The sequence below is a fragment of the Mytilus galloprovincialis genome, chromosome 5 (assembly GCF_965363235.1).
Source record: "Mytilus galloprovincialis chromosome 5, xbMytGall1.hap1.1, whole genome shotgun sequence".
Taxonomy (NCBI): Eukaryota; Metazoa; Mollusca; class Bivalvia; order Mytilida; family Mytilidae; genus Mytilus; species Mytilus galloprovincialis.
The window spans coordinates 68,205,837-68,258,715 of record NC_134842.1 but is presented as its reverse complement, the minus strand read 5'-3'; the positions used below and the strand labels follow the sequence as shown (position 1 = coordinate 68,258,715).

Sequence of the window (52,879 nt, the reverse complement as noted above, 5' to 3'; positions counted from 1 at the left end):
ACACAAAACACACACAGACACACAACTTAATTTTTAAACTCCTGTCTTGTTGCTCCATATTTAACTGGATATTATGAGTCTCATGCAACTCTCAATAGAACTCCAGTGAATGTTGTTTAGTGGCAAATATTTGAATGGTGTAAATAAGTCCATTCTATACAATACCATACTGAGTTCCTGCAGAGAACCTGCTGACTTTATTATTTTAACATATATCCAGTATTTGCAACAAATTGTAATTTTTCTGAAGAAAAAAAATTCAAATGGAAAATAATGTTTGTATTGTAATATAATATGTTCCCATGGGAAAAAAATTTGTTCCCATGGGAAGAAGATTTGTTCCCATGGGAAGAAAATTTGTTCCCATGGGAAGAATTCATTCCCATGGGAACTTTTTGTATTCATCTTTTCCCATGGGAACTTTAAAGTTCCTATGGGAACTCTAAACTTCCCATGGGAAAAGTAATTTTTCCCATGGGAACTTTCAATGTTCCCATGGGAAATTCTAATATTCCCATGGGAATTGTCAAATTTCCCATGGGAAATGTACTTTTAATCAGCTGCAGTGACAACAGTGACAACAGTGACAAGTTGGGACATATGGCATTTTTTAAATTTTTTAATAATCTATCACTGGGCAAAATTTTGTTTTGATATCTTGTAAACCGACAAAGTCAGATTTGCCGGTACCGGAATGGCAAATTTGTCCCGCACAGTGTTAAGCTGCTGCATATGTTTGAACTTATAACAAATAAAGAATTATACAAGGGCATGCTCTCTCTCCCAACAAATATCATGCAGCATCCAGTGGTTATAAAAATAAAAAAATTTTCATGATAAATCCTGTGAAAATAATAATACACTTTAAAGCAGCATATTTATCAATACCATGATCAATCATGTTGAAAGGCTCCTGAAAGAACACTGCAGTGATGTTTCTTTTATAGTGAAAATAGTTATGACAAAACATGATTTATAATCTGAATTTATTACAAGTTTATACATTCAACAATAACCAAATCTATGTTAAATTAGTCTTTCTTAGTCCCCTTTTCAAAGATTTCAGTACTGTATTAGTATATAATTATTCAATTTTAGAGTCATAAAATGTAGCCTGAAAAGCAAACAGTTCTGTTGTTTAAAATCACTTGAACAACTTGATTATCAGCTGGTGAGGTTGTTGGTATGCCAACAAGGAAACAAATCAAACTTGAGTAACAATTTTCTAATGTTGAATTCTGAAAATAAAAAAAAATGTTAATTTGTATTGAATGGAAAATGTTTTCATGACAGATATTTTTCATATTGTATGAGAGTTATGTCCCTTATAACATGAGTCAATATTTGAAATCTTCACTCAGTAATAATTTAAGATTCAACAACTGTTATCAATAATTGAGTTTTGTTTAACACTGAAATTCAGTCAAGGTGAAGCTCTCAAAAACAAGTTGTCAGAATGTTTTGTTTTGTTTTATAATTAATGGTAATGAAACCGCAATAACATACAAAATGTTCATATATTATGACTTCAGTGGTTGTATTTTTTATCTTGTACAAAACAATCAGGACATCAGTTTTCTTTTGAATTGTTCTGCACTTTTGATGTCTTTATATAGATGCTAATGTGCTTGGTTTGGCTCATTGTTGTAGGTTATATGGTTGTCAAATAACAGTCATACATGTATATTTTACCATATACATGTATATATTAAATTTATATTTTGTTCACTCTGTGCTTACCAATGATTAACTATCCATTTGAGTTATTCCTTCTAACTATAGCTATTAGAGCTTGGTAGCTATTTTACAGACACGCTTCATTTTTTGTTGTTGCAACCATTTGGACATGCATATTTCATTTTCCTTCTTAAGTATCATATATGATTTCCAGTATCAGATATCTTTCTCCACTCTGAAAGTGCATAAAATTTAATCAGTATTAATTTCATCTAAGCAAAAATAAAGTATTTATTGCATAATTTTATTGCAATGTAAAATTTGTTAAAAAAACCAATAAAACATGTGAAAAAGAGTTCATTCATCTGTTATCTTTTTCAGTTTTTTTTGGTATTTGTTTGAAGTTTTACATTGACTCATTAGGCCAATTAAAAATATGTGTGTGTTCCAGTTACCTTACATCCCCTACTATTTAGTCTTAATAATAGCCTACCCTAAAAATTGTTTTGTCATATTATATTAAGCAATTATGTTCAAAGTCAGATTGTTGCTCCTATAGACTCAAACTAAAAAAAATCCCTACTTACCTACCCTAACTTTTTTTAGATGTGACTGGAACCAAACATACTAGTTTATTTGGCCTTAGCAACATTCATATCTAATTATCACAGCAAATCTTCCAATCAACTATCTTAATTTCTCATTTGTTTATTGTAAGTGTATAATTTACTTTTTGTTGTTAATGTACAATGTACATTTTTATTTTTAATGTGCAATTAATGCACTTTTTTGTTGTAAATGTACAATGCACTTTTTGTTGTAAATGTACAATCCACATATTTGTTGTTGTAATGTACAACATAAATGATGGGTCCCGGTAAAGTGAGAAACGGAACAGAAACGAAACAGAGCGAAACGAAACGAAACATGACGAAACGAAACGAAACACGGCGAAACGAAACGAAACAGAGTGAAACGAAACGAAACAAGTAAACTGAGAAACGAAACACAACGAAACGGAACACAATCTGTATTTTGAGGAACGGATTTTTTTTCATTTCGTCTTTTGTCTTTGAATGAGAGTTTACGAGGTCTTTATACGACTGCAAAATTTTTTTGGGGATACAGTATAATGGTATGATGTCGTCTGCGGCGTCGTCATCGTACAAAGTCACATTGGTTTCTAGTCCAAATAATTATGACGTTTTGCAAGGCTTTTTTATAAATTTTTTTTTATAAAAAAGCCTTTCAAGACGTCATGATTATTTGGACTAATTGGTTTCCGGACAGTAACCAGTGGCCGATCCAGAACTTTTCATAAAGGGGGGGGGGGGGCGCTGACTGACCTAAGGGGGGCCCGCTCCAGTCATGCCTCAGTGATTAATTATATATAATCAACCAAATTTTTCGCACGAAAAGGGGGGGGGGGTGGCACGCCTATGTTAAGTTTAGGTAAAAAGATCTTTATGAAATTTTTACAGAAGATCCAATACCACAAAGGAAAGTTGGAATTGATATTTAGGATGATGGTCCCAATCGTTTTGAAATAAGGGGCCCAAAAGGGGCCCAAAACTAGCATTGTTCTAGTTTCCAGACAATAACTTGTGTTTAAGTGTATGGATCTCTCTGAAATTGTACTACAAAGTTCCATACTTCAAAGGAAAGGTTGGGATCGAGTTTTGGGGTTATTGCTCCAAGGGGGGTTTCAATAAGCTGTGGGGGTGTTTACAATTTTTTTAAGGGGTTCATAATTTTTTTCAATTTTTTGAATATTTCAGAAAAAATCTTCAATTGCACAGTATTGCACAATAGATTATAAGATCTTTGACCACATTCATTTTGTGTCAGACGCACGTTTCGTCCTCATAAGACTCATCAGTGACCCTCAGATCTAAATAGTTATAAAGCAAATGAAAGTACACAAGATTGTTACAAAATACAGTTATTTCATCAATTTAGTTGTATATATTTAATTTCATCCAAATTCCTTTATCATGTTAATTGAACATTACTATCATCTAAAAAATAAAACGGAATAAGAGTAATGTATGAACTGTCGATAGGTGTTATATTCTTCTGATTGGACAAAAACACTGCAACAGTAAACGGTCAAGTTTTAATATTGCCTTCTCTGAAAGTGAAATACACAGACCAAACTATACTCACTCAATCTTTCTTTTTATGCCCCACCTACGAAGAGGGGCATTATGTTTTTTGGTCGTACGTCCATTCGTCCGTCCGTCCGTCTGTCCCGTGTCAGGTTAAAGTTTTTGGTCAGTCAGGTTACAATTTTTGGTCAAGGTAGTTTTTGATGAAGTTGAAGTCCAATCAACTTGAAACTTAGTACACGTGTTCCCTATGATAATATCTTTCTAATTTAATGCCAAATTAGAGTTTTGAGCATCATTAAACGGTCCACTGAACATAGAAAATGATAGTGCGGGTTGGGCATCCGTGTAAAATGGACACATTCTTGTTTTCAATGTAAGGTGCAGGTCAATGAGATAGCAACTCATCGACACATAACCTCGAAAGGCATCTATAGTTTATAGTCAACAATAGACCATGGTTCTCTTGTCGTTAATGGCTGTTTAAATCCATAATGAAATAGTATTCATCAATCAGTTATTACATTCAATTCAATTCAAACTTTTATTGCCATATAAATCAACTCATGCGATTTTTGACAAAAACAAAACATTTTTACAACTGTATCTGTTTTCTGGTCATATTCTGGAAGTCCTTTGGTAATTTTAGGCTACGACAATTGCAAAGCCGGATCTTAGTCTTCTTCGTTACTAACACCGAATATTCCATTGATGATCATTTAACTTAGAAAAAATGACCCACCATTTGCATGGGTATCATCTTGCATGAATTAGCCTTTTTACCCTCTCTTGATGGTTCACACATCTTTTATCTTTTCGTGTAAAATCTCTTGTTGGTAAAAAGAATATAATTTTAACACATTATATCATTTCATATAAATTAGATAGATTGATTTCTAGTGTTGACAAAATTGAATTTCAAAAAATATGATCAATATCAAATTTTTCCAGTTTTTAACGATTTTTAGCAAATTTTGCCTTTTTTCACCCAAAATCACTTTTTTCCTTTTTGTTTTTTAATTGATTATTGTTTGATCTAATCAACATTAAATTTATATTTGCCTTAGTTGAAATTTGGAACGATTTAGAACAACAAAAAAACTTATGGAAGTTTTTCCCAGTTTTTAACGATTTTTGACTAATTTTGCTATATTTTACCCAAAGTCAGCATTTACCCAAATTAGATATTGCTGTTTAATTTTAAAATGATTTAGATAAAGTGTTTGTCCTTTTTGGAAATAACCAATACACTTCTGTTACCATGTTTACATTTTTCTTGTCTGTTTTGAAGTCAATTCACATTATTTTCATCACAATTTTCACAAAAATCTGATGTTTTCACCTAAAATCTCATGTTTTTTAAAAAAATATCTTTTTTTTTATTATTTCATTTCATAAAGGCTTTATAAAGTGTTGTTAAATTTTTGATTTGAAATGATTATCTTCAAAAACAAATATTCTATTAGCTTTTCCCAGTTTTCCACTATTTTTGATAAATTTTGCTATTTTTCACCCCAAAAATCCATTTTCCCATCAGAATAACTTGGTAGACTTTTAGTATGTTACAAAGAATTAAAGCCTTTCAGAATTGAAAAATGGCCAAAACAATTCTGTTGCAATTTTTTTGAGGTTAGCCTCATTTTTGGTCTATTTTGACTAGACTGTATGGAGTTGTGTTCACGTCAACTCGAAACTATACACATGTTCATTATGACATGTTTTTTTTAAATATAAATCGAGTCATACTGTCCTCTGGATCATACTTGTTTTTTTATTCGTTTCTACTTCTTTTTTTTAAGTTTAAGAGATTTTTTTTTATTATGGCAGTCCATGACATTTTCCTTCTTTTATCTTGTTGCAAACCAGATACAATCTCGTTTCAATTTCAATTCAAATTAACCTTTTAAGTATTTGCTACCGTTCCACTTGACCTCAACTTTATGGAGATCCCGCATGTACTTCGTAACTTGTCTTTTGAAAATGTTGTAGATACTAGTTATAGTAGATCATAGTAACACACGTCTGTCAAGATAAACTGCGATTACCAAAAACACAAACTTCGGTGAGTTACCTTAGCCGTATTTGGCCTAACTTTTTGGAACTTTGGATCCTCAATGCTCTTCAACTTTCTACTCTATTTGGCCTTACAATTATTTTAATTCGAGCGATACTGATGAGTCTTGTATAGACGAAACGCGTGTCTGGCGTAGTAAAAAGCTATAAGCCTGGTACATTTGATTATTATTTAAAAGAGAACGTAGAAAATGAAGAGTCGAACATGAAATATTGTATGAATAAAAGGAGAAAAGGTGTGCTCCAGTTACAACTTTTATTATGTCACAAGGTCACAATTAAAAATTTCCTCGGGTCACTAGGTCACTTGTAAGCAAACTATTTAAATTATAAACTGATTTGATTCTTGGTTTAAACATTTTAAAGGTCACATGTACTTTCAAAGGAGACTTCAGGTTGCAACATGGTCAGCCCCCTTAATCAACGTCCAAGGTCAGATTTGACCATGTTATAGCAACATATAACTCCACCCTGGTGAATGCATCCATCCTGAACATTCAGATCCTTCTATATAGATACCGACCTTAAGGTATATGTCAAAGTGTCCATACCATTGGGACCGCCTCGGTGGTGTAATGGTTAGCGTGCTCGCCTCGAGTGCGGTAGGTCGTGGGTTCGACCCTCGGCCGGGTCACACCAAAGACTTGAAAATTGGTATTTGCTGCTTCTCCGCCAAGCACGCGGCATTAAGGAGTTAGAGCAAAGACTGGTCGGCCCGGAGTCAGAATAATGTGTCCGGGTAAGGTGACATGTCTTCCTGCGAACTGTTACCTTGTGAGCTAGCACGTTAAAAATCCGGCTTAGCGTGTCGGTCTAGTACAAAGCGGGGTTAATATTCATTTATCATTATCATGTTCTCGTCCTGAATATGCATCTGACTTGCCACTGGACGTTAAACAACCATCCATCCATCCATCCATCCATACCATTGAAGTATTTTGGCTACATGGTTATTTCACTTGCGATACATACATGTAAATGTTTCATTCATGAATACAAATACCTTAAATTAATTGGCACTAAATGCATTAACAACAAATGACCTATTACAGATTATTGCATATACAATGATATTAATCATACTGTTATTAACTATAACAATGTTCGAGACTATAAAGCACAGATAGAACTTGACTGGTACGGAATGCGTTGTTTTCGTAGTCAGCAAGCCGCAGTACGTGGCGGATCCAGAACTTTTCATAAAAGGGGGGGGGGGCTGACTAACAGAAGGCGGGCACACTCCAGTCATGCTTCCGTGATTATCTAATCACCGAATTTTTTCCCATGAAAAAGGGGGGACCCCCCCTCGGAATCCGCCTATGGCAAGATATGCACACATTCAGATTAAATCCGATCTCTTGTAAAAAATCGGAGATCGGAGACAGATCCAGGCTCTAAGAAACAGGGCGTGATTGTTCGTTTTAACGATTTTTGAGCAAACAATTAGATGATTTAGATCAAAAGGGCTCTCTATACTAGCATTGATTTTTTATGGGTCGTTCCTCAAAATACAGATTTTGTTCCGTTTCGTTGTGTTTCGTTTCGTTTCGCCATGTTCCGTTCCGTTTCGTTTCGTTTCGCTCTGTTTCGTTTCGTTTCGCCGTGTTTCGTTTCGTTTCGCCATGTTTCGTTTCGTTTCGCTCTGTTTCGTTTCTGTTCCGTTTCTCACTTTACCGGGACCCCTTTATCTGGGTCTCACTAATTAGCGACAACAAGCGTCAAGAAGCGACAACAAGCGTCAACAAGCGACAAGAAGCGACAACAAGAATTATTTTAGCGACAACAAGAGACAAGAAGACTATTTAGCGACAAGAAAACATTTTTTTTTATTAGATATAAAGAAATTTGTATTTAATGGGTTTTTTTAAATATACGAGCAGATATGTCTAATTAAAATGTTTTATTATATTGGTAGATGAAGAAATTTAACATTTGTGAAGAAGAAAGAGATTGAGCTTCTTTTTTTTATTTTTAGATATGAAGAATATGTATAAGATAATGCACGGGGGGGGGGGGGGGGGGTAACTTCCTATTATTGGGTATACGGGGATGTGCCAAAAATATGGGTCATAATTTTGCGAGATTTTATATAAAAATGACCCTCCTTTTTAATGACATCCTATATTAAAATGCATTTACGTTTGATAATTGTATATTGATTTGGGGTATGATCTACATATCATATATAAATATGCTATTGATATGTGCACTAAACGATGTCAATTCATATATAAAAACTTAAGGGTAGCTGGTATATTTATGAATTATGAGTGATGATGAGTTAGTGCTTATATAAGCATGGGTCATATTTTAAATATTGTATATAAGTATATGTCACACCCCTACCAAAAAAATATCGAAGTTACCCCCCCCCCCCCCGTGAGATAATGTACCCCCCCCCCCCCCCCCCCCCCCCCCCGTGAGATAATGTATGTATCTGTTTTCATCAAAGTCAAAGTATGAATAAACGAATGGCGATATATATGGAGCGGGCATATTTTGATTCTAACAGTATAATTCATTGTTTTAAAAAACAAATAATAAGATAAATAATATGTTCTAAACAAAGGAAAAGCAAGGATTTGTATAGTACTATACAAATCCTTGGGAAAAGTAATCTCATAATACAATAATTAAACGTAATACTGGCTGTTATTCATAATAGATGATAAAATATTATGTAAATAATGTTTCATTTTTTTCTATCAATTTTAACTTTCTTGTCGCTAAAATTATTTTCTTTTGCATATTCTTTTAATATTTATTGCAATAATTTATTTTAATTAAAAAAAAATGTTTTCTTGTCGCTAAATAGTTTCTTGTCGCTTGTTGTCGCTAAAATAATTCTTGTTGTCGCTTCTTGTCGCTTGTTGACGCTTGTTGTCGCTAAAATTGTTGTTGTCGCTAATTAGTGAGACCGCTTTATCTCCCCTGATTTACTGGAAGCAATGGATTCTGACGTGCCGTCCTGCTCTGGAGCCAAAAAACGTCGCAAATCAACAGATCAAATAGACGATCCTGTTTTTGTTGAATTCCACTCGAACGAACCATTGATGGCGTTACTTAACAACAGTGTCTCGGCTTTAAAGAAAAGAAACGAGTTCTCTTTATGTATGCTTAAAATTTCCCATTGTAATGGAATGGCTCCAAAAAACTTCTCAAAAGCTTTTTGCCAAACAGAACGATATAAGTGCACTGATGAAGCTTCTTCATCATCATCTACATTGAGCCCAAAGCATGTTATGTTGTTTTCCATGTCCAGTATCTTTTGTTACGGAGAAGAATTGTTGTGTAGTTTTCTGAAACCAAAAAGTGAGACTTGCCTTCCTCAAAGAAAAGGTGCAAAAATTGCATTATCAAAGCTTTTGTATTTTCTTTCAGAAGAAACTGGCGGTAAGATTTATAAAAATATTCTATGGGCATTACTGGTCCAAGACCAGTTACTATATGAAATTCTTTGTTTTTATCAAATATTTTTTTTCAGGAACATCTGTTGAAAATATTCTTTTAGCATAAACTGATAAAAGTGCAGTTTTCTCCCCAGGATTTTTGGATAGCACCATGGTAGCGCGTGACAAGTTCTATAAACGTGTTGACTTTTGTGACGCGTCGCATAGTTTTTTATGGTGTTTTATTCATAATATGGTTATACCCTTATGAAAGGTTAGTTTTTGCACGGGGGGGTAACTTCCTATTATTGGGTATACGGGGATGTGCCAAAAATATGGGTCATAATTTTGCGAGATTTTATATAAAAATGACCCTCCTTTTTAATGACATTCTATATTAAAATGCATTTACGTTTGATAACTGTATATTGATTTGGGGTATGATCTACATATCATATATAAATATGCACCAAACGATGTCAATTCGTATATAAAAACTTAAGGGTAGCTGGTATATTTATGAATTTTGAGTGATGATGAGTTTGTGCTTATATAAAAAAAAAATGTATAAGCATGGGTCATATTTTAAATATTGTATATAAGTATAGGTCATTCTTTCTTAAATATTTATATAACTATAGGTACTGAAATTCAGTGAATGTTATATTAAAATGGGTACGTTTTTTGAGGCAGAAATGGCACACCCCTACCGAAAATATATCGAAGTTACCCCCCCGTGAGTTTTTGCATTCTTTTAATTGTTTTCTTCTTAACCCTGTTCTAAGTTTGACATATTCTGATTAAATAATTGAAAAGCAATAAAGATTTAATATTATTTATTCAAGAATAATAAAACAAGATAAAATACATGTACATAACATATGACAAGCACTAAGGAAAGTTACTATTGTTTTCAAATTTGCAAGTGCTCACTGATTAAAATCTAATTATTCTTTACTTTCTATATAAAACATTTAGGCTTAAGAACTAAAGTTAAAACAATTTCATAAAGTCAATTTAAAGCAAATAAATAACCAGTAAATAAAATTATTTCATTTCACAAGAAGTTTTATTATTATTTAATTTCAATAAAAAAAATACTGGAAAGGCACTGGAAAGGTTTATATTAAAACTAAGAAAGGAAGGAAAGGATACCTTTTTCATCTTGGGTAATAATTTAAAAAAATACTTGAAAGATTTATATTAAAACTAAGAAGGAAGGGATGGATACCTTTCTTATCTTGGGTAATAATTAACCAGGGATTGGTCTTCTGTCAATCACTGTCTATACAAAGTTAATAACAATTCTAAATAACAAGGGATGTTGGTGTGGGGCTTATCGCGCCCTTTATTTTACAATTTTAGTTGGTTTTTCCGCTGGGCTCCAGTCATTATGAGTTTTGATTCCCCATTTTCGGTATCGTATCATATTTATGTCAAGTGAAGCTTTGACCACGTGCTTCATAAAGAATCAAAATATGTATGATCCTTAAAATATATTCTTAATCCAACAATAATTCATCTTAATCCAACAACGTTATGTAATTGTATCACTTCCCCGTGGTGTGTACAACTGTCGGCACTGTTTGTGTACAAAGGTAAATTTGCCGGTGTCACTGGTCAATGCTTGGGTGGTGAGTGAAGCCATAAAATTATAATCTCCAGTCATAAATTAATCCAAAATCAATTAAAACACAAAGGAATTCTGTTACAAGCGATAATCAAGTGATTAAATCCAATCAACAAGTTTCATCGATCACCTGTTGTGCAGCTCAAATAACGCCGGAATTTTAGACCGCGGATAAAATCCTACCGATTTAACGCTTTTTCGAATACAATGTCCGGAAAAATATAGCACCTCGGTCAAAAATTATAGCACCGCGGCAAGACCAATAGCACCGCGGCCCAGAAATATAGCACCGCGGGGCCGCGGTGCTTTAAGGCCTTGGGGAGAACACTGAAGCAGTTACCAAAAGTTATACTAAACACCATAATCTCGGGCTGCTTTCCATTATGAGGTTCCTACCGACTGTACCAGTCGAACCGGAAATGGAACACGAACCCTAGGTTTGGTTCAATTGGATTGTCTGTTGAGACGAACTAGAAGAACCAAAATAGTCCGCAGTAAATGGTTCAAACCCGGTACAAACCGCATAATGGAAAACACCCTCGGACTTTAAATCATTTTGTAAACCAGTGGACCATAAAATTGGGGTCAAAACTCTAATTTGGCATTAAAATACGGGACCTCACGGTTAATGACGCCATATTGGATAGGGGGCAAATTTTCATACTGGGGGTGAAAACGGTATGAAAAATAGGGGAAAACATCATGGAAACTGAACAGTTGCTTGGAAACACACATAGCTTTTCCCGTAGTTTCATACCATTTCCCCCTCCAGCCAGAAAATCTGCCCCCTATCCAATATGGCGTCATTAACCGTGAAGTCTCGTATTAGAAAGATCGTATATCATGATCATAGGAAACATGTGTAATAAGTGTCAAGTTGATTGGACCAACTTCATTCAAAACTACCTTGACCAAAAACTTTAACCTGACACAAGACAGACTATCATAGGTGGGGCATAACAATGAAAGTTGTGTGAAAGTGTGCTGACTTTTGCATAAAATTTTATGGTTACGAGGACCGGTTACTGTCCCTCAATCATACATGTATGACCATAAATTCACAATTAATATGAATATTCCTGTCATATGCATCTACAGCTGGAAGAGATATACCCAAACATGCCTGAGTACAATGTATGTCAATGAATTTTATAGCTATTCTTCCTTAAATCTGATCTGATCATGAACTGGTCCTTAAGACCATCAAAATACACTGTATTAAATAGGAGCATAGCATATGATTTTTATTTTTATGCCCCACCTACGATAGTAGAGGGGCATTATGTTTTCTGGTCTGTGCGTCCGTCAGTTCGTCCGTCTGTCCCGTGTCAGGTTAAAGTTTTTGGTCAAGGTAGTTTTTGATGAAGTTGGAAGTCCAATCAACTTGAAACTTAGTACACATGTTCCCTATGATATGATCTTTCTAATTTTAATGCCAAATTAGAGTTTTGACCCCAATTTCACGGTCCACTGAACATAGAAAATGATAGTGCAAGTGGGGCATCCGTGTACTATGGACACATTCTTGTTTTAAGCTGTTCACAATTTCACGAAACAAATTTGTTTTCTAGAAAAAACTTTGATATTTCTTGTTTAAAAACAGTAAGTTTTGAAACATCGAGGACATCGGGGGGTGGATGGAGGAATTTTCAAAAGGGGTGGGGGGTGCAAAACATATGTCCCGATACAAATGCATTGATCAGCCAAAATAAAGGGGGGTGCGCACCCCTGGAACCCTGCAGATAATAGCAGTATACCAAAGTTAACAAAAAAAGTAACAAAAAGATGGAATCGCTCTAATATACATGTTCACCCTAGGTTCTGTTCGTAGTAGGTTTGTTTGCCCATGGGTTCTGTTCATCCTGGGTTTGTTCGTGTTATATTTATTTTTCTTATGCAATGATTTTGATTGGATGACATGATGTGTAAAATTCTTTATCTCCCTTTCTGTTTTAACTAAGGAAGCCAACATTTTGAATTCCGGAACATATTGACATGTTATTTCTCCAATAATACATTGTAAGCCAAAAAAAAACCTCATATGATATTGCACCTATAACATATCCAAATATGTATGATATCACGTGACTTTGGTGCATTTCAAGCCGTCATCTTGTTCTAATATGTCCCATAGAAAATTCATCTATTTAAATCCAAATTTCTCATTATTCTGACCTGTTTTCTGACTTTTGCAGCTATTTCCTTAATATTCAAGTGTAATTCAATTTAGAAATTTTGGTCCTGACAGTTTCAGCTCAGGGCTACTCCAGAAAAAAATGTATGGGGGTGTTGGAAGGCACTTTTTGTCAGCACCCACCACCCAGACAATTGTAATTGACAATCATAGTGCATTAGAGTGTGAAAAGGTGTCCTGATACCCATCACCCATGTATTATTCATATAAAGTGCCTTCCAACCCCCCCATACATTTTTTTCTGGAATAGCCCTCACCCAAAGGGCCATGTGAGCTTATGCATTCGTGTAGTCCATTGTCCGTCGTCGTCGTAAACTATTTCAAAGATCTTCTCCTCTGAAACTACTGGGAAAAATACCTCTAAACTTTAACTTAATGGTCCTTATGGTATCTAGTTTATAAATTATGTCCGTTGTTTTGTTCCATTGACAAACATGGCGGCCATAGCTAGAACATAGGGGTCAAATGCATATTTTTGCTTATATTTTATCTCAAAAACTATAGCATTTAGACGGGGTAAAAATGTTCAATAGGTCAAGATCTATGACCCCTGAAATTTTCAGACAAATTGGACAATCCATTGTTGGGTTGCCATAGGGGGGGCCTGGGGGGCCCGTTCCCCCCCTTTCATGGGAAAAATTTGGTTGATTATATAGGGAATCACTGAAGCATGACTGGAGCAGGCCCCTCTTAGGTCAGTTAATGGCCCCCCTTATGAAAAGTTCTGGATCCACTGGTTGCTGCCACTAAAATGGTAATTTTAAGGAAATTTTGCAGTTTTAGGTTATTTTCTTGAATATTATAATAGATAGAAAGAAAATGTAAATAGCAAAAATGTTAAGCAAAGTAAGATCTACAAATATGTTATTTATAATAACCAAAATTGTCAATTGACCCCTTAAGGAGTTATTGCCCTTTTAAAACAATTTTACACAATTTTGTCATATTTGCTAACATTCAAAAATCTTCTGCTCTGAAACTACTGGGCCAAATACTTTGAAATATTAACTTAATGTTCCTTAGGGTATTTTGTGTATAAATTGTATCCAAAATTTTGATCCGTCGACAAACATGGCTGCCATGGCTATAAATAGAACATAGGGGCAAATGCAGATTTTGGCCCATATCTCAGAAACTATAAGCATTTAGAGCAAATCTGACATGAGTTTAAATGTTCATTAGGTCAAGATCTATCACCCCTGAAATTTTCAGAAATAATTGGACAATTCATTGCTGGGTTGCTGCCACTAAAATGGTAATTTTAAGGAAATTTTGCAGTTTTAGATTATTATCTTGAATATTATGATAGATAGAGAGAAAGTGTAAATGGCAAAAATGTTCAGCAAAGTCAGATAGATCTACAAAAAAGTTAAATGACCAAAATTGTCAATTGATCTCTTAAAGAGTTATTGCCCTTTATAAAAGACAATTTAACACAATTTGCTAACATTTAAAAATTTTCTGCTCTGAAATTTATTATTTGGCAAAATACTTTGAAACTTTTAATAACAGTCAGAGCTCAGACATAAATAAGTCTCAATCTGCTTTTGACATAAAGAAGTCAAAACATGTATTCATTAAGACTTATCTAAGTAAAAAAATGACAGACTTGTTTAGGTCTATTTATGTTGATGAAAAGACTATCTTACTTGGTACACCACCTATGACAGCAAAAACTTCATCGTCTTGTCTGAGAGTTCACAAGGACTTGAGCTATCTATATTTAATTATATATCTAATTGAACATCATTACTAAACACAGATGTTTTACCTCATTAAGTGTGGTTCCAGGTGGTTGCATTGCAAGGTTAATTAACATTATCTCTGATTTTTTAGACTCTCATTCATATTTTTCTTTAGAAGACAAAGCATTGTCAGTCAATGATGTCATTATTTCATTTAGTTGCATGACCTTTTTATAAATATGCGTGGGTCTTGAAGTTAACCAATTTTGGAAACTTATCGACTTCAAGGAGTCCATATTTGCAATTTTTTATTCTGGTCAATTATTTCTTGATTAACAATATTTGACTTATTAAAGTCGTATTTTGTCTTGCATTAAAGGGAGACAAATCTTAAAACTTACAAATTTAGACCTCTATGTGTTAAAAGCAGATTCAGACTTATTTATGTCTGAGCTCTGACTGTTTTTAACTGAATGTTCCTTATGTTATTGAGTTTATGAACTATATCTAAAGTTTTGTTCATCAAAAAACATGGCTGCCATGTCTAAAAAAAGAACATAGGGTCAAATGCAGTTTTTGGGAAAAGGCAGCGTTCATGCTGGCTGTCTCCTTATGTGGTTGCACGGATCATGTTCCCTCATTTACCGTATCTGTTCCGTACTTTACAATATATCTAGTGCAGGTCAAACAGATCATATATATCATATTTACGGTTACCTGACAACTTTCATTATAATGCATGCCCTACACGATTTTGAACCTTTATCCCGATTACTGAATCATGATCATAAAAATAGCCCCAAAGTACGATTTTAATCAAATAATCAAATAATTTTTAACCCGTTCATGGTAAAATTCTTCTAAACTGATTAACCAATCAAAATCGGGATTAACTGTAACACACAGCTGATCAATCAAAAGCAAAAAAGCTAATACAATCGTGAATCGAAAGATTGAATGGGATTTTGAAATGAATCTTTTGTCAGAACTCAGAATTGTATAAATTGTACGTCATACTGTTGAACTATTTTCAACTTGCAAATTCGGTATTATCTTTAACATGTTTTCAGCAGCTGAAGCTAAAACAATCGTGAATCGAAGGAATGGACCATTGAATGTGAATTACAAGTGAATCGAAAGAATGAACCATTGAATGAGATTTTGAAATTAATTTTTTGTCAGCAAGCAGAATTGTATAAATCGTTATACAGTTGAACAGGCCCTGTGCCGTATTTGATTGACATACGTTGTTAAATTCACTTCATTGGGGAACTGATTAGATTTTGCAGAATGTAATACAGTCGGAAAGCAAGTCCTTAGAAACGTCCGTTGTTGCTACTTTCATAAGACAACAATGAATCGCATGGATAAGCCCGCCATTCTGATATTACGTTAATTTCGCAGAAAAAAATATTTGGCGGTAAAATTGGATTTTTTTCATTTTTTTTGTTATACGACCGCCAAAATTTTAATTTTTTGGTCGTATATTGGTATCACATTGGCGTTGGCGTCGTCGTCGTCCGAATACTTTTGGTTTTCGCACTATAACTTTAGTTTAAGTAAATAGAAATCTATGAAATTTAAACACAAGGTTTATGACCATCGAAGGCAGGTTGGGATTGATTTTGTAAGTTTTGGTCCCAACAGTTTAGGAATTAGGGGCCAAAAAGGCCCCAAATAAGCATTTTCTTGGTTTTCGCATTATAACTTTAGTTTAAGTAAATAGAAATCTATGAAATTTTGACACAAGGTTTATGACCACAAAAGGCAGGTTGGGATTGATTTTGGGAGTTTTGGTTCTAACTGTTTAGGAATTAGGGGCCAAAAAGGGCCCAAATAAGCATTATTCTTTGTTTTTGCGCAATAATTTTAGTATAAGTGAATAGAAATCAATGAAATTTAAACACAAGGATTTTGACCATAAAAGGAAGGTTGGGATTGATTTTGGGAGTTTTCGTCTCAACAGTTTGGGAATAAGGGGCCCAAAGAGTCCAAAACTAAACTTTGTTTGATTTCATCAAAAATTGAATAATTGGGGTTCTTTGATATGCCGAATCTAACTGTGTATGTAGATTCTTTATTTTTGGTCCCGTTTTCAAATTGGTCTACATTAAGCACCAAAGGGTCCAAAATTAAACTTAGTTTGATTTTAACAAAAATTGAATCCTTGGGGTTCTTTGATATGCTGAATCTAAAAATGTACATAGATTTTTGATTATTGACCCGGTTTTCAAGTTGGTCCAAATCATGGTCCAAAATTAAATTTTGTTTGATTTCATCAAAAATTGAATAATTGGGGTTCTTTGATATGCCAAATCTAACTGTGTATGTAGATTCTTTATTTTTGGTCCTGTTTTCAAATTGGTCTACATTAAAGTCCAAAGGGTCCAACATTAAACTAAGTTTGATTTTAACAAAAATTGAATTCTTGGAGTTGTTTGATATGCTGAATCTGAACATGTACTTAGAGTTTTTATTATTGGTCCAGTTTTCAAGTTGGTCCAAATTGCGGTCCAAAATTAAAAGTTGTATGATTTCAGCAAAAATTGAGTCCTAGTTGTTCTTTGATACGCTAAATCTTAACATGTACTTAGATTTTTAATTGTGGGTTGACTTTTCAAGTTGGTCCAAATTGTGGTCCAAAATTATACTAAATGTTTTGTATCAACTAAAATTGAATCCTTGGATATTGGAATACTTCAAAAGGGATTGGTGTTCTTTAATATAGTAAATCTAATCAATATTTAAATTTTAAATATATTGGAAATTTACCAGAGGTGTTAAAAGGATAAATTTGATATAATTTTGTGTATTGACTTTAATCAGGACACTTATTATCTTAGCAGCCTCCTCAGTCAAATAGATAGATAAGAAAGAAAATTTAATTGCCATTTTATATACATATAATTGATTGTAATGATTACTGTTTGTTTGTTCTTTGTGTATGTGTTGATGACAATCCAGATTTGGATTTTTATATCAATAAAATCTTATCTTATCTTATCTAAATGAACTCTAAAGAACTGTCAAAGTAATTGTTTAGTGGTGTTTATCTATGGACATAAAGTCAAGTTATAAAGTTTTCTCTGCAGAACACTTAAAGATTCTGATTAACTTAATCTGTTTCATATTCAAAGATAAAGACTTGTTTAATGTATATTCTGGTCAGTTTTAAGGTTGTTGCTGGATGTGAAAAGTTGGTTACATGTTTGCAATATATAAATATTGTATATGAACTTGATGTTGTATTTTTTTGGAAAAAAATTTATGGGGTCAAATTTTTTAGGGGGGGGGGGGGTTTCAATTTTAGGATTTCTCACAATTTTTTTGCTATTTCTTTGTCTAAACATATTTACTAAGTATTGCACAACAGCACAGTGTATTGCGCAACAGCAAATTGTATTGCACAACAGCATGAAATCTTCAATTGAAAATAAATTCAAATCATTTAACCAATTTCAAGTTCTTTAACTACATTTATTCTGTGACAGAAAACTATCATGTGTCAAATATTTAATTAAAATCCAAATTCAGCCTCTATCAAGCTTGAATATTGTGTCCTTATTTGCCCAAACTGATCAGGATTGGACCTCTGCGGTCGTATCAAGCTGCGCTCGGCGAAGAACATTTTTTTGTTTGCGTCAAAGAAAATATTTCAAATCTGATTAAATATCAGATGTCTCCCGCTATATAGACCCTTTAGAAACCCCTTAATAAACAGAATTCCATAGGAAAGACATTCTATGACATTGTAGTTTTTAGTCTCCCACATTGATGTCAACAAGTTGATGTTCTGAAGTCACAAGTGTGTATCAGTACACATGCAAGATTTTAAAATATAAGTGTATGTCATCACAGTTTTTTTTGAAATATTATGGGGATTTTATATCAAGACAGGTTTTTTTTAACCATGCAAACCAAGCAAGATTTTTTTTGTCTCGCCTGCGACTTTTGTCCCAAAAAGCGAGACTTAGGGATAGTGTTAAGGCGAAGGCGATGGCGGCATTAGCTCTTGACTAACATGACTAAAAGCTTAATATTTCAGAAGGTAGAAGACCTGGATACTTCATACTTTGTATATAGATGCCTCATGTTACGAACTGTCCGTCTGTCATATGACCATTGGCCTAATTGACCTCATTTTCATGGTTCAGTGACTACTTGAAAAAAAAGTTAAAAATTTTTGCAATGTTAATTTCTCACTTATTATAAGTAATAGGATAACTATATTTGGTGTGTGCGTACCTTGCAAGGTTCTCATGTCTGTCAGTCAGTTTTCACTTGACCTCGACCTCATTTCATGGATCAGTGAACAAGGTTAAGTTTACAGGGTTAAGTCCATATCTCAGAAACTATAAGCAATAGGTCTTGTATATTTGGTGTGTGGAATGATTGTAAGGTGTACATGTCCAACTGGCAGGTGTCATCTGACCTTGACCTCATTTTCATGGTTCAGTGGTCAAAGTTAAATTTTTGTGTTTTGGTCTATTTTGCAGATACTATTAGCATTTAGTCAATTATATTTGGTGTATGGAATGATTGTAAGGTGTACATGTCCAACTGACAGGTGTCATCTGACCTTGACCTCATTTTCATGGTTCAGTGGTCAAAGTTAAATTTTTGTGTTTTGGTCTATTTCTCAGATACTATTAGCATCCAGTCAATTGTATTTGGTGTATGGAATGTTTGTAAGGTGTACATGTCTGTCTGGCAATAATCATCTGACCTTGACCTCATTTTAATGGTTCATTGGTCAAAGTTAAATTTTGCAATTTGGTCTATTTCTCAGATACTATAAGCATCAAGTTGATTATATTTGGTAAATAGAATGTTTTTAGGGTGTACAAGTCTGTCTTGCAATAATCATCTGACCTTGACCTCATTTTCATGGTTCATTGGTGAATGTAAAATCATCAATGATTTGGTCTTTTTTCAGATACTATAGGGATAGTAGAACTATATTTGGTGTAGGGAATAATTGTAAGGTGTGTACATGTCTGTTTAGTAGATGTTAGTTGATCTTGACCTAATTTTCATGGTTCATTGGTCAAGGTTATTTTTTTTATGAGATTTATTCGGAGATACTTTTAGCAATAGGTAAACTAGATTTGTTGTATGGAATGAGTGTATGAACTACATTTATGTCTGAAAGGGTTTATCTCACCTTCATTTCAAGTACAGTTAATTTAATGTAATGCTTGTGGTATACAATGCTTTTTTATACTTTCAACATAAATTATATTATGAACACTAGAACAGGCGAGACATTTCAGTGTGTCCACTCTTGTTTAGTCAATCCAAAGCAAGATATTTTGTTTTCACATCATACTTGCTGCAGATCAAGCCAGAAAATATTTTTTAGCATCTGAATACATTCGGCAAAATTATAATTTTTCAACAAAATAGATTTCAATGAATTTGATTCTAAAGTTTTCTTTTCTAACATTTCACTCATATTACCTGTTAATCATCTTTTTTTAGCTCACCTTTCCTAAAAGGAAATGTGAGCTTTTCTCATCACTTGGGGTCCGTTGTCGTCTGTCGTCGTTAACAATTTTTTAAACATCTTCTTCTCTGAAACTACTAAATGGAATTGAATGAAACTTAGCATGATTGTTCCTTAGGGTATCCTGCTCAAAGTGTGTGCTTCGATTTTTGATCCATCGAAAAACATGGCCGCCATTACTAAAAATAGAACATAGGGGTCAAACAACAGTTTTCCCAAATATCTCAAAAATCCTTAGGTTAAGGCAAATTCTGTCAGGTTGAAAGTGTTTACCATAATGAGAGCTACCTCAGTGCAGATTTTCCTGAAAATCTGTTAACTGATAATTGAGTTAGTGCCCTTTTTAGCTCACCTTTCCTAAAAGGAAATGTGAGCTTTTGCCATCACTTGGCGTCTGTCGTTGTCGTCGTCCATCCGTCTGTCTGTCTGTCCAGTGTAAACTATTTCAAAGATCTTCTCCTCTGAAACTACTGAACCAATTCCAACCAAACTTAAGCTGAATGATCCTTAGGGTATCTTGATTTAAAGTTTATGTTTTATTTTCTGTTTCATCAAAAAACATGGCCACCATGGCTTAAAATAGAACATAGGGGTAAAATGCAGTTTTTGGCTTATATCTCAAAAACTAAAGCATTTAGAGCAAATCTGACAGGGATGAATTTGTTCATCAGGTCAAGATCTATCAGCCCTGAAATTTTCAAAGGAATCAAACAACCCATTGTTGGGTTGCTGCCACTTAATTGGTTATTTTAAGGAAATTTTGCAGTTTTTGGTCATTATCTTGAATATTATTATAGATAAAGAGAAACTGTAAACAGCAAAAATGTTTAGCAAAGTAAGATCTACAAATAAGTAAATATGACCAAAATTGTCAATTGACCCCTTAAGGAGTTATTGTCCTTTAATGACAAATTTACACAATTTGTTCATCATATTTGCTAACTTTAAAAAATCTTCTTCTCTGAAACTATTGAACCAATTTCAACCAAACTTAAGGTAAATGATCATTAGGGTGTCTTGAATAAAGTTTTTGTTTTATTTTCTGTTTCCTACAAAAAGATGGCCGTCATGGCTAAAAATATAACATGGGGGTAAAATGCAGTTTTTGGCTTATATCTCAAAACATTAAGCATTTAGAGCAAAACTGATATAGGTGAATTTGTTCTTAAGGTCAAGATCTATCAGCCCTGAAATTTTCAGAGGAATCAAACAACCCATTGTTGGGTTGCTGCCACTTAATTGGTAATTTTAAGGAAATTTTGCAGTTTTTGGTCGTTATCTTGAATATTATTATAGATAAAGAGAAACTGTAAGCAGCAGAATTGTTAAGCAAAGTAAGATCTACAAATAAGTCAATAATACCAAAATTGTCAATTGACCTTTTAAGGAGTTATTGCCCTTTGAAGATATTTAACTCAATTTCTTTTACTTGTAAGCTTACTTAAAAAAAAAACTTCTCCTTTGAAACTGCGGCATAAATTTCAGCCAAACTCAGGCTGAATGAGTTTCAGAGTATAAATTTAGTATAAATTTTATATTTCCTTGTACATTGTTTGGCTAAAATAGAACATAGGGGTAAAATGCAATTATTTGCTTTTGAAGAAGATATGACCAGATTCAAGAATATTTATATAAATTGAAAAGCCAAAATAATCATTGATGAAAGATTTAAGGGGGTACCCTACACTATACCCCAAAAAAAAGCTGTTGTTTAATTTTAATTCTTTTTATATCATTGATAGATTACTCCTAGTTGAACATTATGTAAAAATTTTAAGAGATTTGAACCAACGGAAAAAAAGTTATGGTTACCCAAATATGGCATGGGCTACATGCAAATTTCAGCAAAATTTGGAAGTTCCAGAAATATGGGTATAGAGGTATATATGTTATTATTTTTTTTAATTTATCCTAAATTGACAATAGCATAGTTAAAAGTGATAACTAGGACAATTTTTAATTGATTGGTACTGTTTTTTTTGTATTTTTTTTATTTTGAATTTAAATTTTAGTCTAGGATAAATAAGGGGGTCTGAGACTTAGGGACCAAAAATTACTATGATTGGTCAAATATTTAGGAAAAAAAATATCAATTAAAAAAAAATGTGTCGTTTATTTTTTGTAAAAAACTAATCATTTGTTGTGCTATATAAGTCTATTAATTATTCTTGCAAAAATTTTAAACAATTGAACCTACAGATTTTTTTTTTATTCAATTTTTAAATATACCTCCACCCTCAATAAATAAGAGCAAGTTCCACTCAGATAGTACATATGGGCCATAATTTTTTCATCTTTTGAACCAGGTCTTAGATATTGAGTTTAAGTGTCTTGTACCCTGATGACCTGAATGTGACCTTGAATTTGACCTCAAGGTCAACTTATTGTATTTTTTCGCAAGAAACACCACCAGGCCATAAATTTTGGTCTGTTGACATAGACCTTACATCTGTGGCATGTTGATGTATCATTATGAGAAGGTGTGCCCTGGTGATTTTTTACATGTACCATGTATATCAAACTTGGGGGTCCATTTAAGGCGGTAATGGGTGGATGCCCCCCCCCCCCCCCCCTCTTTAAAAACAAAAACACATTACATGAGTGCATTTTACAATTATTTTATGTTTTTAGCAAAAAAAGTCCAAAAAAATTTCTGCATTACAATTTGATCCTCTTTCAAAAATCCTGCAAAGGTACCTGTTACACTTATATTTCAGTTTAAAGTGTTCAGATCAGGCAGTTATGTTTATGAAGTCATCAGTTTTATGTACAAATGCATTAATAAAAGTAAAGAACTGACTATCTTAATCTTCATTTGGCTTTGCTTCTAAGTACTTTTATAGTTTATCATAGAAGAGATCATTATAATGATAAAATCATAACCATAAACAGGTTAACTTTACCCAGGGGTAGGTGATTTATCCCTTTTTTTTGCCCCCTGGGGCCTCAAGTTTGCTGAATAATTCTTTTATTACAGAAAATATTGAATTCCAAGCCTGTGTTTAGGTGAGAGAACACTACAATGCAATTATACTAGTATATTTTTGGTTGTCCAACATTATATAATTATTTATTTGAAAGAAAAATCACAAGGCAATAAATGCTTTTGTTAAGGCTTACCTGAGGTTTTGGACTGGACAGAGTACAAATTTATCTATGAAACACAATAGGTTCAACAGGTAGTGAAAAGTAAATATGAGCCATTTTGTACTTAATATATATATGTGAAGATCATAAATACAAATTTATGAAAATGCTAATGCCGGTTATTAGCCCATGTGAACTGTCCTAATTAGATACATGTTTCAAGAAAAAAAAATGAATTTATATATCTCTTACACTTGTAACTGGAGTAATTGACAGCAAAGGCAGTTGGATCCCCCCCCCCCTTTTTTTTGGACGATGAATGCATTTATATCGAGACAAATATTATTTAGACCCCCTTATAAAATGGGTGGATCTGCCCCTGCCAACAATAACATGATAAATATAAATTTCAAGGAAATCATTACATGCATACTAGAGTTATCATATAATTCATTAGTGTTCAACATGTTAAAAAAGCTTTATTCAAATGGTTAAACTCTAAAAGGACATGACCAAGCTGGAAAATATTTTTAATAGAAAGGGAACTTTTTCACCCTGATTAAAAAAATAGCAAAGTAACCAAACACATAATTTTTTATTTTTTTTAGGCCAAAGTATAAATTTATGAATTCAAAATCTTAATCAATCAACAAGATACGTGTACATGTATATATAGGCAAATCCATATCTATATACCATGTATACATGTACATATTGTATGACATATTTTGTGCATGGCAGCAAATAATATAAATTGTCTTTTTACATATTTACATGTATATACATCTAGAAATGAACATGCTAGTTCCTATGTTGTACTGTTACACCACTGTCCCAGGATAGGGGGAGGGTCTGGATACCACTAACATGTTTAACACTGCCACATGGTGTATGTATGTGCCTGTACCACATCAGGAGCATTTCATTCAGTGGTTGTCATTTGTTGCTGTGTTACTTAGTAGTTTTACTTTAATTTATTTGTACAATAATTAGGCCATTAGTTTTCTCGCTTGAAATTGTTTTACATTTGTCTTTGTCAGGGCCTTTAATAGCTGACTATGCGATATGGGCTTTGCTCATTGTTGAAATCCATATGGTGACCTATAGTTGTTAATTTCTGTGTCATTTGGTCACCATCTCTTGTAAAGACTTGTCTCATTGGCAATCAACCACAATTTCTTTTTTATATTTTAAATGTATTAAAATAAAAAGCAATCACATTTTATAAGCCTAAAACAGTGGGCAGGATTTAATGTGCAAATATGTGGGATGTGAACAGGTATTAATGGAAGCAAATAAAATCAATAACTCATCAACCTGCAGTGCAGCAACTAAATGATAAAAAATCTTCATGACCCTGTCCAAAAAAAAATGCCCTGAACCTTAATGTAAACATGAACTGTCACATGCCATGGTTAAAACACTTTTAAATTCATAAGTTGCAAGTATCTACACAATTAGTAAGAGGCATGTTTTTGTCCATAATGGGTCAGCCTGGCCTTTTTTATGTTGTTGTTGTTTTTTTTGTGGGGGGGGGGGGGGTGTCACTGACACTGAGCAACAGTTTTTGCTCAGAAGTTATTTAAGCTTGCCATGCTGCAAGGGTTTAAAAGACACATTCACCCTGTTGATCTAAAGTGCACAGTTGTTAAAAATAACTAGAGACCATGTAAAAACACTGACCTTCATCTCTTTTGGACTTTTCACCCTGAGGCTGTTGTTTACAAACAAGTTTTTGTATGTCTTTATCCGAAAAATAATGTGTGAACTGCTTCACAAGCTACCAAAATGAAGATCGATATATATATAGCTTTCGATCTGCATTATGGTATTCACGAAAAGCAGTCCACTGTTTACGTCTGAAGCAGTTTGCCCTTGGCAACATGTGATCCTCAAAAACAACAACTTCACAAGTTTTACCTTTCTAAAAAGGTAGTAAATGCTTCGTAGTATCATAAATTACGTGTTCTAGTGTGTTTTTATGTTTATATATTTTTACAGAGAATATTGATTATTTATTTCATTTCAGAGTCATTTAATGCGTGTAATCTATAATTGTTATCTTTTAGGGGGTGGGGGGGGGGTACTTTTAAGATTATCTTTATCAATATGACAGAGCACCCGTACAAATTTAAATTTAAACAAAATACGAGTCTAAATTGATATCAGTTAAACACGAAATTACATAAAGGTTGCATATGAAATTCATTCAATATTTATCAGACCAGAGAAAACGTATTCAGTATATATAACACTTCTATTTATATCTCACTCATATTCATTTGGACTAATGACATCTGTATTCGCAAAGTTCGAATTTATCAGGTAAACGTAATACCTATAAGTTTATTTGGCGTTCCATAAAAAATTTTGATAGTTCACCTATGTTTGCGTTCCATATATATATGTTTATTCTATTTATATCTCATACAGATACAATTTTATAAACATTGAATCTTGAAATAAATCGTGTATATTGCTGATTAACAAAGCAAAGGGTCGTGTATTAACAATATTTATTTAAATATTGAATTTTAGCAATTCATATATATGCATCATAATCATTTAAATGCGTACACGATTTACCAACTGTTGATCGGGACTATAAATACACATATTATTTTTTCCGGCATTTGATGCTTCTCCTCGCACGAGAAAATCCACAATTCTTTTTCTTAATCTAGCCAATGGCTGTTGCTGTATCTCGGCCACATCAAAAGGCAACCAATCAGAATGCATGTTTGATACATTATAATTTCAAGATGGCGTGGATATCACTCGAAAATCAGTTGATCTGGGTCTCAAAATTCTTGCATATTGCAATATGATTTAAAAACGCTTCAGTGAAACAGATCATAAAACAGATTATGGGAAGAGTTATCTTTCTTAGGTGTTGGGTACCCCCTTAAGCAAATAATTTAAGGTGAGCGATTCAGGCTCTTGAGAGCCTCTTGTTTGACATTTTTGGCCATTTTTGATATTATTATTTCAAAAATCTTCTTCTCTGAAACAACTTTTCAAAATCAAATGAAACTTGGTAAGGTTGTACATTAGGGTATCCTGCAAAAAGTTTATGCTTGGATTTTTGATTTGTCGAAAAACATGTCCGCCATTAATAAAAATAGAACATAGGGGTCAAAATGCTGTTTTTGCTATTTTTTCCTGAATAATAGAAGAAAATGAAGATGAAAGCTACTTTGAAAGGTAAACATGGTATCCTGAGTTGAATGGTGATGGTGAAAATTTGTTTTGGGCATCCATTTTCCCGCCAATTTTCACAATTGCTCGGATTTGAATGATATTTGGTTAATATAGTAAACATGGTATCCTGAGTTGGAAGGTGATGATGAAGTGGCCATTTTTTAAATGGCTGCCATTTTCCGGCCAATGTTTACACTTGCTCAGATTTCAACAATATTTGTTTTTTAAAGTAAACATGGTAAACATGATATCCTTAGTTGAATGCTGATGATGAGAATGTTGAATAACCATGATTAAACTTCTTAATATGTTTTAGCTCAATTTACAACAAACATTAATATATTAATTTAGTTTAAAGGTCATTTTTTACCAGGTGAGCGATTCAGGCTCTTGAGAGCCTCTTGTTTAATATTAGTGTAAAAACATGTAGTAAGTTGCATTTCACATCACATGGAATGTATTTCACATCACATGTAATGTCATATGCATAAAAAACAATTTGCATATACATATAAGATTTAATTAACAAATGATAAGTGTAAATTATTTTAAATTTTTACTTGTTTTAAAATTTGTGACCTAATATTAATCAGCTTTTGTATAATATACTTTATTTGCAATCATTCAAATATAATAGCTGCACTATTTCAGTAACCTGAACGATTAAATTTTATAAATCTATAAGGAATTTTTTTTTTATTTGTCAAAAGTTATCATCTTTTTCTGCAAATGATTTTAAAAAATGCAATTTTTAATTTTGAGTTCATTTTTTCTCAAACTTCTTTTTTTTACACCTTTAATATCAAACTCCGATCTGAGTGAGAAGTTAAAGTTTCACATATTTTTTTAAATTCAATGATTTTTAAAAGAGTTCATGATTAATTTATGAACTTTTTGATATCATAAACTGACTTTATTCAGAAAATGATTATGACAAAGTTAAGGAAATTACTTTAATCTTTTTATTTGTTGTTGAAAATTATCATATCAGTCAATGTTTACAGTAGAAAATTGAGAATGAGTCCCATCCATGTTGTTTTGTTGTTGAAAATCATAAAATTTGTTAAAAAAAGGGGGGGAATGTAAAAAAAAAAAGAATTAAAAGCCAACAAATAATGTGATAAAGATATAACATTACCAATATGGATTTATTTATATTATATCACATCACGTAGCCGGTAGTGTGCTTAAAACATGACAATAATCAAAGTTTTGATTTTGACAAAGATTGTACTGTCAACAAAGGGAGATTACTCGTAATTTACCTATCGGGAACGCTTCGTCAGAAATTTGACACATCGAAGTGGCACATTTCCGTCTCCCGAAATTCGAAGTGGCACAAATTTGATATGATGTAGTCCAAGTCATGCCTCAATACATATTTTAAATTCAGCATAGGTTTTGGAGAAGTTAAGAAAGAAATTTTTGTTTTAATTTTCAAATCACAGCGGTTTTCGATGACCACCTCAAGTTTGAAGACGTAATATGAGAATTTAAAGTAGTTTATTACAAAAATGAGGTGATAGAAATATTATTAGCTCACCTTTCCTAAAAGGAAACGTGAGCTTTTGCCATCACTTGGCGTCGGTCGTCGTCCGTCGTCGTCGTAAACTATTTCAAAGATCTTCTCCTCAGAAACTACTGAACCAATTACAACCAAACTTTAGCTGAATGATCCTTAGGGTATTTAAAATAAAGTTTGTGTTTTATTTTCCATTTTGTCAAAAAACATGGCCGCCATGGCTAAAAATAGAACATAGGGGTAAAATGCAGTTTTGGGCTTATATCTCAAAAACTAAAGCATTTAGAGCAAATCTGACATGGGGGTAAAAATGTTCATTAGGTCAAGATCTATCAGCCCTGAAATTTTCAGATGAATCAAACAACCCATTGTTGGGTTGCTGCCACTTAATTGGTAATTTTAAGGAAATTTTGCAGTTTTTGGTCATTATCTTAAATATTATTATAGATAAAGAAAAACTGTAAACAGCAAAAATGATCAGCAAAGTAAAATCTACAAATAAGTTAATATGACCAAAATTGTCAATTGACCCCTTAAGGAGTTATTGTCCTTTAATGTCAATTTTTCACAATTTGTTCATCATATTTGCTAACTTAAAAAATCTTCTCCTCTGAAACTACTCAACCAAATTCAACCAAACTTCAACTGAATGATCAGTAGGGTATATAAGTTTGTGTTTTATTTTTTATTTCGTCAAAAAGCATGGCCGTCATGGCTAAAAATAGAACACAGGGTAAAATGCAGTTTTTGGCTTATATCTCAAAAACTCCAGCATTTAGAGCAAATAAGACAAGAAGTTAAAGTATTAATTAGGTCAAGGTCTACCTGTCCTGAAATTTTTAGCGGAATTGGGTAACTGGTTTTTCAGTTATTGCCCCTGAATTGATGATTTTAAAGAAATTTTGCAGTTTTTGGTTATTATCTTAAATATTATTATAGATACAGATAAACTGTAAACAGCAAAAATGTTAAGCAAAGTAAGATCTACAAATAAGTCAATATGACCAAAATTGTCAATTGACCCATTAAGGAGTAATTGCTCTTTAAAGACATTTTTCGGAATTTGTTCATCATGTTGACTTACTTTAACCCTTTAGCCCCCAATCCCGCCTGTAGTCGTGATGGCAACAGTCATTCAGTTATGGTCAATATGGCCCTCCATAATTTATCAGGAAATGACCCTGCTGAACTGTGTTGATGGCAGGGTGTTCAATCTTGTAATTCATAGTCCATTAACTGTTTTCAGATGTGTTGTTAAAAAAATATGACAACTTTAATGCCCTCCTAGGAGTCAAAAATCGGAAAACTGTAAAAAGTAGCCAAAATCAGGTGGGGGTGGGTGTCTTTTGATGACCACCCAGTGAATGGTATTGGCCACAGGTATTAACTATTACCCTTAATACATGCATGGGTAGTTGAGGAACACAAAGAGGTAGCAAATAGCCCCAACAAAGCTGTTCTGTAAAAATTAGGGCACTGTTTAGTCAGAAATGTGTAAAAATTGACATTTTGGCAGACCTGGCTTGTCAATAATGATTCCCCAGCAAGACAATCAAGTCAAATTTACTTCCAATCAGCATGGATGGTTAGCAGTTACTACAAGGTAATAGTTGAATGACCAAAAAACACATTTGTGTCCATGTTCACCTCTCAAGGTCATTTCAAAATCGGAAAATAGGCTGAGAATTACCATTTTTCAGCTGGGGTGGCTTCAATACAGCCAGAAAATATACCAACTCCCACCCCCTCCCTCCCATGCCGTCCGCCCCCAAAACTCAATACTTAGTTTTACAGATCAGCATCAGTTGCAGCATCAGGGTTCAACTTATTTGCATATAATTTGCATAAGTTTGCAAATTTTTGAAAATGCTTGATTTTCCAAAAATCTCTCGGGGTCGAATGAGTTATTATAAAAAATAAAATTTTCCGATTTATAACCTTAAAAGTGTGTTTTGGGCAGTTTTACACCCCAAAACACTCATAAACGGCCACAGCAGTGAAATTAAAAAAAAATTGATAAAATAATTAACCCTTTAGCCCCCAATCCTGCCTGAAGTCGTGATGGCAACAGTCATTCAGTTATGGTCAATATGGCCCTCCATACTTTATCAGGGAATGACCCTGCTGAACTGTGTTGATGGCAGGGTGTTCAATCTTGTAATTAATAGTCCATTTACTGTTTTCAGATGTGTTGTTAAAAAAATATGACAACTTTAATGCCCTCCTAGGAGTCAAAAATCGGAAAACTGTAAAAAGTAGCCAAAATCAGGTGGGGGTGGGTGTCTTTTGATGACCACCCAGTGAATGGTATTGGCCACAGGTATTAACTATTACCCTTAATACATGTATGGGTAGTTGAGGAACACAAAGAGGTAGCAAATAGCCCCAACAAAGCTGTTCTGTAAAAATTAGGGCACTGTTTAGTCAGAAATGTGTAAAAATTGACATTTTGGCAGACCTGGCTTGTCAATAATGATTCCCCAGCAAGACAATCAAGTCAAATTTACTTCCAATCAGCATGGATGGTTAGCAGTTACTACAAGGTAATAGTTGAATGACCAAAAAACACATTTGTGTCCATGTTCACCTCTCAAGGTCATTTCAAAATCGGAAAATAGGCTGAGAATTACCATTTTTCAGCTGGGGTGGCTTCAATACAGCCAGAAAATATACCAACTCCCACCCCCTCCCTCCCATGCCGTCCGCCCCCAAAACTCAATACTTAGTTTTACAGATCAGCATCAGTTGCAGCATCAGGGTTCAACTAATTTGCATATAATTTGCATAAGTTTGCAAATTTTTGAAATTGCTTGATTTTCCAAAAATCTCTTGGGGTCGAATGAGTTAAAAAATCTTCTCCTTTGAAACTGCTGTATCAATTTCAGCCAAACTTAGGCTGAATGAGTTTCAGAGTATCAGTATAAATTTTATATTTTATTTCCTTGTATGTCAAGAAACATAGCTCCTATGGCTAAAATAGAACAAAGGAGAAAATGAAATTTTTTTTTTTGCTTTTGAAGAAAATAGGACGATTCGAAAAACATTTAAATAAATTGAAAAGCCAAAATAATCATTGATGAAAGATTTAAGCAAAAAAAATAAGGTGAGCGATTCAGGCTCTTGAGAGCCTCTTGTTATTTATCACATTTCATTGCATATATGTTCTAGTTACTAAATCCAGCTGGAATAGGCAAAAAATTGAAACATATTTTTTTTAGATCATTTTGTTGAATGCCAATGCACACAAAAATCATTAGAACACACATATAATTACATAGCTGTTTTCTCCAATTTAAACTCATTAATTAAATGTGTTTTTATTCCCAAAAGATAACAGCAACATAAATCTTCATAATCTTGCCTTGAAAATGATTTAAAAATGTACTTCTCTTGAAATAAATATTTTTTTAGCATTTTCTAAGACTTAAAATTCTCATGTTGCTTCTATAAGTTTTTATACTGCTAAAAAATTGAAATCCAGATAAAGTAAAAATGTATTTTTTTTAAAAGTATGAATCAGGAATGTTTAACTGCAAAAATTTTGTCAATCGGTCAAATAGTAATAGAATATTTGATATTTACAATAGAGTCTTGTTTTAGCAACATTTGTTGCACTCCTGACACAAGTATTACACTACACTTAAGTAGGCAATAAGCAACTATTGATTGTTCTATTTGCAAAATGCAATTATTTGAAAGTAGAAATAGCATTTTTCTTCGATTTCCATTTCATAGGTTATCATTTTTGTACAAAATGTATGGGCAGTTTAAAAATAAAATGGTACTGGCAGGGTAGCTGCACTTTCAGTGCCCTACAACAAAGCCTTTTGAATATTTTTTAATTGGTATGTTTCAAAATATGTGTTAAGGTATGAAGTTTAATTGTGCAAAATATTTTGTGAATATCTTTGAAAATAAAAAAGTTTTTGATAAAATAGATGCTAAAATTGTCAGGAGTGCAACACTGATTTGTGACACTTTTAAAAATCAAAAATTTTTAAATAGCCAGCAAAATGTCAATTTTTAATATGCACTGTTAAATGTTATTTTGTCAATATCTTGCATATATTGGCCTTGTTTAGATGTATATGATTAAGTATTGCAATGATGGTTTCATGTAGATTTTTTAGTTGAAATTAAATGGTGCCTTGTCAGGAGTCAAGGATCTTGATTAAAAAATTAATACTGGATTATTTCTATTTTTCCTAACAGCAAATACTAACTCAAACAAACCTACATAAAAAATACCCCAAATGAATCCAGGAAGTAATGATTATTCAATGATTGCAATATGCATATAGGCCCTGTGAATTGTCAGGAGTGCAACATTTGATGTTTTTTTAAAGTTTCACAGTTCTACAGATTTTATAATAATATCTTGTGTCATTTTATTTTTAGCTCACCTTTCCTAAAAGGAAATGTGAGCTTTTGCCATTACTTGGCGTCCGTCGTCGTCGTCGTAAACTATTTCAAAGATCTTCTTCTCTGAAACTACTGAACCAATTACAACCAAACTTTAGCTGAATGATCCTTAGGGTATCTAGAATAAAGTTTGTGTTTTATTTTCCATTTTCTCAAAAAACATGGCCGCCATGGCTAAAAATAGAACATGGGGGTAAAATGCAGTTTTTGGCTTATATCTCAAAAACTAAATCATTTAGAGCAAATCTGACATGGGGTAAAAATGTTCATTAGGTCAAGATCTATCAGCCCTGAAATTTTAAGACAAAAAAATATCGGTTGTCTGTCGTTGTCTGTTTGTCATAAACTATTTCAAAGATTTTCTCCTGAAACTAATGGGCCAATTACTCCCAAACATGGCCCCCATAGCTATAAATAGGACATGGTGTTCAAATGCAGATTTTGGCCAATACATGTATCTCAAAGCTAAAGCATTTAGAGCAAATCTGACATGATGTAAAAATGTTCAATAGGTCAAGATTTATCATCCCTGAAATTTTCAGACCAATTGGACAATCCATTATTGGATTGCTGCCACTGAAGAGGGAATTTTAAGGAAATTTTGCTGTTTTTGTTGTAGGTTATTATCTTGAATATTATAATCAGAAATGGGTCTGATTTATACTTTCAATGTACTTGATTAGATTACAATTACTTTGTCAATTTGACAATTAAATTAAATTTACGATTACACCATTTCTTAAAGTATTTGATTATTTACAATTATAGTATTTTGTAGAGGACGATGTGAGTTTAAATAGACCTAAACATTAATATTGAGCGAAGCCGCAGGCGGAGGTTCAATATTAAATGTTTAGGTCTATTGAAACTCATAGCGGCCGATATAAAAGACTGTACATGTTTTATTAGATAATAATAGTAAAAGCAAGTCAATATGACTTTTAGTCAAATTGATTGTGACGTCAAACATATTGCAATGGAAGGTAAAAGTGAAAGCAAGTCAATATAAGGGGTTTAATCAAACAATATCAAAATTTACAGAATGTCATGTGACAACATTTCATCCAATGAATTTAATTAATTAAAATCATTATGTAATAAAATTAATGATTACATTGGCAAAGTAATCATGATTACATCTGATTACAATGAATTTCTAAATAACCTATTTTGAATGATGTTTATAAATAAAGGTTAGAAGCACATATTACAGACTTTATATTCATTACAGGGTGCACTCTCTGGAAGATACATGTAGATAAAGTCATCAGTAAGTTGTTAAAAGAAGTCAAAATATAAGCATTAAAATCATTGAATTTTACATGTCCTTATAAAATATACCAACATTCGTTATTTTTAATGACATTAATTTGTCACAATTTTTGTTTGTGCTAATCAGATAAATTTTCACAAGTCCAGTGTATCTTTTATCACATTGCCCTGAGGGACAGCTGTATGTACACACAATTGGTAATTAGTCCCCTACCAACTAAGTTGAAGGGGACTTTAGGTTTGCACTCTGTCTGTCTGTCGTACCGTCTGTCCGGCAAATCTGGCTTTCAACACTTTTTTGTCATGCTTGAAGATATTGCTTTGATATAAATTTGGTATATAGTATATTCATGACAAGTTACAGATCAAGTTCTAATTTTGTTCGGGTCGGATGATTTTTTGCAGAGTTATGGCCCTTGGACTTAGAAAAATCACATAAGTAATCTGTTTTCCGCACTTTGTTTTGTCATGCTTTAAGGAATTGACTTCATATTTGCCATATAGTTTAACCATAACAAGTTATTGATCAAGTTTGAATTTTGTTCAAGTCTGATGATTTTTTGCAGAGTAATGGTCCTGGACTTAGAAAATTCACTCAAATAATTAGTTTTCCACATTTTGTTTTTAAATGCTTTAAGATATTGACTTGAAATTTTGCATATGGTTAAACCCTAGTAAGTTACAGATCTTGTGTGAATTGTGTTCCGGTCTGATGATTTTTTTGCAGAGTTATGGTCCTTGGACTTAAAAAATTCATGCAGAAATACATTTTCCACTATTTTTTTGTCGTAATTAAAGATTTCGATTTGATATTTTGTTTATAGTTTTACCATCATTTTTAATATTTTTTCTAATCTGATGATATTTGGCAGTTATTGTGATCCTTAGACCTAGAAAAATCACACAATTAATCAATTTTCTGCATTTTTTTTTAGTCGTGCTTGACTTCCAATATATATATTTATTTGAAATTTGGCATACAATGTATATAGTTTTAACATGACAATTTATACATCAAGTTCAAATTTTATTTTTGGGAACAACGAATTTTAACTGGTAGGGGACTAATTGTATTGCCATGCAATTCTCTCAGAATGCTGGATACTATCCATGCTGGTCTGTGTCCACACTTGTTGAAATAAAAACAGACCTTAATTAGTTTCCTATTTGTTAATTCAGGGTTAAATCAAATATACAGATTTGCATCCTACGGTGTCTTCCCTCTATTCCCACTTTTTACAAATCAGTATTCCTTCTATTCCCACATGCAAATAACAATAGATGTTTTTATAACATTTAAGGTTAATTAAAATTAACCTGAGATTTACCTGTATTTTTGCAATATATTATATACATTTTTAGCTCTCCTTTCCTAAAAGGAAATGTGAGCTTTTGCCATCACTTGGCTTCCTCCGTCGTCGTCGTCGTCCGTCCGTCTGTCCGTCCAGTGTAAACTAGTTAAAAGATCTTCTCCTCTGAAACTACTGAACCAATTCCAACCAAACTGCAGCTGAATGATCCTTGGGGTATCTAGATTAAAGTTTGTGTTTTATTTACTGTTTCGTCAAAAAACATGGCCGCCATGGCTAAAAATAGAACATAGGGGTAAAATGCAGTTTTTTGGTTATATCTCAAAAACTAAAGCATTTAGAGCAAATCTGACAGGAGGTAAAGTTGTTCAATAGGTCAAGATCTATCAGCCCTGAAATTTTTAGACGAATCGAACAACCCATTGTGGGGTTGCTGCCAATTAATTGATAATTTTAAGCAAATTTTGCAGTTTTTGGTTATTTTGTTGAATATCATTATAGATAAAGATAAACTGTAATTAGCAAAAATAAAAATGTTCAGCAAAGTAAGATCTACAAATAAGTTATTTATAATAACCAAAATTGTAAATTGACCCCTTAAGGAGTTATTGGCCTTTAAAGACAATTTTACACAATTTGTTCATCATATTTGTTCACTTTCAAAAATTTTCTTCTCTGAAACTACTGAACGAATAGCAGGTAAAAAGACATGGCCGCCATGGCTAAAAATAGAACATAGGTTAAAATGCAGTTTTTTGCTTGTATTTCAAAAACTAAACATGTCTGTCAGTCAGTTTTTACATGACCTCAACCTCATTTCATGGATCAGTGAACAAGGTTAAGTTTAGAGGGTTTAGTCCATATCTCAAAAACTATAAGCAATAGGTCTTCTATGTTTGGTGTGTGGAATGATTGTAAGCTGTACATGTCCAGCTGGCAGGTGTCATCTGACCTTAACCTCATTTTCATGGTTCAGTGGTCAAAGTTAAATTTTTGTGCTTTGGTCTTTTAAGCAGATACTATTAGTATTCAGTCAATTATATTTAGTGTATGGAATGATTGTAAGGTGTACATTTCCAACTGACAGGTGTCATCTGACCTTAACCTCATTTTGATGGTTCAGTGGTCAAAGTTAATTTTTAGCTCACCTTTCCTAAAAGGAAATGTGAGATTTTGCCATCACTTGGCGTCCGTTTGCGTCCGTCGTCGTCGTAAACTATTTCAAAGATCTTCTTCTCTGAAACTACTGAACCAATTTCAACCAAACTTTAGCTGAATGATCCTTAGGGTATCTAGAATAAAGTTTGTGTTTTATTTTCCATTTCGTCAAAAAACATGGCCGCTATGGCTAAAAATAGAACATAGGGGTAAAATGCAGTTTTTAGAGCAAATCTGATTAGGTGAATTTGTTCATCAGTTCAAGATCTATATATTGTTGGGTTGCTGCCACTTAATAGGTAATTTTAAGGAAATTTTACAGTTTTTGGTCATTATCTTGAATATTATTATAGATACAGAGAAACTGTAAACAGCAAAAATGTTCAGCAAAGTAAGATCTACAAATAAGTCAATAATACCAAATTTGTCAATTGACCTCTTAAGGAGTTATTGTCCTTTAATGACAATTTTACACAATTTGTTCATCATATTTGCTAACTTTTAAAAATCTTCTCCTCTGAATCTACTGAACCAATTTCAACAAAACTTAAGGTGAATGATCATTAGGGTGTCTAGAATAAAGTTGGTGTTTTATTTTCTGTTTCCTTAAAAAAGATGGCTGTCATGGCTAAAAGTAGAACATTGGGTAAAATGCAGTTTTTTGCTTATATCTCAAAAACTAAAGCATTTAGAGCAAATCTGACTTAGGTGAATTTGTTCATTAGTTCAAGATCTATCAGCCCTGAAATTTTCAGAGGAATCAAACAACCCATTGTTGGGTTGCTGCCACTTAATTGGTAATTTTAAGGAAATTTTGCAGTTTTTGGTCATTATCTTGAATATTATTATAGATAAAGAGAAACTGTTTACAGCAAAACTGTTCAGCAAAGTAAGATCTACAAATAAGTCAATAATACCAAAATTGTCATTGACCTTTTAAGGAGTTATTGCCCTTTGAATATATTTTACTCAATTTGTTTACTTGTTAGCTTACTTTAAAAAATCCTCTCCCTTGAAACTGCTGAATAAATTTCAGCCAAACTCAGGCTGAATGAGTTTCAGAGTATCTAGTATAAATTTTATATTTATTTCCTTGTACATCAAGAAACATAGCCTGTATGGCTAAAATAGAATATAGGGGTAAAATGCATTTTTTTGCTTTTGAAGAAGATATTACCAGATTCAAGAATATTTATTTATATTGAAAAGCCAAAATAATCATTGATGAAAGATTTAAGCAAATAATTTAAGGTGAGCGATTCAGGCTCTTGAGAGCCTCTTGTTTGTGTTTTGGTCTATTTCTCATATACTATTGGCATCCAGTCAATTATATTTGGTGTATGGAATGTTTGTAACTGTAAACTGTGCATGTCTGTCTGGCAATAATCATCTGACCTTGACCTCATTTTTAGCTCACCTTTCCTAAAAGGACATGTGAGCCTTTGCTATCACTTGGCGTCCGTCGTCGTCATCCGTCGTCGTCATCAACTATTTCAAAGATCATCTCCTCTGAAACTACTGAACCAATTACAACCAAATTTAAGCTGAATGATCCTTAGGGTATCTAGAATAAAGTTTGTGTTTTATTTTCCATTTCATCAAAAAAAATGGCCAGCATGGCTAAAAATAGAACATAGGGGTAAAATGCAGTTTTTGGCTTATATCTCAAAAACTAAAGCATTTAGAGCAAATCTGACATGGGTTGAAAATGTTCATTATGTCAAGATCTATCAGCAACGAGCATGTGTTGATTGTGCCAGGAATCCCTATCCCACAACATAGAATTTCACTTTTAAGAGACACTTTTACCATTTTTAATTAGTTTATTGAACATTGAGATATTTTCGATATTCCCGGACTACTCTGACATGATTGTTAAATATAGTTACATCTAAAGCCACAAAAAATACAATTGCTCTCAGTGATCAGTAATGATGTAGTCAGAGAAGGCATGACTTCGATCATCCGCTAGAAGGCACAACGCAATTTTCATAAATTCTGACTCAATCTGCCAAGGGTGAAGAGGAGGGGCACCGGATCGTAATCCTTGGCTAGCGAAGATGGATGACTGTCAGCAGGGGGACATTGTTTAACATAGGACTCTATGGGTAAAACATACAAATGTTCAAATAAGCTTATCAAAGCCAGGTGAGCGATCCAGGCTCTCATGAGCCTATAGTTTCATTTGCATTTGAAGCATTTGCATTTGCATTTCAATTTCTTTTGATTTAAAAGCATCAACCCAGAAAATTTTAATTAGTTCCAAAGCATCCTGATCCATAATATCCTCCTCTACCAAATTTGTAACTTTTATGTTTCGAACTTCAAATTTCAACATTGAACATTTAACTTCTTATTCTAAATGTTTGCCTAACGCTAACAATTCAGACTTTTTCAGTGCCACCAGCAATTCCCTATTTGGATTCTCCATAAAGTTCTTTGCAGATAAACTTATAGTCATACTAGTTGTGATATGAAAAAAACTCATGGTTGTGATATGAAAAAACTCATGGTTGTGATATGAAACAATTAATTTAAACTTTGATCACTTTGTTTATTCTAAGTGAAATATTTGTGATCCCAGACAAGCCCCCAATTTCTGCTACATGTATGTGAAGTTTTTATAATAATATACTACAGAAAGACAATCTGATTAATTTCTAATATTTATTTTAAAACGAAACAATTTACAACAAATATTTATCAAGTTATGAATAATGTACATTGTAAGGACTGGCCTGAATATCAAAAGAATGTACTTGAATAATTAATATTCCTTTCTTCCAAGATGCTATATTCCAAGATGTACTTTTATTTTCAATTAAGCTTGTGTTTATAAGTCCAAGAAGTGATATCACTAAATATGTATATATCCAAAAATTTCCAAACATCCAATGATGAATCCTTAGTATCCCAATTAATCCATTACATGAAAGATACAGTAAACTCAGGCCGTCAGCCTTGTATAGGGTTTGAGCGTCATGCATGACCACAACTATTTGTTCATATAAAATTTACTACAAAGTATAAAAAATAAATGATTCACAGGTTTGTCTACAACAAACTTGTATTTATATAAAGTTATTAATAGAATGATGTAACAATAGACTGAGTTTTCTATAGAATATTATTATAAACATACTGAATTTAATATTAGATATAATTTACAAGACAAATACATAACATTATTTACATTTATTGCTCCTTTTTTTTGAAGAAGACTTAAATTGTGAATATTTTGAATAGCTATCACATTTGTTTTCTACCGAAAGCAAAACAATTATGAGTTCCTAGTTTACACCAATTCTTGGTTTAAGACCCTGAAAATATGTTTACCTGCGTCTGAAAGTGTACTCTTTGTGGGCATCTTGAAAAGCCATTTCCTGTTGTTATTTTAGTCATAAGGGAAAACCAATTAACTTCAGGGGGTTTAATGATTGCTCCCTTAGGTGATTACTTCTGAGATATCTTTTAAAATATTATAGAATATGACAAGATTGTACAATAACTAGCATTCAGCTGATTCATTTGCAATATTAATTTTAGAAAGAACTGTGTGATGCATACTAATGTACACTGAAATTCATTTCTTTTATTTTCAGCTGCTGAAAAGGCTTTTGCAGAGGAAGACCGGAAGTTGACAGAGGCAGAATGGGCAGTTGTTTTAGCTCATCACCTGTTTTCAAAACTGTCTGTTTCATCATATTATCTTATTGACAAGGGGTACAGCAAATATGCAAGATGTCCATGTGGTTGTTACGGAATTTTAACCGGGGACTATGGGGACACAAGCATAGGTATTGGAGATTATTCTAGTAACCGTATATTTTATTTAGAGTTAAGTGATACATTTACATGTACTATGTAATACCTCAATAATATTTTTTTTAAAAATGCGTTTGTATATTGCTATCATATTGTGGTCGGAAGACATATTGGTTTCTTGACAATAACTTTAGTTTAGTGAATGGATCCCTATGAAATTTAACCAAAAGGTTCAATACCACAGAAGGAAGGTTGTGATTGCTTTTGGAGGTGATGGTTCCAACTGTTTATAGCAATAAGGGGCCCAAATCAAACATTTTTCTAGTTTTTGGACAATAACTTGTGAAATAATTGTTTGAATGCTCTGAAATTTTACCACAAAGTTCAATATTTTTTTCGTATCCAGCTAACTCGGCAGAGCACATTTTTAAAGCAGTGCATTTATGTCATGGTGTAACTAACATTTTGTTAACCCGATGTTGATTACCTGATATAGAGTGCACACATGTTTCATTGTTTTTTTTTCATCTGTGACTTCTGTTGCAGAAAGTGAGCCTATATGGATAATGAGGCAGCAGCTTTAGCTTATTACCTAAGAAATTTCAGAAGGTAGACAACCTTGTTGCTTCATGTGTAGAACTATTAGTCAGAAAGTAGTATAATTATTTGAGACAAAATGGTTCCTGTGCATTGCTATTACTTTTGAAATATTTAGAATATTTTTGTATTTTCTGCTACCTGGAGGCTTGTCATGTGCTTATGAAGAAAAGAATTTCTTCTCTTCAACTTTCGAACCCCTTTGCATTTCATTTATGAAACTAATGATGATTCCCCCATATGCTCATTGATATCCTGGTCAAATTTACATCACAATTTTTTTGCTGCATTCATGCACATATATATATTCTTTTTAAACGTGTACTGAAGTTCTTGTTTTTTTTTTCACAAAATATATAGATACATATGTATATGTAAACTGTAAAAAAATGGTTTTATTTCCAAGCCAAGGAATTATACCTTCACCAAATGACAACAAACATTCCTCAAGCAGTTGATGATGTTTCTGCAAGTTAACTTTTTATATGATTTGCTTACTATTTATATGCAATGTTTTGCATTACAACATAATGCTTTTAAAAATGCTACTAGTTAAACAAATAGGAGAATTTAAGGTGTCACAATACAAAGATTTTTTCCCTACAATCACTAACCTTTAAAATGCTGTAACTTTCTTTAGAATGCATAAACATTAATAAAAGAGGTATATATAGATAGATAAAAGATTAATCTTTTAAATGAATGCAATATTTTTATTATGCAATTATTATGTAATTAGTGGCAAATTATCGGTCAGTTCACTTGAATGAATTTAGCTCTGTCATCTCTTTAACTATACTGAAAATTGTAACGTAATCTTAATCAACACATTATGGGCTTCAAAAGGGTGTCTCAAAATGTCCCTATGGTATGCCATTCTCTCATAAATCACTAATTAGTGTAAACATCCTAACCACATAAAAGAAGATAATGTTTGAATATGTGTAAAATTTGTTCTATACATTCTATCTGAAATCTGAGACACCTTTTGTAGATAATGGCCATAGGAACAACATATAACAAAATCAGCCCTCTAGGGATACCTATGCAGAAGCTAATTTCAATTGAAAGTGGAAATTTCATGAAAAATATTTAAGGCACAGTTAACATTATAATTGATTACATAATTGTAGCATACTACTAACATTGCATTAATTTGAGAGAGTAATCTGTTAGCTATCCATAACTACCACATTTATAAATTTTCAAGCAATATTAAGAAAGTTACAGCATTTTAAAACTTGGGAGTTGTTGGAGTTATGAAATCTTTGTATTGTGCTACCTTAAAGGAAGTTAGTATAGGTGGTGTTTGTTATAGATTGCTTTTCAAGTTTTGTTTTACAGGTTGTCCTGAAGTTTGGCATGGTTTTGTTGATCTCATGATGGGCATGATTGGCATAAATATAGCAACCATTGAACCAGATTCACCTGGTGGGTCAGGAAACCGTTCTTCAATAGAAGTAAAAATTGAAAATACAGATTTGAAATCTAATAAGGAGCAAATGATAGCACAGTCCATTGTACTTTCATTTCTGCAACAAAAACTGCATCCTGAGTTTGTAAACCATTTAATTCCAAGCATTGGTATATCAAAAGAGATGTTAGTTATATACTACTATGATTGTAAAAATGATGTACTTATTGAAAGTTCTCAGATGCCTTACATTCAAGATGAAAAACTGTGTATTCCGACCATAGTTGCTTTGTGGTTAGCATTGAATTTCAAGTACTTTTGTTCTGGTATAACCAAGGGCATGAATAACTCCAGTTACAAAGCAGGCTTCTTTGAACAAGTTGATGAAAAATTAAATCTGTATATGAATGTTAATATGCCATGTGGTAAGCACTATTCAAAGGAGGATAATACCTGGACATGGTTAGGAAAGCCAATAGAAGATGAACCTGCAGAAAAAGTCAAAGATATCAATAAGTTAGAACCTTGGTGAAATTTCTCATTTAGACAAAAACTTAATGTACACCATTGATCTTCTTTTTCCTGCCTAATCAACATCTTCTTTACCAATCAAAGAACAATACTTTATTTTGGATCTTCTTCAAGTGTTGTTGTCTATGTCTGCAGTAGTAAATAAAAGTTTCAGGTCAAAAGATTGATGAACATATGTTTTCCTACTTAAGGCACTCTTGCAAAACGAGGATATCTTCAATCAAGATGATTTTTAATGCAACTGCTCACATTTTCCTGTGAAAAAAAATGTGACATAAGTCGCCACTTTGTGTTTAAAGACCCTGACACTTCATTGTTAACAAATCGTAAATGGTAGATGCCATTTGAATGGGTAAAAACCAGAACCTGATTGGCAGGTCTAAAAACAGGAAAGTTATTTTTTTATGCATTTTTAAAACTCTATAAAACTTAAACTAAAAACTGCATATATATATATATATAGCAAAGAAGTGATTTTTATTAACTTTATTGGTATATTTATTTGAAATATGTGATGTTGTATCTAGGCAATATTTTTTAGGGAAAATATTGATTTAAGTTGAAATGATAGAGCATTATTTTGAGTTGGAATTTACTCTTGTCCACTTACTGTATAACTTGAAAACAGCAAGTGATAAACACACCTGGTCTTCAGTTATGATCACAGTACCATTAAACTATTTAAATGAGGGTGAGTCCCCTGGGTAACCCCCCACCACTTGTAATTTGAGAATGTTCTTAATATCTTGTAAATGGTTGTGATCCCCACCCCTATTTAAACCATATATATTCTTGTTTGGGACAATAAAACTTTGGCAAATGAAATATAGCGCGAGTCCCTTGGGTCTTGACTTCTTAAGACTGGAGTTTGATGTGTCTTAAATTTTCATGAAATTAACCGAAATTTGAATTGTAAAGTTAAGTATTAAATTTACAAGCACTTCTTTGTTTCCAAATAAATCTCAAATATCCAAAATGAGCTCGAGATAATGGTTTACTTCGGTACGCTGCCCTCAGTGTATAAGCCTATAATCTTCTTATACAAAAAGCTTATCGACGAACACATGTTCTTCGTGCATAATTCAGTAAAATTAGAGGCGCACTGACTCTTTCGAACTTAAAATCAGCAACAATGTTTAAATAACTCGGGAATACAACACCACATTTGATGATACTATAAATCAAGTAAATATTCAAATTCTTTACTGTTAATCAACTTATTTTCGAGGATACTTTTTTCACGTTTAGTAATTTTCAGTCGACTTCGCGTCGATTCATTTTCACAGTTTACTCATTTTCCCGATGTATTTATTATATGAGAGAATACCCAAGTGCTAAATATTAGTTTGAATTACTTTTTACATTTTGTCTTGTGGGGCCTATTATAGGTGACTGTATACCATATGGGGTTTGCGGATTTTTTAAGTCCGCTCTGTGACATGTATTTCCTTAAATCCACGTCATTCATGTCATTTGGATAGTTGTCTCAATTTCAATCGTACCACATCGCCTTATATTTAATCCATATATCATCCATGAAAGATTTAAAATGTCTAATATTTTAGACAGTGAGACGCCTCAAATAAATATATAACATCAACTTTATATTAAAGCGGAGATCCGTTCTTTATTGCAACCCTGTTTTTTTTATAAATTATACCTCAAAAGATTAGAAACGAAACACAAGGACGAAAAATGAATAACAACTCTATATATTATTGTTATAAATAAACAGAGAAGATCTGGATTGTTCTGTCTTTGTTTTAGTCAGTTCAATTTCCATTCCTTCAAAATTGATTTTTAGTTCATTTTTGCTTTTGCTCCTCTTATCTTTATACATTCTTCATATGATTCAAATAACATGTGCATGCATATTGACAGTTCAAACCGGGTCAATGTCCACCAATTAAACGGTGCATTTGTTTCTACTTTTTTAACGTTTAACAATAACAAACTGCACATAACGTTTACAAAACTTTGGTTAGAAAGAAATGCACTTCTTATTACAATTAAATGTAAACAGAACAATTTAGGAACTTTGCCACACTAGATCAGTGAATCTAATTAGTTATCAAAGGTACCAGGATTATAATTTAGTAAATATGTCAGCGTAACAGATGGACCTCCGGCTGATTTGCATGAAACATTTAACTCAATTACAAAATAAGAAGACTTTGGTGAGGAGAACCGTAATTTGTTAATTCTTATCTGCAGGAGCTATGAATACAACAGAGTATAGTTTTCGTGAGTTACGGTCTTATTTCAATTTCACCACATCGCCCTCATTCCACAGTGTTCAACGTAATATATTTTGTTACATACCAGCGTTAAAGTGAGCAATTTGCCGACCAGGGCCATACAGAATGTATGGATGAACCATTCCAGGTAACTTATCAAACATGCAATTCCGGGAACCAGTATTTTCCGCGTCAACTATTATCATCCAGCCTTTATCGTTTGGACATCCCTCATAGTTCTGATGGATGAAGAAATGGCGGTTGGTGCCATGGTGTCTATATAAACGAAATTAGAAAATAAGAGGAACACACATTTGTCTGTAGAAATATTTTTTTCAAAGAAATTTCTTCCAACTAAGTTTTACCTCGAGATATTTTTTTTAAGCTTTGGTTGCTGTATCTGTGACAGATAACCTACTCCTCTTTGAACTTCTTTAAATTCATATTGTTTCTGCATTTAATAGATAGTTTGAAATATAATATTTAGTCCCATGTTTCTATGTTCTATATTTTCAATTAGTTTCATGGTGGGTTTTTTTTCAGAATATTCACCCATCCATTGTGAAATATTAAAAGGTTGACATTTGCGTCAAGTCGTTAACAGAATTGTACTGCAGTCGTTTCTTGGTGAACCAGTTATCATTTGTTGAACCCCGGCCAGTAAAATAAATAGCTAAACTTTCACCTGAAATGAAGACGATATAATGTCAGTTGGGCAATATTCTATGTTTCTCCAACTATGTATTTGATTGTTTCTTCCGAAAAGTACTTTATTCTTCACATGCCAGATCTCATCATTATTCGTGGAATAGCTTACATGAGTGGTTCAAATCTCATGTGTAAAAAAGTATTTATTGAAATCAAAGGTAAATTAATTGAGATGAGCTAAAGAACTGTATCGCACACTTCGGTAAATGTGTATCTTCAACAATGGACAATCTAAATATAGATGACTAGAATGGAATTATAAACATACATCTCTTTTTTACTGAACTTGTATTTCTAATATGTTTTTCTAGATACAGTGTCTCTATCTTCTTTCTCTAGCGTTTCGGCAAAATTTGATCTACTTGTAGATCATGTCTTGCTTATCATGTTTGCTATTGTAACAATCGTCATTACCAAAATGATTAAAGAGCAATAACTTCAATTAGGAGTCATCAAATTTGGCCTTGTTGAGATATTTATAGATATTGTCTTGCTGATAATGTTTGCTAATTTTTTTTTATTTGCTATTTTAAGTTTCTATCTATCAATTATGGTTTTAAAACTAATTTGCAAACCCCCCAACAAATGTAAAAATCTTAAAAGAGCAATAACTTCAATAAGGAGTCGTCAGACGATTTTGACATTTAAATTATTCAAAGATCTTGACTTCCTAATCATTCAAAGTGTTTATATCTATCTTTTATATTTTGAAAGAAAATGTACAACAATAGAAATGGATGAAAATCGCCATTATGGAGCACTAACTCAAAAATCGTCTTGCAATTTCGGTATTTTGACTTAATTGTACATTTTGTCTGGCTTATCATTTTTCAATTACAATTTTTTCTGTACCTTTTATAGTTTTCAAGATAATAGGCAAAATAAACAAAATTGGTAAAATTCGTCGGTTGAAGGCACTAATTTCTATAAAAAGTCGTCTGACAATTTCAATATATTTTACTTTGTCAGATGTTCTCTGTTTGTAGTGGTTTTGAAACTAATAGACAAAACTTGAATTTAAACCTTTGTTCTAATTTTGGCAATGTTGGTTGGCAAGCGGGGTCATCGAACACTTTTTTAAACAAGATACACCAATGATGATTGTGGTCAAGTTTAGTTTAGATTTTGCTTTGTAATTTCAGAGGAGAAGATTTTTTTAAATGTTTAAAAACGACTGACGACGACTGACGACGGATGTTAAGCGACTGGAAAAGCCATTGGTTTTTTGGGGCCAGTTGAGCTTAAGTTAAACAAAAATGACTAAATAAAACGTTGGACTATATGAACTATCGGAACAGATGAAAAATATCCATATTGGTGATTTGGTACAGGAATTTTCTGAAGAAAAGATTTTATTAAACTAGATAAACCTCTCACTTGTATATGTTGTATGACAGTTGTTTTAGTTCCGTTATATTGTCAAATATTAAGTGAGCAAATGAAACATACATAATTGGTAATTATATATAAACGTGACAATGATAAAGAGGCAACCAAAATTATGTAAACATACATACATACACAAATGACTGAAAGTTTAAAAAAAAAAAACTATACAAATTTCTTATGAGGAAGCCGAATAAAATATTTTTAGTTGACAGTACAAACATTAAAGTAAAACATTGTTTTGTTTTAAAGTCATACTTGATCAATGAGCGATCCATTCCAGTTGTCAATTATTGGACTCCTGAGGTGTCGATTTGTACATTAGTCTTTCATGTGGCATATATCCCCTCCCATGGTTGGCTTTTTCCAAGTGTCTAATGTTGACTGCTCATTTCCATTACATGACACGATTATTTGTTTGAATTCTAAAGAAAACACATTTTAATGCCTGATTAATTGATTGATTTTGTATGCATTCCTAATTGAATTGTTATTTTTAGCTATTTATTCATTTATTGATTCATTCTTTTATACATTCATATTTAATATTTACAATGGTATACATCTAGTAGTTTAGTTCATGTAATGCACATATCAATTTACAATGTACTATTGGTGTTTTTTAGCTTCCATTTTCCTTTTGTTTTGTTTGTACTTTTCATAGTTGTTTACCTCCTTTTTTTATCAGACCTGCAGATGTGTTGTTTTGAACTATATTTCTGTTCATTTTCAAAGTGGATTTCATTTGATTTGTCAACGGTTATCTATCATGAAGCCAAGGCGACAGCTCATCGTTCGACCATCACATGTTAAGAATGGTCTTGAGGTTCCCCTTTTTCTTTTTTAATTGTTACAACTGTTCAAATCTGTAATCCTTTGTATTATCTAACACTTATTTCAGAAAGATCGCAGAACCGTCGTGTAATCACCAGCCCTGGGGCCATTACATTGCAATGTAATGCATTACTTTGTGATTCTTCCATTACAATTGCAATTACAATTACATTTTTTCTCACATGTAATGTATTAAATTACAATAACTTTGTCTGTGTAATGTATTACATTACACATTACTTTTTCAATATAAAAACTAAAAAAAAATCAAAAACAGATTTTTGTAAGAAATTATTAACGGGGTACATGTATATGTACATATATATATATATATATACAGTGTTATAGACATAGACTTCAAATACTGGTGTATTAACATGTCCATTGCTCTTTATTACCATAAGTGTTTCAAATATGCTGTCATTAAGAGAACAATGATCAGGTATGTACACCTTTCCGGCATTTTATAATAAAAAAACTTTCAACAGGAGCTGATGTGGAGGAAATTACTATATACTTCATATAGCTGTATTAGCTAAAGAAAGATGCAGGGAATTTGACTTCAGGTATTCCAGTGGATTGGTTGACATTTCTGCACATGGCTCTGACAAGTAAATGTCAAAATCATGTACTTCACCAAACCTGTGTCTACTCTTTGGTGGAGTACTAGGAGGCATGAAACTGAAAAATTCACTTTTAAGTTTCTTCGGTGGTGAAAAACAAATAGATTATCATATAATTTTGTTTCTATCATTGATCACTTAATCATTAAGACATCAAAAAGGGATTTCAAAGGGATATAATAAATGTGTCATTAAAGGATTACCTTGTTTAATGCCTAAGGGCTCCATGAGGACAAACATAAGTTGAGACGATTTGATTGCAATAGAAACATTTTGATATTAATAAGGTAAAATAACAACACAGACAGGACCCAAACCCCAGTTTGGTGTAAAAATGTTGATTGACATATTCAATTTTTCATTGAAATACATGTATAGAATTATGAAAGTTTCATCTTCATATTTTTTCCATCCATCTATATAGTTTTGTTTAATATTTTTTTAGAATATTTTTCATAGACCACCAGCCACCAAAATATTCCCAATATCTTTTTACACAAAAATCAGAAACCAAGACTAAGACTTGATGATTTTAACAATTTTATATTTCTTACCTTAATATGTGTTTTAACGTTTGGTGCAATTTATTTAATACAGTAATTAACTGTGACAATAATTTTATTCAATACTTTCATTCGTTTTTGTTAATATTTTATTTTTATTTTACAATATTCTTCAATTTCATGTATTTTACAAATTTACAAAAAGTAATGTACAGTAATGGAGGCATTACATTGATTTTAAACTAAAGAAAATGTGCATTACAAATTACTTTGCATTACATAAAGAAAAAGTAATATTACAATGCATTACAATTACAAATTACCATTACCCCAGGCCTGGTAATCACCCATTATAGTAGGCTTGACAATTAATTGTAGTAAATTTAACACAGAGTTTTTAAATATAAACAGACAAAATATGATATGCATTAAACATATACGTTTTTTTAGTGTTAAGGTTCTGATCAGTTCAATCCAATTCGTTTTGAACATCAACTTATATATAAATATTATGGTGTTATCCCTGTGTAACGACGTGTTTTCGGGGGAAAATATCTGTCATAGAGTTGTCGCATGTTTAGACAGGCAGATATATATATGAATTTTAATATGTATCTGGTCGTCTACAATTTACGATAGTACACAAACAAGAACAGTTATAAATGTCTAAAGATGTATATAATGATACTGATATAAGAAAGTTGTATACGAAAAACATAAACATGAGTATACATAAATATGTCGTAATAACATGTAACACTAGCAAATAATGTTAAGTCGGAAACTGCATTATGAACTTAACATGATTTGAAAAGTTTTAACAATAAATTGTTGCTTTTCATACAATTCAGTTTCATCTTGTTATGTGCTGGTAAATAGCGATACTGAATAGTCTGAAAATAGACTGAATCGATCTTAATTTAACACAGACGAATTGTCTGAACAGTACTGAATTCACCGCACAAGATGAGTCTGAAAACAACTGAAAGACTGAAATTGACGTAAACACTTATTTTTCTGTATTTTCTAAGACCCGTTCAGATCAAAACTAACCTACTTGTGTTATACGTGAGATTTTTCGTCAAATTGAACAACTTGTGAAGTTAAAAGTCTTGTCATGATTTATACTATACGGTGCTATACACGAATGAAGCAATTTAAATAGAAGTGTTTGCACAAAAACTGATTTTCCGTTAATAGAATAATCTTTTATTAAGTTGCCGTTAAAGGTTTGCCCCCAAACAAATGATTTATATAATTTGTAGTTTCAAACCTTTTTTCTCTGCTTTTGTTGATAATAATTGCGTCTTGTCATTAATTTCATCTACATGTTTCCTTTCCAAAGCGAGAACTAAAAATAAACTTTACATTTACCAAAAGAATGTTATAACGAAGTGAAGAAATGTTTTTTTGTCTTTTTTCTATTCATGTCCTTGTTGTATTTAATTATCCCTCTTAATCATGTCTTTTGAAGTATTTTTTTCAGACTTCATTTAATCCAACCATTTAGCGACCCATTAGATTTTTCTGGTGTGAGGAATATGGTAAACTCTATTCATTTGGATGTGAGTGATGTATGAATACACAACCACAAACACATTTGGTCTGAATATTGACATTATTTCTGTTGTGTCCTACAAGAGTAGTTTTGTAGCTATCTGCACGTTGCAGTGTCGTTGCAGCAACTCTGTCATGAGGTCGTTTGCCGTGATTACGAACAATCTACTTTCATATCAATTTTTGTAGAGAAGTTTCGTCTCATGTATAGTATATAAAATTAACCACCAAAATGATCTTATTACATGCATTTCGATTTTTATATAAAAGCCAGGGTTTGTGCAAAAAAGCATCAACACCTAGCATAGCCTTCTTATGTGAAGTTTGAATACGAAATCTTATTTGATATTTAAATAAAATCTTACCGTAATATTGATAAATTCATACGTTTGAAGTGGAAGTTTGAGAATTTTTCCACAAAGACTAAACTATCGGTGGTTACATTAGAATGTTGAACAGGTCAGACATATGTAAAGTATATTAGTTATAATTACTCATAATATAGCGCCCAACCTTTTTCATTTGACTTGAGTAGTTGATTTTCTACTTTTCTTGTTTCAGCACTGAATTGATTTTCTACGTCAGTAAGTTTTATTGTCCCTGCAATTTGTTGATTTTCTATTTCGGTTAGTTTCTCTCTCTCTGCTTTTGTAGATAATGATTGATTCAACTCTTTAATTTGGTCCTCTTTACTTTCAGCTACAATCTTCAAAACATGGAGCTCCTTTTCTATTATGAAAGTTGCAAATCATGCTTCATTTTAACGACATCAATTTGAAAGAGTTGAAAAATTACAACATCGAGTTGATAGATATAAAGCAAATGTAGAGATAGAACAAAGAGACAGCAATCCGAAGACCAAAATATCAATTCAGATATGATGTTTTTCTTTCAACTGTATACAGGTAAATAGTTAGTAAATAAGTGCAAATAACACTTGCTAAAACTCCTTTATCCTAATTGCGTGTCTAGATATACGATATACTTTTAAGTGAATGACCAAACAAAATCACATGATACGAATTGCATGCCAGAGATGAGATGAAAAATTACCTAAACGCAATTATTTATGTTTGAAATTGTTAGACAAACTACTACCGTTTCATGTTTGTTTTCTTTACCTTTATGGAAGTCGTTACATTAGTGTAATACAAAGTTCTCTATTTGTTTTACCTCTCATTACCTGTTTGATCATGCTGGTCGACATTTTCTCCATTTTCTTTTATTTCCATACACGTACATAGCCATTAAAGCTACAACAATAGCATTTTTTTTTTTATGAATACTTGCAAATAGCTAATCATCTTGAAAAGGTTTCATCAATTACACTAGAAATATTATAAAACCAAATTGTCGTGATATGAGATCAAAAACTATGAATTAGATTGAACAAAGGGGGATCATTCAAATGGAATCCATAAGCAGTCAGGTAAGACGATGAACGTTGTGGATATTCAACATTTAAAAACCCAGTGTGCATGCTCAAATAATTAAAGTGATTCAACATGGTATTACTTTATTGGTTTATAAAACGAAAATTCAAATCAAAAAAGTTAAATAACCCTGTTTTGGTATTAACATTTGTATGCGTTTCAGCAACATAACAGGTCTGGTGAGTGGAAGAGGGAAAGATTTAAATGCATATGGATTCGTAATTGAAATAACAGTACACATATTTATAAATATTCTCTATACTGACAAAGTAAAAATTCAATACAAAAGTATTTCACAGATATACCCTTGGAAAAAATACTTTAGATTTAAAAAACAAACACTTTCAAAGCATGTTTACTGTCAAATTTTCGACCAAAACAAAGTATAAGGATTAACAATCATGGCTTTTGGAATTTAGTAACTTCATCATTGATTGATTTTTTTATTAATATATAGCTCATTAGTGTGTCCTTTGAAAAATTAGTTGGTTTGGCAAACCTTTGATTGTCTGTGAATATTAATATATTAATTTTACAACATTTTAATATTTTTTCGATTTAGAGCTTGGTTTCATGTGAAGATGTTAGACCTATGATAAAACTGGTATATTGCCCTTTTCGTGTCTTTTGTAGTGTGATGTTTTTAGGAGTATTATATCTTCCTTTATCGTATTTTTTGTATTATTTTTTTGTATTTATTTGCTTATCAAAAATACAGTATACCACACGTAATACTTTAGCAGTAGGTACTTTTACGACACATATTTAAATAAATAAATTCAAGTCAAAATTAAGATAGTATATAATCAGTCTTGAGTTTCGCCAAGCGTAAGCGTTTACAAAAAATTGGGAATGAGAATGGAAACGAGGAAGGGGTCAATGAGACAACAACCCATACAAAATGTTTTTCGATATTTTAACTATGTTAGTTATCTTTGCCATGAAGGCAGCCTTTTTAAACAGTTGATCAAGTACCGAATATCAACCGAGCTGTTAAAAAAGATATACAATAACGCAAAGAGCGTGCCCGTCTTCATACCACAGTACCGATGCAAGG

At 32.5% G+C, this 52,879-nt stretch overlaps 1 protein-coding gene and 2 long non-coding RNA genes across 3 annotated transcripts; 1 reads left to right on the top strand and 2 right to left on the bottom strand.

The window, feature by feature from the left end:
• Positions 1 to 969: 969 nt before the first annotated feature.
• Positions 970 to 2,592, bottom strand: LOC143074676 (uncharacterized). The gene is made up of 3 exons (XR_012978000.1): positions 2,265 to 2,592; positions 1,741 to 1,912; positions 970 to 1,238 (listed from the first exon to the last, which is right to left on the bottom strand). It is a non-coding gene; the product is annotated as an uncharacterized LOC143074676 (long non-coding RNA).
• Positions 2,593 to 8,772: 6,180 nt separating this feature from the next.
• Positions 8,773 to 42,704, top strand: LOC143076295 (uncharacterized). Its single transcript, XM_076252026.1, has 4 exons — positions 8,773 to 9,251; positions 33,726 to 33,764; positions 39,837 to 40,031; positions 41,941 to 42,704. Exons 1-4 carry the CDS (start codon positions 8,807 to 8,809, stop codon positions 42,540 to 42,542), a joined length of 1,281 nt encoding a protein of 426 aa, XP_076108141.1. The 5' UTR covers positions 8,773 to 8,806; the 3' UTR covers positions 42,543 to 42,704.
• Positions 42,705 to 44,755: 2,051 nt separating this feature from the next.
• LOC143076297 (uncharacterized) lies at positions 44,756 to 51,087 on the bottom strand. The gene is made up of 4 exons (XR_012978601.1): positions 50,903 to 51,087; positions 50,106 to 50,183; positions 47,131 to 47,297; positions 44,756 to 45,054 (listed from the first exon to the last, which is right to left on the bottom strand). It is a non-coding gene; the product is annotated as an uncharacterized LOC143076297 (long non-coding RNA).
• Between the last annotated feature and the right edge of the window lie 1,792 nt (positions 51,088 to 52,879).

What these genes read in the sequence shown, in the direction of transcription:
- LOC143076295 (XM_076252026.1), top strand. Translation starts at nt 8,807, where the DNA reads ATGGATTCTGACGTGCCGTCCTGCTCTGGAGCCAAAAAACGTCGCAAA. An exon ending in TCTTTCAGAAGAAACTGGCG is followed by an intron (nt 9,252 to 33,725) that starts GTAAGATTTATA and finishes TATTCATTACAG; the next exon opens with GGTGCACTCTCTGGAAGATA. An exon ending in CTATGGGGACACAAGCATAG is followed by an intron (nt 40,032 to 41,940) that starts GTATTGGAGATT and finishes TTTGTTTTACAG; the next exon opens with GTTGTCCTGAAGTTTGGCAT.